The sequence below is a fragment of the Cyprinodon tularosa genome, unplaced genomic scaffold (assembly GCF_016077235.1).
Source record: "Cyprinodon tularosa strain WSP-4 unplaced genomic scaffold, ASM1607723v1 ctg78, whole genome shotgun sequence".
In the NCBI taxonomy this organism is placed as follows: Eukaryota; Metazoa; Chordata; class Actinopteri; order Cyprinodontiformes; family Cyprinodontidae; genus Cyprinodon; species Cyprinodon tularosa.
This window is the reverse complement of record NW_024039540.1, coordinates 2,069,802-2,141,890: the sequence shown is the minus strand read 5'-3', so window position 1 is coordinate 2,141,890 and position 72,089 is coordinate 2,069,802. Positions and strand designations below refer to the sequence as shown.

At 40.4% G+C, this 72,089-nt stretch overlaps 2 protein-coding genes across 2 annotated transcripts in view; one reads left to right on the top strand and one right to left on the bottom strand.

The window, feature by feature from the left end:
* The window catches only part of ano9b (anoctamin 9b), a 54,044-nt gene extending 46,089 nt beyond the window's left edge, over positions 1-7,955 (top strand). The window contains exons 19-23 of the mRNA XM_038270858.1: positions 4,365-4,517; positions 7,222-7,366; positions 7,436-7,549; positions 7,646-7,739; positions 7,824-7,955. Of these exons, the coding sequence (XP_038126786.1) occupies positions 4,365-4,517; positions 7,222-7,366; positions 7,436-7,549; positions 7,646-7,739; positions 7,824-7,940 (623 nt within the window). The 3' untranslated portion in view covers positions 7,941-7,955. The remainder of the gene's footprint in view (positions 1-4,364; positions 4,518-7,221; positions 7,367-7,435; positions 7,550-7,645; positions 7,740-7,823) is intronic.
* An 8,845-nt stretch (positions 7,956-16,800) lies between these two features.
* On the bottom strand, positions 16,801-68,499 carry pkp3b (plakophilin 3b). Its single transcript, XM_038270829.1, has 14 exons — positions 68,458-68,499; positions 64,375-64,747; positions 47,079-47,161; positions 44,039-44,640; positions 40,795-40,918; positions 37,558-37,762; positions 37,324-37,483; positions 35,857-35,965; positions 32,971-33,135; positions 32,724-32,894; positions 31,351-31,504; positions 31,010-31,205; positions 30,710-30,797; positions 16,801-19,240 (listed from the first exon to the last, which is right to left on the bottom strand). The coding sequence occupies exons 1-14, from the start codon at positions 68,497-68,499 to the stop codon at positions 19,199-19,201; spliced, it is 2,514 nt and encodes an 837-aa protein (XP_038126757.1). The 3' UTR covers positions 16,801-19,198.
* Positions 68,500-72,089: the final 3,590 nt, after the last annotated feature.

Below are 72,089 nucleotides of genomic sequence, written 5' to 3'. Positions count from 1 at the left end.
AAACCTACAGAGTAGGGTGACCAGACGTCCCCGATTTCCGGGGACTGTCCCCGTTTTGGACCACCTGTCCCCGGCTAAAGCTGTCCCCGGAAATGTCCCCGATTTTACCGAGGCGAAAAATGTTGCGTGTAGACTGTTATTACGGTAGAGCTGTTGCGCGCAAAAATAGGTATTACGGTAGCTGGTTGCGCTGCTGATAACATAAAGATAAGGAACAGAGCGCACCACTAGAAGGGAGGTAATGATCCGTTTGGATGTCAGCTGCCATTAAAACACAAAGAAGAAGAAGAGCGCATCACTTTTAAAACAGAAGAAGAAGAAGAAGTGGAAGTTCGTTTTTTACAACCTTTGGCAACTGATGGGGAGCTACGCTGAGTGATGGTAAGTGTGTTAATCAATTTATTTTATTCTGATCGGGCTGATCTTGTGATGAATGTTTGGTTTGTGTCCAGGTTAAAACAGTAATAAAAAGTAAGACAAGACCACGAGTTGAGCATGAGTAAAAGACGCTGGGTTAAAATGTAGCAAAATGATTGAAAACTCCTTGTAAAGCGCTAATCTGGTACGCTGGTTCTCCAGGGATCAACAAGGGTTTGTATAAAGATGATTTAGAATGGATAGGTGACCTTTAGTTTATATTTCAGATAGTTATTATAAGTAGAGTTATTTCAATTTGTTTTGATGATTTATGGTTGTGATTTATGAGCATAGACTTCCAGTTTTTGGTGTGCTTTTTTACTGCTCAGTTTGGATATATATGAACGTTCCTTGTGAAAAAATAGGAGTCAGTAACAGGAGAACTGAATAAGACAAGATCTACATGATCTGAGAATGATGGAGGAAGAGATAACCACCTGTTTAATGTTTATTTATTATGTGGTTTTTGCTTGTAGCTCCTAATATTGTGGTAATTAGCATTTTTAGTATTTAGATGAGATATTAATAATAATAAGTTTTCATGTTGCACATCCTAATTTGTTTTGGTGGTGATTTTGATTATATAATGTCTCTGTTTTAGAATAATGTAAGATTGATGCTGGAGGAGTGAGGAAGAAGATAGAAAGACAGAAAGGAGATTGAATGAGAGAGGAGGAAACTAGGAACTCTGATAGAAAAAACGGTTGACAAGAAGGGAGAAAAATTTACTTTGAGGAGTAAAGCAGAGAGCAGGCAGAAGTCAAAAGAGGGCTAGAAACAAAAGCGAAGGTGTAGAGGGAAGAAAACAGACAAGACTGAATGACCAGATGGCTCTTTCAAAGAAGAGGAAGTGTCATTTTACGGAGAAATTACAATCAGAATTTCCATTGGGAAATTATATATGTATATGTTATTGCTGTTTATAAATATGGACTATTCTTGGATTATATACATTGTGTTGATGTTAAGCCTATTCTGCTGTTCAATGGTTAAACTTGTTTAAGATATTTAAAAAGGTTATTTTGCTTTTTACTTGCTATGTCTTCTCTTATACTATTTTACCCAAATTACCAGGGCCACTGCCTCAGACCCTGTTCAGTTAATATTTCTGTTTCAAATATTTAAAATGTATAATATGTATTAATAAAGTTCAAGTGATAAAGCGTTGACATGATTTGAGTGATAAACTAACATATTGAGTGATGTAGTGTGCAAAGTATGCTGTGGAACACAGAGTGGCTGTATACTCAGGTTAGTAGGAAAAATGAACCTGCTACTTTGAGACACACAGGCCCCTGATGTGGCTAGGTGACAGTAAGAAACATATATGAACCTTTACCTGCAGGCTTGACTACTACTTGTTTTTTTTATGTTAATGAAGAAAAAAAATATTTCTTATAGGCATGTACAGTAGATGTAAACAGAATAAGTATTTGTTGCACTTTTTTGAAGAGGTGGGGAAACTGTCTCAACAGACAGCCACAGGCATAGAATAAATGTTTGTATTTACTTTTCTAAATTTCTTTTCCTCATGTCACTCTCCCCTTAGGAGGCGGCAGAGCTCTTTGGGCCCGACAAAATTGGAAAGCCCTGCTAATGACCCTTGACCCCTCCGCTCCCACCCCCACCACTTTGCCCCAGCCCAGAGACACAGTTCTAGTTTTCTACTAATAACACTATTCATGTTATTAATCTTAGGATACACTAAACGTTTGGAAAGGCACATTCCTGGCTTTTACACTTGATTTTTGTTGTTTAAATATTAATAAATATGTAAAAATATATGAAACCATTACTGTCCCCATTTCCTAATTTCATCTCGATAAAATGTATTGATTTTTATCCACGAGCAAGAAATGTCCCCAGATTTGATTTCAGAAATCTGGTCACCTTACTACAGAGTAACACAGGAAGGCTAACATTAGCACAGCTGTTTGTATTGTATTGAGTTTGGTGTATATGTAGAGAATGAGCCATTATACATGAGAATTGTGCTGAAACCAATATATATATGATTGGCTTATGACCTACTATTTACTCTATTAGCCAGAGCTAACACCATTAGCAGAAGCTAACATTAAATCAAAATCCAATCTTAAGATAATTATCTACTGTTTAAAGTCACATTGAAGCATCTTTAAGTTGTAACTCTTCTTTCTAATATATCTTAGACCGTGTTTTTTATTGAAATAAGAATCTCTGCAGATTAGTGGTGACCGTTATAGGTGTATAGTTAGAAAGCAAATTGTTTGCCGTTTCTCAATTCACTAGAACGTGAGTACAGACTCGTGTCCTCGCCAAGTATGTTCTTGAGAAGAACGCAGGAAAGTGTGGACGGGAGCATGCAGCATAAATATGGGTCAATTGGAACAGAAGCGTACTGATGACGCCATCGCACGCTCTGCTCGTCTGGAGCTGCATTTCACCTCCTGTTATTAATAGTCTCTATATACTAATACATTCTGACATTTAGTGGGAGAATAATAATCAACACAGTCGGATAAGCACAAAGCAAACGAACATTTTGCCAAATAAAACTAAAATATCATCATCATGCCATCAGAGCCAGCGGTCCTCGGAGCTCGGCTGGTTGCCGCGGTCCTCTCAACTTCGGAACATTTTCTTTTTTTTTTTGTTTTTTTTCACTTAATTTTTATTTAAATTTTTGCAACTTACACAGACATATACATACAAGCCTACATTCAGGCTGCCGCTCTATATGGTAAAGTTAAAAAAAGAACAAAACTTTGAAAGAATATACAACAAGTTAGGCTTAAAAGTAAAGTAGGTCACATGGTTAAACATAAGTAGCTTACAAACATAAATATAGTTAGTAATTAAATAAGCAGCACCAATGGGATAAAAATTAAATAGAAAATAATAAGTAAATATAAAAAATTACAATAGAAATTGAATAGAATACAATGAAAGATAGAAAAAAAAATAATAATAATATGAACATTTTCTTTTTAAATTACACACTAAATCTGTAAATGGGCCATATAGTGGTGCTTTAAAGTATAATGTCCTCGCCTCAAATGATCGTAAAACATACTTTTATTGAACAAAAGCAACATAAAAGAGAACTTTTAACTTAATACTCTGAGCTCTGTGAGCGCTCCATTGAAAGGAGACTGAGGAGACTCATCCACGACCTCCGACACAAAACTCTCCCCCTCTTGCATGTTTCCTCTGTCCATAGCATTCCTTGACAGTATTGTGTCTAAGTCACCAATTTAGTGCTACTTGGTCCAAATGTAATTTCCCATTGGAGGCCTACTAGCACTAAGTTGCTAACTGGTTAGCAACGATGCTTCCGAGAAAACGGCCACAATCAAACTTGCTTGTGAACCTTCCGCCACAACAATCCCGTCCCCTTGATAGACGACGAATCACAGCCGCTTCCCTGCGACTTTAAAAGTGGTGCGCTCTGCTACTCATCTATACGTTACGAGCTCACAAAGCGTGAAACATGTTCATGCTCTTTCTACCATAATAAGAGTCTACACGCAACATTTACCTATTCATTTATAAAGCAGTTAAATCAGGGACATTTCCAGGGACAGCTTTAGCCATGGACAGGTGTTCCAAAACGGGGATTGTCCCCAGAAACTGGGGACGTCTGGTGTCCATGTTTTATCTGCATTCTCTCTTTAGAAAAAATAAAGACACAAATTCCACTTTTATTAGTGCAGTTCTCATCTCCAGACAGAAACGTAATAAATTACTTCTTCCCAGCTAAAGCTAATAGTTAATTTCTCACTGATCTCAGAGAATTTCAACCATTGATCATTTGCCAATATCTTTATCCTTGGTTGATAATAGTTTTGACCTGCATTTGACCATCCATACAGTTTTTGCATTCTTTATTTTCGATGTGTCCAGTATTTTCGATCTTGCTCTTTTATTGTCTGCTCATGTTGCTCACTCCTCTCTTCGCTCTGCAGTGATCCAGTTCAGTTTCACCACCATCTTTGTGGCAGCATTCCCGCTGGCGCCCCTTCTGGCGCTCATCAACAACATCCTGGAGATCCGGCTGGATGCCATCAAGATGGTCCGCTTGGAGCGCCGTCTCATTCCAAGGAAGACAAACGACATTGGTAAGGATGAGGAAAAAGTTTTCCAAAAAAGTTTTTAAAAAAATCAATCCACTGGACTTTGTTTCCAAGTTTTAAGACGTTTTGCTTCCCATTCAGGAAGCTTTTTCAATTCAAGATGTCAGAAATAGCGTTGAGTTTGAGGCTTTAAAGAGTAGATAAAAACAAAGCCTCGTTTTGGCTTAGAAAACATGCACATGGAAACGGATGAATGGGTCTGCCATTTTGGAATGGGGGCCGTTTGGTTTCTTTGTTATTGTGTAATACCCGATACCTGTCTATGCCAAATAACACTAGAACTCCCAAGGCTGTCATTTTGATGATTCTGAGAATTTAGAGCGGAAGAACTTTATTTACATTAATCATATGTTGGTCATGTTAACTGACTTTTCCTGTTTCTATATTTCCTTCATTTTCACGTAGTAATAAAAACATAAAACGTAAATAGGGTTAATTTTACCTTGATATCCCACAACCGTCATTTTGACAGCTCTATTAGTTTCAATGTAAATTCTTCCCGCGTTGATTGACTTTCGGTACCGTTGCGGCAACTAACATTCTACCCAGAACGCTTTGGCTAATGTGGAAAAATGACTTTCACAAGAAATCTAACTTGAAACAGGCTTTAGAAATGCTAGTGAATTAATGATAGTGATTTGGGCAGAGAGGGAGAGACCGATGAGGAGGACTGGGTAGAAAGCGTCTCTCTCTGACAGCGAGTCCGAGGATGATCGCCTACCCACTGGAATACACAGACGTATTGATGACCCATCAGACAATAGTGAAACTTTTGTTCAAGGTTTGGATAGCACTGCCCACACCTCAACTGGTTCACTCAGCATCCCAAAAGCCAAATCAGAGCCTCCTTTCTGCTATAATCACACACAGGACGGCGTGGATGTGTCGGATCAGATGATTAAAAAAGTATTCTGTAAAAGCTCCAACGTGAAGCTGGCTTGTTGCTGTATTTTACAATGTCCTTGACATAGCAGCTATAAATGCGTTGGTTTTGTCCAGGAGCTGTTTGAACGTCACCGTCTCATGCAGAGATTTTATCCTAAAACTGGTAAAACAGTGGCATGCAAACCGCAGGTTACCAACCCCTCCCCCACAGTAGAGTCAGCTTTGGCGAAGCAAACAAAACAGCGTTAGGTGCTTCAGCACTGCACCACAAAATGATTATGTAAGGTTTGTCATAAATGTGAAAAGGTGGTGTGCAGGAAATGTTCAAGGGTAATCAATCCATTTCTGTAAATAAAATTCTAATTTTAAACTTCAAACCTGTGTAGTAAAACAGTTTACAAGTATTTTACTGATTCATTTTTAAAGTCGTAGGGAAGCGGCTGTTTCAAGCGTTGCGTTTCCGAATTCTCCTGAGTGGTGCCCGACTTTACACGAGTGAATAAAGTGAATGTGATTGGTTGTTTATCAAGGGAAAGGATTGTTGTAGTCGAAGGTTCACAAGCAAGTTTGATTGTGGCCGGTGTCTCAGAAGAATCTTGCTAACCAGTTAGCAGCTTAGTGCTAGTAGGTTCCCAATGGGAAATTCCATTGTGACCAAGTAGCACTAAATTGGTGACTTAGAACGACACTGTCAAGGAACGCTATGGACAGAGGAAACATGCAAGAGGAGGAGAGTTTAGTGTCGGAGGTCGTGGATGAGTCTCCGCCGTCATACATTTTTTATTTAGAGGTGGAAAGTAGGGACGAAGATGTTGTGGAAGAGGACGCCAGGGCAGCAGAAGCTTGGTTTGGTGTAGAAGGCTTACAGCCGTACATGTTTGAACCCTTGCCTCGCAACGCTGCCAGTTCTGTTAGCTCTACGTCTGCAGAAGACACAGACGTCCATCCCCGTGAACACTGGGACTCAATGGGAAAGTAAATGATTCTTATTTCAACCGTGGCGTGTATTAGCTGCGACATATGAATCAAGATGCTATGACCAAAAAAAGAATGATTGACAGATGATCATTGATATATGATTGGCCGAATTTTGGTGTTCAGGCTGACATATAACTAACTGGCCTGCATAAGATAACAACAAAAAACACCACAGATTTTAAGACAGGATTTTTTTTTTAAACAGAAATCTTCTAAATTTTTGGACAATGTCTTCTGATAAAGAGTACATTTATATACATGTTTAAGCCGGAATGATTTGACATTTAAATATGACTTCCCTACGACTTTAAGGTTTACATATCCACATTGCGTTTGTATCGCACACTAGAACCATTACAGTCAATGACATCACTACTCACGTATTCCTTTGGGAAAAATGTCAACTGTGAAATTGACTGCCAGTGGGAGTTCTAGTAGGATCAGAATTCTGGGAGTCCTAGTGTTAAAGAGAATTGTCGAACAGACAAGGTGCTCTGTTCGCATTACAGGGGAACAGAGCACCCCATTTCATTGCATGTTTTCTAAGCCAAAAAAAGGCTTAGGTTTTTTTTTTTTGGTCCACTCTATAAAGCCTCCAACTCAATGCTATTCTGACATCTGCAAACTTGGAAAGAGTCCAGTGGATTTCCTTTTAACTTTTTTGGAATGATTATGATCTGGATAACTAAGAATCTTCACCAGCATGCGGAAAAAGTGTTTTATATCAAGATGGTTGAATTTTTACTGTTTTCCATGAAAATGTATTTCTACGAAAGTGCATATAACAGTGTTTTTGTGTGCGTGGGGTTTATCTTTCTGATTGCAGGTGTGTGGACGAAGATTTTAGAAGCTGTCGGCGTTATGGCCGTGATCGCTAACGGCTTGGTCATTGGAATCTCGTCGGACTTTATTCCTCGTCTGGTTTACCGCTATCATTACGGCCCGTGTGCCAACGGCAGCACCTCCTCACAGTCAGTGGCGTCACCAGCTTGAACACTCCGACATGCTAGAGCTGGTTTCTCATCTTTGTTTCTTTGCAGCTGCATGCAAGGCTACATTAATGACACCCTGTCCATCGCCTACATGAGGCAGGGCAGGCAAGACGAATTTGTACTTCCAAGGGAGAAGAATCTCTTTAACGTCACTCAATGCAGGTGAGGGAACTGACTAGTCTGCTTTGTGGACAAAAACACACACAGACGTACATTCCTTCAGATTGGATATAACAGGACAAACTGTGTCCTCTACAGCTACAGAGACTACAGAGATGCAGAGGACTACTCTCTGACCCCTAAGTTCTGGCTGGTCCTGGCCATGCGTTTTGCCTTTGTCATTCTCTTTGAGGTGTGTTCTTGTTGCGTTGCATTTAAATCGATGAAAAAATACAAGTAAATTGGATGTTTTACCTCATGTGTTTTCCCCTGACAGCATGTGGTGGTGCTCTGTAAGTTTGTAGCAGCTTGGTTCGTCCCACACAGTGCCACCTCAGTTAAGAACAAGCGTATGAAGGATAAACTGGAGCGACTGAAGGATGAATTAAAGTAAGTTTGCTGCCTGTCTCTGCCACAAGCAGAGGAATTCAAGTATCTAGCTGGTTTGTACACATGTGATGGTGGAGCTCAGGCATCCAGATCAGCTTGAACTTTAGCTTTCCTGAATGGATGGCAGCTGATTGAGGCTGTTGAGGAATCAGATGCTCCATTTATAAAACTTGCATACCAAATTCTTCACCAATGTTGTGATCTGTTACAACAAACTTAGGGTGAAAATGTGTGGTCTGAGCCAGCCGTATGAGTTAGTCGCACTCTCAAGGCAGTGGGAAATGGCACCTAAGATAGTCAGATTGGGGGAATTAAAGAATTCTTCAGATATTCAATTTTAGTTCATATGAAACTTTAAATGTACATCAAAGGATGTCAAAGCACAGTGTGATATCTGCTCACACTTATCAGCCACAGCCCAGGACTTTTTACATAAAGAACAAATGCTAATAAGCATCTTAATTTCTACAATATTTAAATGTCTCCACACCCTGATGCATTAAAAGAGGGAGACATACTACTGATCTCTATTTATTCACTGGATTGCTGTAACTCGTTGGTAGTACGGGCTGGAGTGAGCCACCGGCCGCCATATTGGTACCCCCTAGTTACACCGGGTGCAATGTAACCAAGTATGTGTGCTACAGCATCAAACAACAATCATTTTCTCATTTTCAGTGGGGCTTAAAGGTGTTGTGGAGGATTTTCGCGAAAGACCTGCCCTCTCTACTTTAAAAAAAATGTGTGTGAGAGCGCATGCATGAGCCCATTACTCCTTGTGGTATTGTGTGAGGGGAAAAAAAATCTCACTGTGTAACTGTCAGACCGCCATTACATTTTTCATCTTGCACACCCCATTTTTGGAATCCCTTCCCTAGAGCAATGCTCTGGGATCTAGTGCCCTGTTTTTGCTAGCCCTCTGAACCCAATCCGTTCGGACTGAGCTTGGATCAGCTAAGTGTGCCAAGCTTGGTTCTTACGACCATTTACACATCACGCTAACACAAATCCTCGCCTCCTATCAGCGATCCACAATACTAAGTTCTCAAGGCGGTAATTACGCAAACAAAAGTAATGGTGCCCATAACATTCAGGAACTTATTGCCTGGATAGCTTCCTCAGCTCAAATTTCAATGAGAGCCTTGGTCTCGCCATCATCCCAGGTCGCACCACGCTCTTTTGATGACATCCATCCATCCTACCTCCCTCCGCTTATCCAGGGTCGGGTCGTTGGTGTAGCAGCTTCAGTAGGGAGGCCTAGACGTCCCTCTCCCTAGCCACTTGGGCCAGCTCCTCATAGTCCCTCCAGCGTGTCCTGGGTCTCCCCCTGGGCATCCTCCCTGTGGGACATGCCTGGAACACCTCACCAGGGAGGCGTCCAGGAGGCATCCTAATCAATGCCCGAGCCACCTCAAGTTTCTCCTCTTGACGTGGAGGAGCAGAGGCTCTACTCTGAGTCCTCCCAGATGACTGAGCTCCTCCCCCTATCTCTAAGGGAGAACCCAGACACACTACAGAGAAAACTCATTTCAGCCGCTTGTGTTCGGGATATTATTCTTTCGGTTATGACCATAGATGAGAGTAGGAACTGAGATCGTGAATTGCAAACCATTACACGCCGGAAAACCCGCAAAATGAGTCAGCTTACTGTAAATAGGAGAAATAGAAGCTCTTTGTTATCAGAGAACCGAGCCAGAGATCAACTGCGCCGAGCCCTACTGTTGAACTGGTACTAGATTTAGCACGGTTCAGTTGTCTGGTACGGTTCAGTTCAGTAGCCTTCCATTTACACTCAACAGTTATCTCGTTTACCGTGCTCGGACCGTTCTCGGCACTGTTACAAAAGGGAAGAGTAAATGGGGTATATGTGTGCTGACAGTTTCTGAGAGTCTGACCCTGAAGACTGACAAGATCCCTGGATAGATTTCCAGAGCTAGCTGATAGCCCAACAGCTTTGCTTTCACAAGTAGACCATTATAGTTATTGCCATAGGGAAACCCCTTTTAATAGAAGGCGATGTCTTTAGTTTTTACTGTGAGAATTTTCATCTTAATCCATTTGAGAATATTATAGTGTCAGCAGAGAAGCGCCTAAGTTTCAGAGGAGCAAACTGGCCATGTATATTCTATATAATTGTGGTGTCAGCATAGTTTTTGGGTGGATAACTGTCAACATTTATTTTACAGTTCAATTGGATCATCATTTTGCTTACGTATTCTGTTGTTTCTGTCTGATTCAGAGAGAAGACAAAAACCAAATCCACAGATGTGTGACATTCTCTGACCTCAGGTCAGATTCTACTGAAAGGCACCTGAATGGAAAAGATGGAATAAAGCTTTTTTGATGTTTTATTCCTGCTATTTTTAAAACATTGACTCAATTTAATGTGAGATTGTTTAAAAATTGCGTAAAAAGCAATATAAGTGTTTTCTTTTATGTGTGGCTGCATATTCCTCATGCGTTTCAATTTGCTTCTCAGGTTCGTAGGAAAGAGCAGTAAGGACATTGTGATGTTAACATCTCTGTTCAGAGACCAAACTGCAGAGGCCCGTTTAACAAAGCAGATTCAACAAACTCTGATCATCTGAATTGATCTGGCCTAAGGACAAGAATGTGTAGGCTTTTTTGACATTTATTAAAAGCACTTTCCTCTCTATTGTTAAATTTGTAGATCATTAAAATAGGTTTCTTCTTGATCAAAATCACATTCCTAGTCAGAACTGTAATAACAGATTTTCTAAATTACATTTTTGCAGCAGAAACTGAATTTCAGAAGTTAAGAAAACAAATTTGTACTAGTATGAATAAAGTTTTACGCACCTAGAAATGTTTACACATCATCTTGACTCAATATGCATTCATGATATCTGAAATGCATTTCTTAATAGTCAAGATAATACCAATTGTGAACAATAAGAATAGGAATATGGATATCTGAAATTAATTTCTAGACATCCAGAATGTTTATTCTTGAACTGAAGAATGTGTTTTTTTTCTTGAAATATTAATTATGACAAGGAAAGATTTCAGATATTAGAAATGCATATTTAGACAAAAATAAATATCCAAGCGCCCTGCCATAGTCTTTTAATGATAACATTACTGGGAAAACTAGTTTACTGCCTTAATGGTAGGGGATCAATGTATTATATTCAGGTACAATCACCTGTCAGCAGGTTAAGATGAAGTATAAAAATGTTCAAACAGGTAGGACCTGTGCATCATCTCATGGGGTTCCTCCTTATGTTGATTGTGCCTTCCATTACACAGTAAATACTAAGTGGCTGTCTGTCCGTGCAGTCATTTTCTATAAAGCTGTTAGCACACATCAGTGTTCTCTCATCAAGATCTGTTAAATACCTGTAAAGAAGTTTATGTTGCAAATTTGATGGATAAGGTCTAGATGTCTAGTGAGGTGAAACGTTAGCGCTCATAAAGATGGCTTTCTAAATATAAAGGACCTCTATACGCGGTCTGAGATCCAGCTCCCTATAAATATTTATTTATGAATTCATTATCAATTCATTATCTATGAATTGATGCCGTTAATTCTTTATTTGCATCCTTATCTAAAGGACGTTCTATGTGAGTTTTTAACACCTAATGTCTAACAGTGAATGGTTTTCTTTTTATCCACACAAAACCACAACTTTCCCGACTAAATCACAAAATGAAACGACAAGATTGGCTCTAAGGAGAGCAAAGACAGAGGACACTGTGTTAATTGAGGAAAACCTGCTCCCTACCAGGTTGGCTCTGGTTGATTGTTACTATGGTAACAGACACAGAGGTTAAGGAAACTCTTTGCGAAACAGAAAACTCAAGAGTTTCCCTGATTTTAGGATTTATAAAACTTTAAACCTGCTTTGTGAAACGGACCCCTGGTTATTTTCATTTCATTGTTTGTACCAGAGTTAAAATAATAAAAATGAATGTGTTACCTTAAAAAATGCTGAGTCATCTTTTCTTTTTTTTTCAGTACAATAATTTAATGTATCCTTAATAATGGACACACATCCTAATGAACACATCCTCTTGAAGCTCTAGAACGTTATCTAAGGATGAAATATGTTTTATGTTGTGAAACATTAATATATTTATTGCCAACCACTGAAGGGGTGGTATAGATATTCAGATTGTCATATATTGTTTATGAACACACCCTGTTTGTTAATGAAAGTGTGAATTGAGCTCAAATCTTGGTCAAACATAATTCTACCCATAGATGGAATACATGGAATAAATTCACCACAACTGCAGTTCAAAATTAGGTTTATTATCAAAAACCATTCAGCTCCAAATCAAATATTTCAGTTAAAAACTCTTGACTTAAACTAATGAAACTAAACTAGGCTAATGTTTACAAACAGGAAGAGAAAAGATGGTTGAAAATCATAATCAACAAAATAATGCAGTTTAGCATGGATTTTATGTTTGAAACCCAAAGTTTATCTTGAAGAATTTGGGGTGTGATCAAATGAGCTTTTGACTAATTCAGAGCAGTTGGAATTCTTAGCCTTCTTTCAGTGGGGTAGCAGCACACTATTAATTATTACCAAAGGGAAAGGTTGCACTTAGAGCTACTTAGAATAAACTTAGACCAACTTTTAACTGTCATTTTGTATACACAGTCTATACAGAACAAAATTTCAATCCATACAGCTTTTCAGCAGTGGATGAGCAGCTTACAGCAAGATGAACATTTCCACTAATAAAGTGCAGCACTGATCAGGTGAAGAGCAGCAGAGACGGCGTCCTCAGTGGAGCTGTAATGGGTGGAATGTCGGGGGTAGACTGGAGATGATGTGTTCTTTTACAAGCCTTTCCAAGAACTTCATCATGATGGGAGTCAGTTTGACAATCCCACCCCATGCATGAAGCTGGTGCTGAACTGGACAGCTCCTTCAGTGACAGACTGCTGCACCCTAAATGCACCAGGGAGCGTTATCACAGATCCTTCCTCCCAGCAGCTGGAAGACTTTATAACCACCACTGTTCCCAACAACCTCAATAAGTTGTTACATTCATGCTGATTTTGCACAGTTTATATCTTAGTTAAATAACATGCTGCTGTCATTTTGCACATCTCTGGTGTTGCTGCTATTTTCAAATATTCATTATTGTTAAAATGTCCATAGCTGCATATTGGTTATTTATTCTCCAGGTGCACAGTTTTATACTGTTAAAACACTTTACAGTACAGTATTTTATTTATGTTATTCTTATACACTTTTCTAAGGTCCACATGTGTGTGGCCATTTCTTCTATCTTTTTGCTGCTGTAAACACCAGAATTTCCCCATCGTAGGACAATAAAGGGATTTTCTTTTCTATTCTATTCAATTCAGTCGTTGAATGAAAAGGCTCATGCTCTGCAATGACACGTAACTGCCATCCTGTGCTGTTGACACAGGGGAGCTACAGAAAACATCAATGATCAAAAGTAAGACTATATGTAGAAAGATATAGGATGAATGTTGCAATATCTATGACTACAGTCATACAGACAAAGCATTTCAGAATTAGACATCCCCAGTTATTAATTACAGACTCATCAGGTCTAACACCCTGTTAAACAAGTTCACACCCATGAGTAGACGTAATGCATCTTGATGATATTCAAACCCCATCAGATACCGTTGCCCCTGCTTAACAGGGGGGAACGGTATCTCACATGCTGCGGGTGAACCCACTTTTGGTGTTCCCACAGCATGCTGATCAGAGCCGAGGAGATTTGAATGCTGGTCGCTTATCGAGTCATTTGATCCGGGTAGACACACATCTGTGAGCTGTTCCCACTGCCAATCAAAAAACAATTCAAACAGGTTTTCCAGCCTGTAGGATAATCCTTTCTCCACAGCTGCCCTACCTTTACATGATGCAGATCCAAACTGAGGCTGTGTGTGATGTACGGCTCTGTGGGTCTGCTAGCCATGTTACATCACTGTGGAGCTTTTGTAACAGCTTAAAAATAACAGTAAAACCAAAAAAGTCATCCAAACTAAATAAAACTATACAGATAAAGAAGAAGAACAAACACACATCTGTGCAATGTCCAAACATTTATTACATCTTTATTATAATTACTTCAAATAAAGATAAATTTTCAACATTTTTTGTTAGCATTTGTGAACATCCTGACCTTAGTAGCTGCTACATTACCAATCCATTTCAACAAAAGGTGAAAATAAGATAGATAGGACGTGTTAAAGTTCTGTTTCTTTAAAGGCACTTTATTTGAATGTAGTTAGCTTTATGGGCCCTGATCACATGAATGCCTTCCTTAGCTTCCTCTTAGACCATTAGTAGTGATAACACAGGAACTTGCAATGTGACATAGATACACAGAAGTTATGTTTAATATCGTACATTACTACCTAAACAGGAAACTCTTCAAATTGCTTATTTAATGTTTGTTTACTATTGAACACAGGATGCAGAGAAATTATGCATTTCTACATTCACGAAAACGGAAGCTGCAGCTTTTTTACTCTTCTAATCTATTTTAGGAAAGTCTGTCCCTCCTACTGACCCTGAAGAGTACCCTGATGTGATTTATTTTTTTTTTTACTTTGATTTGTCTGAAGTAGCACTACCGAGCACCAAGTGGTTCCCTAAAGCTGATCTTTCATCATAAAATGTTGAAAATGTTCCTGGAGGAACTTCGCTGGACGACAGAGTACCAGAGAAGACGAGCTGCTGGTCAATTATGACTAAATATGACTGGTTAGAGAACCAGCCGGGTTTGATTCCTTCATAGATTCAGCAGCACTAGATCAGCAATGTGCTGCTATAGCAACATGTTGACAATAGGGGGCAGTATACTACAATAAACCATTGTTTTTACTGCAGAGAAATCTAAAGATTCCTCCCAGTTGTTCAGATTTCACAATCCCCAAACCTGAACACTTTTTTTCTTAATTCTGACTTAAAACAGATTTGAAAAGCTACACTGGACACATCAACCTATTGTTCGGTTTAGTTTGTTTGTAACAAAAATATATTTAAAAAAAAGTTCAGATCTACTGGTGGTTGAAAGTATCTATAAAATTATCGTTTTTATAAGCTTTTTATAAAATATTTTAGGCTAAGTGTGGTGTTTAATTAAAGCATTCATGTGTTTCTACCAATAAGTTACTGATCTTTGATGAAACAGCGCCCCCTAGAGTCCAGACTGAGAATAACATATTGCTTTGCTGTCAGCATCCCTCTGTGAGATGTTATCTGTTCTCTCAGTGCTTCAACCTATGGAAGCTGAGACTGTGCGTGTCTGATACTTTTTCACAGTGGTTTTCTCTCCAAGCCTTTTCTTTCGGGAGGAGTGGCCTAGTGGTTAGGGCGTGGAACTTAGAATCATGAGGTTCTGCGTTAGAGCCCCCACTCTGGGTCTCTGAGTAGGACCCTTAACCCCACACTGCCCCCAGGGTGCTGCACAATGGCAGCCCACTGATCCCCAAGGGGATGGGTTAAATGAAGAGATTGAAATTCGTTGCTCTGTACATGTGACAGTGTGAGTACAATAAAAGCTGGGGAAAAAAAATTCTCATTATCTAAAGATAATGAAAGCCATTTTTTCGTGATAATAAGATGATAGTTTTCTCATAAGAAAGCCATTTTCTACTCATAGCGAGATTATTGGTGTGTGTTAAAACTGATTACATCCTTCAATGCCACAACAGCGGGGAATAATTTATAAGTCTAAGTCATGGCAGCATCCTATATTTAACTTAAAGTTAACGAGACGTTGTTGGTTTGATGATTTGCTTCCACTTCTGATTAATAAGCAATTAGACCTGTGTCTCTGGTGACATAGCGCCGGGTGTTTTCTGAACAGCCCCGGTTTTACGCCTATAACAGGTATAAGATGCATTAACCCCCAAAATGAGTCCAAATGAAAGATTTTCATTAAAAACAGTCAGATTAGTCTCTACTGTATTCCATGCAATCCGATCATCCACCGGGACATGACAATGTCGCGGTACGGTGACTGCACAACTACGGGCCCAGCAGGCATGGATGGACTGGGAATCCAGGGCTGTTGGCCAGCCTCATTCATTACTCATTAATCATCTCGTTATCTCAAGAAATCAATACCGTATTTTCACGACCATAAGGTGCACCGTACTAAAAGGCGCAGTCTCAGTTATGTGTGCCATTACTGTATTTAACACACACATAAGGCGCACCGAATTATAGGGCGCGGGTTTTATATACAGGTACATGTCCTCTACTACGTTTAAATACCTCTACTGTGTATTTAAAAATAGAGCGGGAGCAAAACTGAGTATGTTTGTGCTTTATTCATGTATTTATTACAAAGTATTAATCAAACCCATCAAAGTCATCATCCTCTGTTTCTGAATTAAACAGTTGCGATAAATCACACATGCCAATTTCCCCTTCTTCGCTGTCAGAGTCACTTTCCGTGCTGGGCGGCTCCTCGGAAATGATGCCGGATTTTGCGAAAGCTTGAACAACAGTGCCAACAGACACGTTAGTCCAAGCATCAACAATCCATCCGCAAACGGTGGCGTAACTTGCCCGGCGCTGCCTTCCACTTTTCGTGAAACTGTGGTCTTCGTCGGTCATCCATCGCTCCCACGCCGCTCGCATGGCCGCTCATGGCGGTCTCAACAACGTCTGCAGTAACAACACACATAGGGCGCGCCGCACATTTTGAGGGAAAAAAAAGACGTTTTATATGCACCTTATAGTCGCGAAAATACAGTAACTGTTTTCTTGTGATAACGAGATAATTACCTTGTCATCTGGAGAAAACAATAAATTTTTTTAACCCTGATAACGAGATAGTTATGTCATTATCTCGAGAAGGCCAAAGAAAAACAAAGTTGAGTACGACCGCTCTCGGCCTCTGTATCAAGCAAACAGATTTTATAGTTTTTCACAGCTTCACTTTCCCCAGTTTATACATGAGAACATTGAGCTACACATATATAATCCATAAACACTTTCCAGTTCTGAAATAATGATGATTTTATTTGCATTACAGTATATTTACCATCCTTCTGAGGACAGACAGCTCTTATGTGGACCAAAGCCCTGTATGGCCCAAATATGGCGGAGACCTATTTCTAATGTTAGGAGGTTGGTTTAGAGGCATGGTGTGAATTAACTCTAGGTTACGTAATGGTGAAATTAGAATACAATAAATGATGGTCACTGTAGAGTTCTAATATGGTAGAAATTTAAAATGTCAATGTTTTGCTGCTGTTTTTTGCTACAGATTGAGAGTCATCCTGATTTCACCATTAAACTGAGGAATTTGTACCATTTTGCTTTTCCCAGTTTCCTTTTGTCGCAAAGTTAGCGTCAGGATAAAGTTGTTAATTTAGTTTAGGTTTAGTTTAGGAATGGTTGGGTTAAGGCTTATTGTCAGGGTTAGTGCATAGAAAGGGTTGAAAGGACTCAGGGTGGCGTCACACCGAGAGAAAGCCCTTACGTTCAATTGTTTGGTCCTGATGGCATTGATTTATATTTTTTTTACAGACGACTATACCTCCCAGCAAAAACCATGTGTACCAATTGTGTCATTGTGTCAACACGTCATCTCAGGTGACTTTCCAGTGACAATTCAACATCCAGTCAGATTAAAAGTTCAAAGGAAAACCAGCTGAATGCATCCAATCTTCAGCCCCATTTAAACTACCCTTTTGAAACTGTGCTGAGATCGGTCCGAGCACGTTAATCGAGATAACTGCTGAGTGTAAATGGCGGGCGCAACCGAACCGCGCTAACATGATACTAGTTCATCAGTAGGCCTCGGCACGGTTCAGTTCTGGCTCGGTTGTCTGATAACAAAGAGCGCATGAGTAGACTGCTTCATCTCCTTACATTTGGCCTCCGTAATCATGAAATTTCAGACATTCATAAAAATACTAGCTTCCCTATTGTGCCACATGATTTCCAGTGATGATTCTGCTTGGCAGTGGGATGAACCTCAACGTCCGTCGTTTCCTGCGTCTGTAAGCCCTGATTAGACTATCGTTTGTCGTATCAACTTCCCAAAAGCCGACAAGTAAATTCACCAAATGCTGCCTTCTTCACCTGACTCTCCGCAAACAATAAAATATCACAATGATAACAAAACATAACTTCCTGAATGTTACGGCGCCACCATGTTGGTTTGCTTGTTTCCCTCTAGAGAGCAGTAGTACCGTAAATCGCCACTAGGAGACGAGGAACTGTGCTAGTATGGTGTGTAAACGATCGTAAGGAACATAGCTCGGCATGGATCAGTTTTCAGAGGGTAGTGTAAATGGGGTAATTGATTGTAAAGGACAACACCGTGTGCAGCAGCAAAGGAATCTGAACCTAAAAACAGCTGTAGCGCCCCCTGGTCACAGACTATGGAGTAACACCAGAAAAGGAGGAAAACTCCACAGGGAGGACATCTTTTTCTTCCAATGTTATGCTGCTATCAAAATGGTTCAACCACCTGATTGAGTAAAGCAGCTCCTTCAATCCAGATTTAAAGACTTTTTTAATGGGAGATTAAAAGATGAAGATACACCGATGCTGGCAGCAGTGTTGCTAAGCAACAGACAGCAGAACAGGGATGATTTTGGTGCTACGTTCACTACTAAAGTGGCTTCCAGGCCAAAAAGCCTTTTGAGTTCTGCATTTGGATCAGAACTGAGTCAGGTTGAAGTGAACCGTGGTCCATTTGAAGTGGAGCAAAGAGTAGTTAGTGATGAACTTACACAGTAAAAGTGAGCAACGTTCTGGAGAAACTGTAAACTTAAGTCTAAATGTAAACTACTAAACCCCCAATGGGTAACTGCTGTAGATCTGAAGCCATCATCTCGCTTCAAAATGTCCCCTTTGAAGGAAAAAATCTGTAACCGATCAATTTTATTTAATAAAACTTTAAAAATCTCAGACGAATAGAAAGCAGCAGTTTAGATTCACAGAGAAAAGCGAACAGAAGGATGACGTGTGAAACCGTCTGCAGTCTCTATGCCAGAAATGAGTCTGAATGAGGTTTAAAGAGTGAAAATCCAGGTAGAGACACTGACTGCTAAAAAGGCTTGGATAAAAAGACGGCGAACTGATCGCTTGTCTGTATGTTTCAACAATTCATTCTGGATCTGTTAGAAGGAAACTACATAATCAAAAACACGACTCAAACCAGTGAAAGGGTTAAACACACACAGGGCAAACAGCTCCTGTTCGGCTCCGACTGTCAGTCCAGCTGAGAGGACGGCTCGTCGTCCTCCTCGCTGCTGCTGCCGCCGCCTTCAGGCTAGAAGCTGGAGTCGATGAAGTTCTGTCGGGTGAATCCTCTCTGAAAAACACAGAGAAACGTGATAAAAATAAAACATTAAACAGCTCCTGCTGTTCAGCAGAGAGTAACCGTATACTGGCTAAAAGGGACTGTAAGGGTACATCGATCAAGTTACATCAATGCTAACATGAAAGGAAACACCTTTATTTGGAAATTCATTTATTTTTTTACTAAGAAAAAAAAAATGTTGTATTGGGTCTGAATGCCAGATGCCTCTAACAGCTAAGAAATAAAATCTTAAAATCAAATTTGAGTTGTATTTTGTTGGTCAATATGGATGTAAATAACTGTTAGGTGGGGAGATGCCATCGCATCGCCTCTATCGATTAAACAGGGTTTATACAGGAGTGGGTAACTCTAATTTAACGCTTTTTAATGCTCTGTTAATGCTATATATATTCATACGTATATATATATATATATATATATATATATTCATACGTATATATATATATATATATATATATATATATATATATATATATATATATATATATATATATATATATATATATATATATATATATATATATATATTAGGGGTGGAACAATTCACAAAATCCATGGTTTGGTTCGATTCACGGTTTCTGGTCATGGTTTTCGGTTCGATTCGATACATGTTGATTGTTACACCGAAATTCCATAAAAAATTAATGAAAAAATCCCCCCAAAAATAATGGATTGTAATTATTTTAAATGATCCACAGAAACCCTGGATCATTTCCGTATGTTTTGCTGCTTTGAATTTAATCATCTGGTACATGCTCTCTAACCTGACAAGGTTGCATCTGGCTGTTGTCAGGTTACATGCTCTCTAACATCTCCAAGGAACTCAGAGGGGAGCGGACGAAGCCACAGCGGGGGTTGCTGACGGAGTATGAGGGATTTCGGGGTTAGCATGACATGTTGCTGTTAGCATAAACAAAACGTGTTGCACAATGCTTGCACACTGTTGCACTTTTATCCACAACTTTCTTTCCGCCGTCATCGTAGGTCACTCTAAATGCAAAGCGCTCCCATACAGCAGACCTATAAAGTGCTGCTGGCGCGTCTTCCAACTCCTGTTCTTTCCCACTCGCTTGTCCGACACAATTCTCCACAACAACTGATTTTTTCCCCCTGCTTCGCTTCTTCTTCTTCTTGTTTACTACTGGCGGTTGGCTTTGGTCGCAGTACCGCCACCTTCTGCACTGGAGTGTAATCGCTTCCTCTATGAGAAAAAGGAGCAGCGCATGAACCGAACGAAACACACGCGAACCGAACCGAGACAGTCGAACCGAACGATTCTGACGGTTTTCATAAATCGTCCCATCCCTAATATATATATATATATATATATATACGTATATATATATATATATATATATACGTATATATATATACGTATATATATATATATATATACATATATATATATATATATATACGTATATATATATATATATATACGTATATATATATATATATACGTATATATATATATATATATATATATATATATATATATATATATATATATATATATAGGATTAACTTTTTTGCTCCCTCAACATGGGAGCAAATATATTGCAATATATACTATATTGGACGAATGTTTTTATAAACGTCTTTTTTATAAAGCATTTTAAATGCCACAATTATCACATTTACTAAATTTTAATGCCAATTAAGGCCTTAATTTAAAAAAATAATAATTTAATGACTTTCAATAACCAGTGGAAACCCTGTTAAAGAAGGTTGCTACGAGATAAATTGTTTTATCAGCAAACATCGCCTTTGAGTCCAAACAGATAAAGCTTCCAGGAAAACCTCCAGGAATAGTAAAATGAACAATACAATTTTAATCTGCTTATTTAGCTGCTTCAGCTGCTGTCCCATGATGCATTGCTGATCGAAGCGAATTTCCATATTTTAAGAGCGCACCTCACTATAAGCCGCACCCACAAAATCTTTTGAAAAAACTGGAAACTTAAATCCAGACCAAAACTAAAATTGAGACCCCTATTTCATCATTCTGCTTCATTCTCTCTCTATTCTCCCACTCTGCAGAATCTGTTAGTTCAATCTCTAACATTTTTGCTCTCTCTGCTTTTTCTCATAGTAGCTTCATCTGGTCTGTTCCTGTTTGGCTGTGACTCCATCCTGGAGAGAAATATCAGCTGTGCTGCTGCCATCACCACCTTTGTTTACAGATGTTGGAGATCGGCCTGTTTTCCAGTGTGGCCCTGTTTCTCTGAATGTGACTGGCTGGATGTGCTCTCTTCGTCCTCTGGCATGGGAGCTGGCTCGGAGCTCGTCTGCCTGGCTGTGTGTTTCCTGGACGGGGCCGCCTTTTACAGCTGCTTTTTGTAACTCTGCTTCTGTCTCCTTGAACCCTGGCAGATGGGCGCTCACACTGAGCCTGGTTCTGCTGGAGGTTTCTTCCTGTTAAAAGGGAGTTTTTCCTCTCCACTGTCGCTACAAGCATGCTTAGTGTGAGGGATTGAATTCAGGTCAATGAGTCGATGCAATCAAGTGGTTTTCCTTAGAAAACGTTGAGTCAATCTGACTGTATGATCTGGTGAACTGTAAAGTACCTTGATATAACGTGTTGTGAATTGGCGCTATAGAAATAAACTGATTCGAATTGAAAATTGAACTGAAAACTAGTTGGATCCTGAAGAAATAAGGTTAAATTCAGCAGGGCTCCATTCTGAGAGCCTTTAGATCGTACTTTTAATGCCTAAATAGAATCCCAGCAGACAAAACTTGAATATATTCACTTCACTGGGAGATGCTAACTGGCTTAGCCGCAGCAGACTACTTCCTTGTTTACCCCTGCTCTTCCTTAGATATTGTAAATACAGACAAAGGGCTTTATTTACTAATAAACTGAGAAAAATCTAATGTAAAACACACACACAAAAAATTCAGCAGTAGTAATCTACCAATAAAACTTTGCATGAAGTTTAAAACATGTTAAAGAAGGTGACGATGCGCCTTTACTGGGGGTTTTATTAGGAAATGAATCATTTGTTTATCTTTTATTCATGCCTGTAATAACAGACCAGCTGCTGGAGCTCCTCAATCATTAAACAAAAACAACATCCAGGCAAAAATATTCAACTGGATTTTAATATTTTATATTTATTCAAGCTGTTGTTGCCAAATTAAAACTAACGCTGTATTTGTGAAGCTTATTTTCAAGTTTGGTTTAAAAGAAATCAATCTGATAAGGTGACGGATGTTAAAAAAACAATCAGGCCGCACATGAAGACGCCTTCAGCTCGGCCTGAGCAGATTGTGTTTGCTGTGTGAGGTTCACTTTGGAATGAGAGTGAGTTTGTGGTGATAACACGGCAGCAGAGCCATCTGTCTGACTGCCAGCTCTGCCTCAGCAGAAACAAACCGATTCTCTGTACTCCTGCTGAGAGTCCAGCACTAAAACCCAAGTTAAAAAACCCCACAAACGTTCCTGAATGTCTTTCTTTTTTTTAGGTTTGTTTAAAACAGCTGTGATGCCGCAGTCTTGATCACCATGGCGGACAGAGAGCCGGTCAGACGTCGGCCACAACAGAAGTTATCACGTCATAACGAAACACTTCACAGTAATGTTTGCCTGGGCACAGCGTCAGAGATAAGCCTGAGCAGAGGTCAGAGGTCAGCAGGACCAAAGAGGGGAGGAAGAAGGTGGACCAATGGGAAGCTGAGATCAAGCAGAGGAGAAAACCATCTGCTGGAAACAAGCGACTTCCAGCTACAAGCCGACGCCCAAACTTTTCAGCTTCAAGCCTTTTTTCACTCCTCTGCCAATAAAGTGGCGGCGGTGGAAAGCTGTTTCCACCGCAGTGAGGGCGGAGAAGACAAATACAAACACGCTGACTATTTTCAATGTTTGATAACAAACTCATGTAGAAAACAAAAAGCTTTAATCATTACATCCATTAATTCATTTAGAATAATTCAAATCAGATAAATCCAACCAAAACAAACCCATGAGAAAACACGTAGAAATATTCACATAAGTATCATAGATCTAAAAACCAAACAAATACAACAGCCTACGAGTTTAAACCAAATATTTACATTCTTTCATAAGGAGATGTTACGTCAGAATCCCGTTTTAAGATCAGTCTTTTTTACTAAAACCATTTCTAGTTTCTAAACCTGCAACTAATAATCAGCCATAAGTCAGAGATATTTGCTTTTTAATGATAAAAATTGAGAGCAGCAGGAGAAAGATTTACAATAGCAGATGTTTTTTCATCAGGCTTTTATTTTGAAGCTTCCATTAGAAGAGCCTGACGGAAACAGAAAAATTCTGTTATTCACGTCAGGCAGTTTTTGACTTTTTAATAATAGTATAAATGCGTTAAAGAGAAATTGACATTTTTTTTGTATGCCCGCTGACAGGGGGGGTTGGTGGGGGGGGGCAGAGGGGTCCACTGTCCCAGGGCCAGGACGGGGGGGGGCCCAAAATTGACACCCTGACCATAAAAAAATACAGGGAGAAGTAATTTGTGAAAATATTTGTGATAAAAAAAATGTAATATGTAATTACAATTACATAATATGTAACATTATAGTATGTAACGTAATATGTTTTCTTTAAAAAAGGGGCCATTAAAACTCCCCCCAACCCAACATAAAATGGTTTGACCAGGGCAACAGTGGGCCGTACATTTTAAAGTTCGTTTTGCTGTAAACTAAGAATGTCAGGTTTTATTAAGGTTTTAGGTTAGGCGTTAGGGTTAGGGTAGGTTTAGGGTTAGAGTTAGAACTTGAACCAAGCTTCAATATTGAGCATAAATCAAAAATGTCTGCATCAAGCTCACTGCGACACACTGTTGCGGGGAGTATAACCAGCCCTTAAGGCTGCCCTCGGAGGTACATTGGCTGCCGCCGTCCTCTAAAATTCGGAATATTTGTTTTTAAATTACGCATTAAATCATTAAATGGGCCATATAGTGATTCCCAATCTTATAATGTTCTCGCCTCAAATGATCTTAAAACGTACTTTTATTGAACAACAGCAACAGAAAAGCGAACTTTTAACTTAATACTCTGAGCTCTGTGAGCGCCAACTTGGAAGCTGCTGCTGCTGCAGTGCATGCTGGGACAGCTGTCAATCTCAAGAACGGACAAGTCTGCTCTGCTGCATACTGGGTAAAGAGGGAGGGGCGAGAACAACATCCGGGGACTTGGTCCGTTCTAGGTCTGATGTTCTTGTGAATTAGAACAGTACTAGGGCTGAGGATGATGACGTTTCACGAGCACATGAGAACGCACAATTACACATATTGAGAAACGGCCTCTAATTCTAGCCCCGCCCATGCACTAAAGACACACACAGCCCAATCCCAGTGGATCAACAGGCATGATGGGAAATAGCTAATGAAATAAAAAAGAAGGAGAAAGATAAAATGATGACACTACAAACACAGATAAATCCGTTTAACTAAAAAGTCTCTGTTCTGACTTCTAAATCAGAACAGGGACAAAATAATATCAAAAAAGGTCCATGAAATAAAGTAAAAAAAAGCAAGGCTTCAAGTTACAGTGAGTCAGGAAAAGAAGGCTGAGCAGTAACTAAACTGCGTCAAGATTGAACTTTTATTGGCGTTCTCTAGCTCTAATGAGTGCCTTAATGGGTGGCTGGGAATTATGTGGTTGCCACTTCACCCAAACTATCTACAGGAAAGTGACTATTTTGTCCCATTTGTAGCACTATAGTTTTTTATTAGACCTCAGTAGGCTTCTCTGCAGCTTTTCTTTATAAATGGAGAAATCAGAACAACTAAAATCGACCAGTAGTGAGAATCCAGGCTGCGTTCTGCAGAAATGATCTAAATCTAATTCCTCCTGAGAAAAACCTCAGGATGTGACATGTTTGTCATATTTGGCTTTCAGAACCATGGCCAGCAGAGTCCATCACAGCTGCTTTACACTTAGAAGCAGCTGCATTCGCACCAAACAGGTTTTATTATGTAGCAGAATATAAAACTGACCTTTTTTCTCTGCAGGTTTTGACATTTCAAGTTCATGTTGGTATTAAAGATAGATTGTTTATCCCCTGTTCAATAGGAAAATATTTTATAGGAATAATCAGAGCATCCATCCTCCTGGCATTTCATGTGAACCTATTAGAGTTTAACCCGTTTATGTAGATTCTTGTTAAATTTTGATGGTTTTATTCTGGCAGCAGGAGGAGAGATGACTGCTTTGATGCTGTGTTTGGCTGTGTTACGTCAAGCAGCAAAGGTTCAGATGATCCAACTCAAGCCTCTGACGCTTTGGAAGCTCAAGACATGCCTGAAGGTAATGGATTCTAGATTATTAGCTTCTGTACCATCCACATCTTCATTAAATCTATGAGAAATCATCTCTGCCTCTCCGTCTCTGCATCGGAGTCCTCAACAAATATCCACCAAACCTGACATTCTGTCTGTCTTTAATATGGCTGGAACATTAAACTGTTTTAATATGGGCGTGCTTTGGTGGCGCAGTGGTTAGCGCACACGACGAATCCGGCTTGTGGTCCTTTCCAACATGTCTCTCACCCTCTCTCATACCCCCTTCCCTGTCAGCCTACTGTCCGTTAAAAACAAGTCACTAGTGCTGTAAAAACTAATAAATAAATAAATAAAAATTGTTTAAATTAGGGCTGGTCAACGATTAAAAGTTTTAATCACGATTAATCTCATGATTTCCCTGATTAATTGTAATTAATCACATTTTTATACGCAAAAAAACAATAATGAATTAAAAAGTAGTGTATAGCACAATTTTATTTCAAATGTTCTGCCATGTTAAAGGAAGTGCCATAACATTTGTTCTGCAAACACTTAACATCAGCATTTTGTTTATACAGTAGCAGTTAAATAAAAACTGCTCACAAAATCCTGAGTCACAATCATAACATTAAAACAGGCAATTTCTGAGGTAACAGCAGAAACATTTTTTTTTTTAATCAGGGAGCTGCATAACCAGTCTTGTAACAAATGTCCCTGTTAGAGTGAGGTGAAGCACAAAAAAAAAGTTCACTGCTGGGATTTACTGTGCAGGGAAATAGACTGTAAATATACTAATCGGCCTGCAGTCTGTAGCTATCCCACTTCGCTATGGCATTTGTGTATCTATGCTTCTCCCACACGCTGCATCTAACGTAGTCTGCTGAAGCCTCGCGCCACTGTCTGTTTCGTTAAAGGATTTGCTGGCATCAACTGTGTGTTTTGCATTTAGGTGATATTTTAGACTCAAAGTACTCCGGTGATAACACAATTCAACTTTGCAGTGATTACAAATAACGTTGCTCCTGTCGACTGCGCCGTCTGAAAGAACTTTAAAATGAAAATGGCCATGTAAAAGTGCCGTGCCCTTCTCCATGTTTGTTGGTTTGTTTATCCGCCAATTTCTTTTCTTTTTTGGTTCCTGTACTTCCGGTTCCGGTACTTTTAGTTTTACCAAATTAAAGCCTGGGAGCAACAGACTTTTACAGTAATAAAAGAAATAATAAAAACTGCGTTAATACGAGATAAAATAATTGTCGGTGTTAATTGATTGATGAGTTAACGTATATACAGTAGCAAGTTAGTAACGAGTTAACTTGCCCAGCCTTAGTTTAAATATTATGATGTCAGGGATTAAGTATTCCAGCCAAAGCCATATTTCCGGGTGGCAGCGATTGGCCATGGGGAAATAAAAAATAAAAAAATCACTCTAATATAAATTGACTTTATATAAATGTTAAAAAAGACAATCAAAATCCCTCTTGCATTTATCAGCCAATGGTAGCAAAGGAGCGGTCTAAAAATATCAGTATTAGCCAATCAGAAGAAGAAGGGGGTGGGTCTTAAGAAAATTGTGTTCCTCTTCCTTTCGTTTCTTGCTCAAGTCGTGAGATAGATTGTGGTTCACTGCGGAAGTTCTACACAGAGAGTCATCTTGCGCTGCTTATGGCTCCATTCAACGGAGAAATGTGTTAAAAGTCAAAAAATAAATAACTTTGTGCTTGGAGAGAAGGATGTGTGTGTATATATATACACACACAGCTTAAAAAAATTAGCTCTTCATGTTCTGGAAGGAAAACTCAAGAAAACTAGTTTTTGATAAAATGGCTGCTTATGAAAGAATCTTTATTCGACTGATAAGATCAGTTAATTTTCGATTCATTCATTAATTGATAACTTGCATCATTAGCACTGATAGTATATTAATGTGAATAGTCCCACGCATTCTCATCTTCATACTTTGGATCTTGTGCTGACATACGGCATAGAATGTGAAGAAATAACAGTATTTCCTCACAACCCTGTCCTCTCTGACCACTTTCTAATAACCTTCAGGATTACTTTAACAGAGTTCTCCTCCCCCAAAAGAAGGTTCAATTTTAGTAGATCTTTATCAGATAGTGCAGTTATAAATTTTAAAGAATCTGCTTCACTTTCTCTCTCCTCTGTGTCACTGAGCAGTGCTGCAGAGTGCAAAAGTTTAGCTTATTCCCCTTCACAGGTTGATGATTTTGTTGATGGGGTTGCTAGTTCTCTGCGTATTGCCTTAGACAACGCAGCTCCTTTGAAAATGAAAACCGTTAAAAATAGAAAGCTTGCTCCTTGGTTTAATGCAGAGCTGCGTACTTTGAAGCAAAATGCTAGGAAACTGGAGAGAAAATATCGCTCCACAGGCCTGCGAGAGTCCTTCCTAGTCTGGAAAAATGGTTTACTGCTGTATAAGAGGACCCTTTGTAAAGCAAGAGCAGCATACTTCTCCTCATTAATAGAGGAGAATAAGAATAATCCTAGATTTCTTTTTAATACAGTTGCCAAACTCACCCAGAGCCATAGCTCTGTTGAACCGTCCATTCCACCTGCTCTTAGCAGCAATGACTTTATGGGATTCTTTATAAATAAGATTGATCTTATTAAAAATAAGATCATAAGCACTCCTCTATCCGCGATTGTACCTGAGGTAGTCATGGAATCTGAACTGGGTTTAGACTGCTTTGATCCAGTTGAACTCTCTGAATTAGCAAAATTATTGTCTTCATCTAAGCCTTCAACTTGTATGTTAGATCCAGTTCCAACCAGGTTATTTAAGGAGGTATTCCCTTTGATCTCCTCCTCCATTTTAGATGTGATTAATCTATCTCTGTTACAGGGATATGTACCTAAAGCTTTTAAGGTTGCTGTAATTAAACCTCTGCTTAAGAAACCGTCTCTTGACCCAGATGACTTGGTCAATTATAGACCTATATCCAATCTTCCTTTCTTATCCAAAATTCTTGAGAAAGTAGTTGCCAAACAAGTTTGCGATCACTTCCACCATAATGAACTTTTTGAAGAGTTTCAGTCTGGCTTTAGAGCTCATCATAGCACTGAAACAGCTCTGGTGAAAGTCACTAATGATATTCTCATGGCCTCAGATAATGGACTTGTATCTGTGCTCGTCCTGTTGGATCTTAGTGCTGCATTTGATACAGTTGACCATAATATTCTTTTAGAAAGACTTGAATATTTTGTTGGAATTAAAGGAACAGCACTAGACTGGTTTAAATCTTATCTATCTGATCGAATTCAGTTTGTTCATGTTAATGATAGATCTTCAACACGCTCAAAGGTTACCTGTGGAGTACCACAGGGATCAGTGCTAGGACCAATTCTCTTTACTTTATACATGCTCCCAATTGGTAGAATTATTAGACAGCATGGGATTAATTTCCACTGTTATGCTGATGATACCCAGCTATATCTGTCTATAAATCCAGATGAAGCTAACCCATTACATAGATTACAGGCATGTCTTGAAGACATAAAAACCTGGATGACTCTTAACTTTCTGCTTCTGAATGCAGACAAAACAGAAGTTATAGTCTTTGGACCAGAGTCTCTGAAAAAGAAACTGATTAGCCAGTCACTTCATTTGGATGGGATTAAACTGATTTCAGATAATAAAGTAAAAAATCTTGGTGTTGTTTTTGATCAGGACCTGTCATTTAAATCCCATATCAAAGAGGTTTCTAGAATTTCCTTCTTTCATCTGAGGAACATTGCAAAAATTAGAAATATCCTGTCCAGGGGTGATGCTGAGAAACTAGTCCATGCATTTGTTACTTCAAGGCTGGACTATTGTAATTCTTTACTATCAGGAAGTCCACAAACTGTAGTTAAAAGCCTTCAGCTGATCCAAAATGCTGCAGCCAGAGTTCTAATGAAAATTAAAAAGAGAGATCATATCTCGCCTATCCTGGCTTCTCTTCATTGGCTTCCTGTTAAATCAAGAATAGAATTTAAAATCCTCCTTCTCACATATAAAGCCTTAAATGGCCAAGCTCCATCTTATATCAGAGATCTGATTGTTCCTTATGTTCCTAACAGAGCACTTCGCTCTCAATCTGCAGGTTTACTAGTGGTTCCTAGAATTTCTAAAAGTAGAATGGGAGGCAGATCTTTTAGTTATCAGGCTCCTCTCCTGTGGAACCAACTACCAGTTTTAGTCCGTGAGGCAGACACCCTGTCTACTTTTAAGGCTAGGCTTAAAACTTTCCTTTTTGATAAAGCTTATAGTTAGAGTGGCTCAGGTTATCCTGAGCTATCTCTATAGTTATGCTGCTATAGGCTTAGACTTTTGGAGGACATAGGGACCCCCATTTCATCATTCTGCTTCATTCTCTCTCTGTTCTCCTATTCTGCAGAATCTGTTAGTTCAATCTCTAACCTTCTGCTCTCTCTGCTTTTCCTCAGAGTAGCTTTGCCTCGTCTGTTCCTGTTTGGCTGTGACGTCATCCTGGAAAGAAACATCAGCTGTGCTGCTTCTATCAACACCCTTGTTTATAGATGTTGGAGATCGGCCTGTTTTCCAGTGTGGTCCTGTTTCTCTGACCGTGACTGAGTGGATGTGCTTTCTTCGTCCTCTGGCATGGGAGCTGCCTTGGAGCTCGTCTGCCTGGCTGTGTGTTTCCTGGACGGGGCCGCCTTTTACAGCTGCTTTTTGTATCTCTGCTTCTGTCTCCTTGAACCCCAGTCGGCCTCGGCAGATGGCCGCTCACACTGAGCCTGGTTCTGCTGGAGGTTTCTTCCTGTTAAAAGGGAGTTTTTCCTCTCCACTGTCGCTACAAGCATGCTTAGTGTGGGGGATTGTATTTGAGTCAATGAGTCAGTGCAATCAACTGGTTTTCCTTGGATAGAAAACTTTGTATCAATTTGATCTGGTTGAACTGTAAAGTGCCTTGAGATGACATGTGTTGTGAATTTGGCGCTATATAAATAAACTGAATTGAATTGAATTGAATTAATAAATCATCTTTATTTAAATGTTATACCTTTCAATGACTTTTGTCTAGGAGCAGTAGGCTGCCACTGGGCAGCGGTTCTTACTAATGGACCCAGACTAGTCCCCCTCTCCTCGGACAGCCATGAACCCAGTAACTCCTAACTAGATCAGAGCAAAGCGTGTTCTTTCATGGGTGTTGATGTAAAGCGCAGTTGGACTCACCAGTTTGTAATCTCTGTGCAGCTTGTTGTACTGGAACATGTTGCAGAGGACGGTGGAGGCCGCTCTGGCTGCCCTGAGACTCCCAGAGCTAAACAGAGACACAGCAGGCCGTTCAAAACAAGGAGGAGGAAAAATAGAAGGAAATACCAGAGCTAACACAGCAGTCAGACGCTCACTGTTAAACGGTTATTAATGATCGGCAGAGTTCTAATAAAAACATCTCTCTGTTTGCTCAGTGACCCGGAGGTGAGAAACAGTAGCAGCCAATGAGGAGGAGCTCTGACAGGACGGAGGACCCACCTGTTATCGTGGGACGTCTTTATGCCGTGTAGCTTCTGAATGCCGTTGAAGTAGGCGATATCCCGGGCTGCCAGGGAGCTACAGGTAACCAGGTGGTTCAGGACCCCGCAGATGTTCACCACCACCTCACTGGAAGGGGTCTTCTGAAGACCGTCACTCGGCAGCTTGCACACCAGAACGTTCACCGATATTTTAGCTGCAGGGATGAAGAAAAGAAGCATTGAGCTCCTGCAGAGTTTGATGTTTCCTCTGGGATCTGATTCACAGCATGAATTAGTTTAAAGGGTGGAAGTTTATGTTTGTTTGTCCCGTAGCTACTGTATCAGTCTTTATCATCTCACCCATGAGGTCTTTGTCCGCAGCGTGTCTGGCCAGATTCCTCAGCAGGCCGGTCAGAGGTCTGAGGAGCATTTCGCTGCTGCTGTCCAGCAGATCCAGCAGCATGGGGAGCATCCTCTCCTGCTCCGTCACCACGCCGCTCAACACGGCCGGCCACTGACACAAACACAAACATATCACAAGATGACTCTTCCTCCCTAATCCAAAGACAGTTCTTTGAAAAAAAAAAATTCAAACCATTTCAAACAACTTTGATCCACGTTTCATTTATTTCTCAATTTGAAACCAACAATAAATATATGAGAAACAACTGTGTTTTTGTTTTTTTTCTTGAAATGTGTTTAATAAAGTTAGATAGTAAAACAGAGATCAGGTCCTTTTTTAATGTCCATGCATTTATTACTTAATGGCTGGACTATTGTAATTCTTTACCATCAGGAAGTCCACAAACTGTAGTTAAACGCCTTAAACTGATCCAAAATGCTGCAGCCAGAGTTCTGATGAAAATTAAAAATAGAGATCATATCTCTCCTATCCTGGCTTCTCTTCATTGGCTTCCTGTTAAATCCAGAATAGATTTAAATTTAGATTATAAGCTCCATCCTATATCAGATATCAGATCATTCCTTATGTTCCTAACAGAGCACTTTGCTCTCTATCTGTAGGTTTACTAGTGGTTCCTAGAATTTCTAAAAGTAAAATGGGAGGCAGATCTTTTAGTTATCAGGCTCCTCTCCTGTGGAACCATCTACCAGTTTTAGTCCGTGAGGCAGACACCCTGTCTACTTTTAAGGCTAGGCTTAAAACTTTCCTTTTTGATAAAGCTTATAGTTAGAGTGGCTCAGGTTATCCTGAGCTATCTCTATAGTTATGCTGCTATAGGCTTAGACTGCTGGAGGACATAGGGACCCCTATTTCATCATTCTGTTTCATTCTATCTCTATTCTCCCACTGCAGAATTTTCGTAAAGACAAAATAATTAATATGTGGAATTAACTTTTTTGTACTGGGATTATTATTGAAAAATAGAATTTGGGATTAAAAATCAGATCCTGCGTCAGAAAAGCTGATTTGTTGATGCTGACGTGTTCAGCTTTCAGCAGACTCAGGTATTTGTGATGCAGCTTATAAAGATAAGAGAATGAAATTAACTATATTCTCTTCATCTGTCTTTTATATACAGTATTTAATTTAGTATGGAAACTAATTCTTTTTTTTAATCTGCTCTCCATTTTTCTATAAGATATAATGATATACATTTTGACAAACAGCTGTTTCCCATCTATTTCCAAGATGAAAAAGCAGTGAGGTTATCAGACACTGACTGACGCCATTGTGGGAAAGAAACGGAAACCGTTGGTCCGTCTGAGCCTACCCGCGCCTCTCCTGATGTGACGTTCTGCAGGGCTCCCACCGCAGCCTCTTGGGCGGCCGCGCTGCCTTCGCTGTTCTGCAGGGCGTGCTTGTAGAGCGCTACCACTTTGGGGTGCCACAGCCACTCAGAGCCCTTTGGGTGCGACAGCATGGGCAGATTCCTGTGCTGAAGCTGTGAGAGAGAGGACCAACATGGGGTCAAGAACATGGGGACACCTATAGGAGTGTCTGTGAACGGAGACGCTCACCTGATTTTTCTTTTTGCTCTGAACAGTGAAGCAGCCAATAATCTCAGAGGTTCTGGAAGCGGAGGCTCTCGATGGACCTTCCAGCTGGAGGCGCACTGAGGGAGGAAGCTCGGCGTACAGCTGGTACGACAGATTCCTCATCACACACAGGGAGTTTTCCAAACCCTAAACAGGAAAACAGACACAAGATATCTCTAAATCAAGCCACAGACTCTGCATCACACTGATAACACCAAACCAAAATACTGCATATTTGCACCATAAATATTTGTCTTGAAATGCTCTGAACTTTGTTAAAATAGAGAGTTATCTTCCCCTGAAGGTGATTACACCTTAGAAACTCCCTTCCTCTTCTTTTCCTGGGAGCAACCTACTTGGTTTAATTACTCTTAGTCAAAATTTGGTTAAACTATTTATAAATGACTAAAAACAAGAGTAAAAATTAACAGAGTTTATTCCAGTTCAGATTGTTACAGGACAGAGAAATTCGGCACAGCTGACATCCGGAAAATGATTCCCGAACAAGGTCATCTCCTGCTTCTTATGCCTCATGAGTCTATGTCAGAGGTCACAGATTAGTAGACCGCAGTCTGTACCCGGACCCAACTGCTGGCTAATCCGGACCCAACCTGATGTAAAACATCTATGAATTACTACATGTTGACCATTGGCAGTGTCTAATTCACTTGCTCCGCTTCTCCTGTTAATACGGTAAATCCCTCCAGAGCGTCGGGACCAGGCTAAACGTGATCCAAATGATCCAATGAGCTGTTGTCAGTCTGGGTTGCTGCTGCTGCTACTTTTAGACACAGCAGGCAAACCTGTGGCAAGCCGGGCGATGGGAAAGAAGGAGAAGATGATGAGAAAAAGAGAGCAGAGAAAGTGTGGACTGCTGGAAGAACTGTGGTGAACTGGTGAAAGAAAAGTGAAATGGTGCTCAAAGATGACCCTGCACATTTAGAGGATGTTTGGCTCAACCTGCTGCTGTGAAGCAGGATTCTCCACCATGAACAGAATCAAAAATAAATATGGATCCAGGCTCAAAATGAGCTCCTTGATATGTGCTTTAGAATGGCTTAGTCTCCATTTTATAAAATATTTGAATCAGGAAATTGTCTATATACCAAACTTAACAATTATTGTTCTCCACTTCAAAACACATTTTAGATTTTAAAATGTATTTAAAATTTCAATATATAACATGGCTGCATAAGCACCTCATTTAATTTTAGTGTTAACTTCTGTTTAAATTAACAGATTATAATTAAAAATGTCTCCTGACATTTTCTGGTTGTTGATTTTCTTTATTCGGACCCTGCTGATTTTTAATTGGTTACCCCTGGCACAGACTTTATGCATGCGGTGGTTTATTTGGAAACTAAGAATGCTTTGCACGTTGATTTTCCTGCTGAAACAGAGTAGATTGACTCTGAACTGGTTTTGGTCGCCCCTCAGCCCACATTTGTTCCTCCCTAAACCCATCTATGAAGATCATGTAGCTCTGCTACTGCAGGACAAGGAGAGGCGGCCTCACAGTGAAGGCAAGTATCACTATTCTGGGTCCCCAACTAATAAATACCCAGTAGTGCCAAAAGCCATGTTTCATCATGTCTACAGTTGACCTTGGAAGACTCAAAAAACAGGATGTGGGACCTTTAACATGGTGTGACCAGTAGCTCCACCTCCTGAGTTCTTCTCCCACTATGCCGGGAAATGAAGAGGTCTGCTACTGTTGGCTGTAGATTACTGAAAACCAGTAACATCCCACTCAACTCCAGTTACAGAGACGCTGCCTCATTTTCATCACCATCACCTTTGTGTTAATATTCCCAGAAAAGCTCAAGCCGCCTGTTTTCTTCCACCCTTTTATGATCTGAGCTGCATGGATATAGGTCTCTCCTGTTACTGACTGTTCCTAGCAGCTCCTAGAATTTCTAAAAGTAGAATGGTACTTATAAGGGTAGGCTTAAAACTTTCCTTTTTCATAAAGCTTCTAGTTAGAGTGGCTCAGGTTATCCTGAGCTATCTCTATAGTTATGCTGCTATAAGCTTAGACTGCTGGAGCACATAGGGACTCTTTTTTCCTCATTCTATCTCTATTCTTCCACTCTGCAGAATCTGTTAGTTCAATCTCTAACGTTCTGCTCTCTCTGCTTTTTCTCATAGTAGCTTCATCTGGTCTGTTCCTGTTTGGCTGTGACTCCATCCTGGAGAGAAATATCAGCTGTGCTGCTTCTGGAGATCGGCCTGTTTTCCAGTGTAGTCCTGTTTCTCTGACTGTGACTGGCCGGATGTGCTCTCTTCATCCTCTGACATGGGCGCTGGCTCAGCGCTCATCTGCCTGGCTGTGTGGACGGGGCCCTCTGTCCTGGACGGGGCCGCCTTTTACAGTTGGCTTTCTCTATCGCTGCTTCTGTCTCCTTGAACCCCAGTCGGCCTCGGCAGATGGCCGCTCACACTGAGTCTGGTTCTGCTGGAAGTTCCTTCCTGTTAAAAGGGAGTTTTTCCTCCCCACTGTCGCTACCAACATGCTTAGTGTGAGGGATTGCCTTCGAGTCAATGAGTCGATGCAATCAACTGGTTTTCCTTTGATAGAACACTGAATCAATTTGACTGGATGATCTGGTGAACTGTAAAGTTCCTTGAGATGACGTGTGTTGTGAACTGGTGCTATAGAAATAAATTTAATTGAATTGAAACCGGCTGCCAGTAATGAGATTGTTCTTCTTTTCTAATCAAATCGATCACATGTCGTCATTCTGCTGGGTCTAAACTGTGAGGTGTCTGGTTGGATGTTTTAAGGAGTCTGTGACCAGCGGGTTCTGAAACCAGACCGGCGTTGCTATGCTGCATTATTTACACCCAGTTAGGGCAGATCAGCATTACCTTGTCGTCTCCTATTTCCTCCTGCTGGATGTAGCAGACCAGGGAGTCCAGCAGACCCTGCGTTTGTCTCATCTTCCGCCTCGTTCTCTCGTTTACTGAGCTCAGGTTCCTGAATACACAGACACAAGGTAAACACGCAATGAGACACATTTATACCCAGGAGAGATGAACATTTCAATTAAAGTTGGTTTTACTAGGTTTTCTAGTTTAGCTTATAAGTGGATTTGTTTATTATTCCAAAAAAGTAAAAAAAAAAAAAAATCCACTGTACTTTGTTGCCATTTTTAAAGACAGAGGGAAGCATTTTCAATTAAAAATAACAGAAATAGCGTTGAGTTTGAGGCTTTATAGAGTGGACCAAAAACAAAGTCTTGTTTTGGCTTAATAAAAACATGCAAATTGAACAGGAAGTTTGATGTTGTCTAAGCCAAAACAAGGCTTTGTTTTGGGAACACTATAAAGCCTTGAACTCAATGCTATTTCTGACAATTTGGATTGAAAAACGTCCTGGAAGGGAAGTAAACGTCTTAGAAAATTGAAACGAAGTCCAGTGGGTTGTTTTTTTTTTACTTTTTTGGAATTACTATAACCTGGATGACTGAGAATCTTCACCAGTATTTGTTTATAATTATTATGGGGGTGCCAGCCAGGTATCCCTCCTGACATGTAGGATTTTAGTTTTCTTTTTAGGGTTGAGTTTTTATTTTTTTAGTCACACACTTCAGACCTTTGTTTACACATAAGACCAACAGTAGAAAATGAGGTTTCACAGTTCTTGTATTTGATAAATGGCCATCCGAAAATAAACACAAATCCCTTCCCACAAAATAAATTTTCGTAAGAGCATGTGGTGAAGGGCGGGCTTCACATATGGCCGGGTTTCTGACCAAAGGCCACACAGCTCATAAATACTCAGTTTTGCTTTTACCTCTTAAAATCCACCCTGGTCACTGATGCCTGTTATTAAAGCGTTTTACAACTAACAACTCAGAAATGCTGGTGACACCAAAGGTTCAAAGCCTCACAGCTTTGGAACTGTTTTCTATCTAAGGAAAACCAGTTGATTGCATCGACTCATCGACTCGCACGCAATCCCTCACACTATGCAGGCTTGTAGCGACAGTGGAGAGGAAAAACTCCCTGTTAACAGGAAGAAACCTCCAGCAGAACCAGGCTCAATGTGAGTGGCCATCTGCTGAAGCCGACTGGGGTTCAAGGAGACAGAAGCAGAGATACAAAAGGCAACTCTATTCTTCTTCGTCTCTACTTCAGAGGCTATGTGTAGAGCGCCCCCTACATGTTTGGTGGGAGACAGTTCAGTAGATATCAGCGGCTTATAGCCTGGAGCAGATTAAAATATGTACGTTTCCAGTTTTTTTTTTTCAAAAACTTTAATAGGCATGGCTTATAGTGCATTCTTTGTTCCAGAAAATATGGTAAGTGCAGGGGTTTCCGTCTCGCTCTCACCTCAGGCAGCCCGTGGTGTTGTTGAAGATCTCCCTCACGGACGGGTTCAGCGGGATACTCTTGCACAGTGGAACCAGAACCTTCTCAGTTAAAAGTGGGAGTACTTCCACGGCCAGCTTTTCCTTCAGGTTGTCTCTGGAGGACAGATTCCAAAGGACGCCTAACGACCAACACAGCCTTGATCAGGTCACCGTTTCCTATCAATACTCCAGTGCAGATACACTCCTTCCCTACCTGTAATGGTCTTCCAAAGCTCCTCATCATGTTGGTTCAGGATGTTCACCAGAGACGCCAGTCCGCCGGCTTCTATGAGAGCCACCTTGTTCTCAGCATTCTCATAAATGAGATTCCTCGTCGCTGCTGTAGCGTAACGCTGCACCTCTATGCTGTTGCTGGAGAAGAGGCGCACCAGCGATGGAACGCCACCGAGAACACGAACCTGGAAGACAGACAGTTAGCGCTTAAAGAATCTTCGCTTTCATCGCTCTTTTTTTAATTTGCTGACATCAGTGTTCCTGTAACCAAAGCTACAGCCAATAGAAACAGTCCTGGTGCTCTCTAAACCTACAGTAGAAGCCCTTGAATTTGATGGGCCCTTAAACGGTCCTTATGGGCCTTGGCTGGTCCCCTACAATTCCTTTTTTAAACATCAATCTTTGTACTAAAATATTCTTTGTGTCATTATTTGTGGACGTTAAGGTCTAAAGAGAAGCAGCATTTTCTGGTCAGACCCTGTAATTCAGTGAAATGATGCAGTTATGGGTGGGAAGGGCCGTTTTGAATGGCTGCTAAAGTAATGCTGGTTGAAAAAACCAGACTTTTGAGGATGTCATTAAAGAAAATCCCATCCTGGATTACACTAAATTAGGGCTAAAACATTTAATCGGATTAATCGATTATCTAAATAATTGTCAACTAATTTAGTAATGGATTTATCGTTAAATGGCGTATAGAGGCTGTAAATCGTGCCTTTAGCTGACAGAGCAACCTACTTAGAGCAGTTACTAAACAACTTGTAAAAAAATATATAAACATTTTGTAATAAGATTAAAAAACATTTTTTTTTCATCTGTCAATCTGCTCTACCCAGAACTCCTCAAGTGGAAAAGTTTTAGTTTGACCTGTTTAATTTCATAAAAAGTCTTAATTAAGGAATCGTCGTCTATCCGATTATTAATCACAGAAATAGTTAACAGATACACTAAATATAGAAACTACTTTGCAGTTAAAACTGGCAAATAGTCTGACATTTTTTAGGGTGACACACACTGTCTATTAATGATAGCTCTACATATCTGATCATTGAGGTAATAGGTTTCTGTTTTGTTAACTTATACATACGTCTGAGCGTAGTTATATGTAACAAAATATTTGGTTTATTTAGTCAGTTTTAATAACAAACAACAATAAAGTTATTATTTTTGTGAAATATCTGCTAAAGGAAAATCTGTTGCTATTTTAACCAAACAATATTTTATTAAATAAACTTTCATGAAAAGAAAGAATGAGTTTTCCTCTTTATGTTAATATTTGTAGAAGATAAAGTAAAAAGTCTCAAGAAAAATCGATCTAGAAACATATGTCTCTTTATGAAATTCCTTATATTGCATCCTTTTATTCTGAGCATGGCCATGCATACATACCACAGGAGTTTGGTTCCAGGTGCTCGAGGAACTAAATACTAAATATTAAGCTGCAGCTACATTTATGTAATTCAGATCAGATCATACAGTTAAATTTTGTTCAAAGTTTTCTTTCTAAGGAAAACCAGTTGATTAAATCGACTCATCGACTCTTCAACATTCCCTCACACCAAGCATGCTTGTAGCGACAGTGGAGAGGAAAACAGCACCGAACCAGCTCCCATGTCAGAGAATGAAAGAGAGCCTACCACTCTGAACACCATTGTGTAATCACCATCGTTTTTTTCCTTCCACACGCGGATATCTAAGGGATACCCGCTGCTCTTAAAGTCATTTTGATGTTTATTTTCATTGACTTTTGTTTTCTTTTTGCATTTTCTTTTGTTTTGTTACTTTCCTTTGTTTGGAAGCAGACTTCTAGGAGTTACTGTTTATCTTCTGTGTTCATCCATTTCTCTCTCTCTCTCTCCGTCAGATATAATGCAGTGATAAAGACAGAAATCAGACCAACTCTTCCTGATTATATAAATCCACCGTGGAGTTTTTTAAGGTGATCAGTCACCTTAGCCTGGGTGATGAACAAGTCAAGCATCCCTTCTCTGCCTCAACCAGGGTAGGGTTGGTAGTCATGTCCAGGAGATCCTCAAATATTTATCACGCCGTCTGATAATGTCCCCACTAAAGACATTGCTAATCAGGTGGTGGTGATTATGTAATCACCTGAGTGTCAAAGACATGTGGCCATATAAACACCCTGTTCATCCTGATGCGTGAACAGGGTGTTCATTATGGATTAAGAGCTGGGGGTCCGTTTCTCCCAAATCAACCCTCCAGGTGTTACTGTCATTTCCCGCATAGTCGCTAAGGTCACCAATGGAATAAAGGCTGGTTTATGCTGAGAAACCAGTTTGTCTGCGTGTGTCATAGTTCCCGCAGATACAGCCCCCACCCGCAGACACCATGGTGCACCTGTCCAAAACTGTAGGTGACCGCAGACCGTGCCACAGACAGGCGGCCTCTGATTGGTCAATTCTACATCTGTTCTACACCACCCGAAGCCAAAACACGCAGCGCCATGGCTTGTCACGTTCTTTGTTCTGTTAAGTTTTCTTTTGAGTATTCAGTTTTACTTTGATCCATGTTTTCTAGTTTCATTGGTTTAATTCTTATTTTGTTGTGTTTTCTGGATGTACTTAAGTCCTTAGGTTTTTCTTTGTTGCTTTCTTGTGTTGGTCTTCTTTTTTCCCTAGCTCCCTTCTAGACTCCCCTGTTCACACCTGCTCCCAATTAGCTCATTAGTCCTGTCTTTGTTCGGTCTCCCAGATATACTCTCCCTGTGCAGTTCCTCAGTGCTGGTTCCCTGTCTTTCCCTGGCTCCTTGTGCATGTTTTCCCTGATGTCTCCAAGGTTCTGGTTTGTTTTACATTTTTATTTTTGGATTCCTGCCTCTGTTGCCTTTAAGAACTCAATTAAAACTACAAGAGCTCATCTCTGCCTCCTCGCCTCTGCATTTGGGTCCTCAAAAACCGCAGCCAAACCTTGACACGGCCAATCTTTCAGGAACACTCACGGGTGAACTGTGTGTCATCCGGCATTGAATGAGGGGTGGTAAACAGCGAACAAGCTCGTCAAACTTACACACGGACACCCACAATCCTAGCTAGTTTATAATTGTCCCTCTTGCGTTGTGGCGGGAAATAACAGGTGCGGGAGTATAAATAGCCTTTAATGCGACACAGAGAGAGTTCAAAAGTAGAGAAAGCTGTGAGTATCTGTATCCAGTAGAACAACCAGACATAACCCAGGGCCGTCAGACTCAACCACATACCTGGTTCTTGGCATCGTTGCTGTGGTAACACTGGTGCTGTATATAAGCAGATCCCAAAACTTGCAGAGAGGTATTTGACTCAGAGAGATATCTGACAGCGGTGGGCATGTCGATACTCTGCATCCTAAAGGAAACAATAAAACAGAGTAAAGAACAGAAGAATGCAGATTTATTAAATATGAATTTATAAGGCAGCAACCCTTTGAACTGGAGGCCTTTAACAGGGGGTCCACGACCCCTAGGGGTCCAGGGAGGTACTGCATGGGGGTCCCGAAAGTTTTGGTTGATTAGACTTTTTTTTTGTATATTCCCCCCTGCATTTTTTTCCACTAATTGAAATGTCTTTAAATAAACATTAACATGAATTCAACACACTGTAGTAATCAGATAAATGGAGGCAGAAGATGTATTTCATTCATCAATGCACACATTCAGCGACACACAGGAGCTCTTTCAAGCTGGGCACCATTTCATTCTCAACACCTGTCCCATCAACCAGGAATCAGAATCAGAAATACTTTAATAATCCCAGGGAGAAATTACTTTCATTACATTACTCCATCTGTAATAGAGTGACTGTAGGACCAGTTTGATATAACACAATTTCATACAATAAATACAATTAGGGGGTCCCCGCTCCATCTCGCCATCAGTTTGGGGGTCCTTGGTCTGGAAAACATCGAAGACCCCTGATTTAGCCATAGTTGATCTGTTTGCAGACAGAATGCACTTTAATCTGGCTAGAAAAGTTGGGACAACGAGGACTTAGCTTTTGAGTAATAACTGACTTGACGCTGTCCGTCAATCACCTGTCAAACAAACTTTTTGTGTTATTCATAATTACATTACAGTAGTAGCCATTTAAAGTTTCCCCACTTTCCTTGGCTGGTTCCCTACTGTACAATTCTTTTTTAAGGTGTTGTTGAAAGCCAACAGCTCAGTCAATAGAGCTTAAAGCATTGCTAACACCAGTAGCACTATTAGCTAGGACATGTCCTTGTGTGTCTATAAACTTCAAAGCGTCATCAGGACGCTTCCTGAGCTTCATCTTTCGCTTGAGTGAACTCCAGCAGGCAGACAGTTTTCCCAGAGCCACTCCAGTTTTATCCTGCCTGGAATCAAACATCTTCTTGCTCCTTCCAAGTTTCTTCCAGTTTTTAATTTTTTATTTTTTTTGCAACAACGCTGGAGGTTTCACACTAAAACTCACTCAGAAGTGTTTTGGATTGTATGCATGCAGTGGTGACATATAGAATTTTAACATATAAATTAAAATAAAAGTGAAATAATCTGTTTTGGTACCTTTAAGGCAAAATCTGCTTAGATTACCTGTAAAAACTGTACCTTTTCACTTTGATTGAAGTAAAGAGGTTCATTCAGTACTTAACAAGTTTTATTTTCTTCTTTTCTTTAACTTAAATAAAGAATGTGAGCACTTTTCAAGCTCTGTTTATAGCTAACTTTTCATGTGAATCTTTCTACTAAGTGTCTGAGGGACGAACAGAGGATGCTCTCTTTCATCCTCTTACACTGGAGCTGGCTCGGAGCTCATCTGTCTGGCTGTTTTCCTCTCCACTGTCACTGTAAGCATGCTTAGTGTGAGGGATTGCTTTCGAGTCAATGAGTTGATGCAATCAACTGGATTTCTTTAGATAGAAAACTACAATCTGAATGTATGATCTGGTTTAACTGTCTGTAAAGTGCTTTGAGATGATGGGTGTTGTGAATTGGCGCTATATAAATACCCCTGTATTTAACCTAGCAAAACCTACCGAGTCACCGTCGACACGTTTACAGCTAATAACTCAGAAGGCATGAAAATTACACCAGCAAAATGTTTACCAATAGACAAGTTAGACATCGTTGAAAAGCTTAGATTCTCCACAATTCAACCACCTAGTTCATTTTATGGACACAGTGAACACCAGAGCACAATTAACAAAGATATAGCAGCATTTCAAAATGTACCATGGCAAAGCAGCCACAACAAGCAAGCATGTCTTTATTACTGCTGTTCAAAAAACGACCGATTATTTTCAGAATAAAAAAACCCAAATTTGAGTTATGTTTGAACTGATGCAGCTTGGGCTGTGTTTTACTCACCCAATTTTCATGTATATATTCAGAAACTAGAAGGTTTTAGCTTTCAAATAATGTATTGCACCTGTAATTTGGGCTTATAGTTCCTAAGGTATTTGCTTTTCCATTTGGGTATGTAAGATAGGCGACAATTTCCCAAAATGAGGTGGATATTTACATCTATCTTTGTACTATCTTTGTTCTTTGTGTCATGATTTGTGGACATTAAGATCTAAAGAGAAGCTTCATCTCCTGGTCAGACCCTGTGATTCAGTGAAAGGGTGGAGTCAGAGTAAAAAAAATATGCACGCCCAGGAGAAGGTCAGTGGCTGGAAGTTGGAGGTAAGTAAGCTGTCATTCGACTGGCATCTGACTGGGAAGGGCCATTTTGAATGGCTGCTACTGTATCTGCTCATGTCCAGCTTTAAAAAAAAACCCTGCTTTGCTTAATTGGTTAAAACAAATGACTGTCTTTGCCTGATCAGGATAAATGTGTCTCTAAAGGCCTCAGCAAACATTGAGCTTCACCGTGTCGCTTCTAAAACTATCCGGAGTTTGTTGCTTTGTTGTAACTGGCAGTCTTGTTACAGTAGCAGCAATTCAATATGGCCCTTCCCTGTCAAATGCCAGCCGAATGGCAGCAAACCTCCAGCCACTGGAGGGACTCCATCCTTCTCCTGGATGTGCTTTTTTTTTACTCTGACTCCATCCTTTCACTGAATTACAGGGTCTGACCAGGAGATGATGCTTCTCTTCACAAATCATGACTGAACAAATATTTTAGCACAAAGATTGATGTTTAAAAAGGAATTGTTGGGGATCAGCCAATGGCTACGGAAGAGCATTAGGGTCACTGAAAAATAAAAAAAAGTTAACTGATTTTTTATTTTATTTCAGTATAATATGAGAAAAAAGTCAGAATTCAGAGATTAAAGTCAAAATTCTAACTTTTTTTTTTTTCAGTGGCCCTAATATTCCGTACAGGGCCCATTAAGGAAAGTGGGGACATTTTGAATGGCTACTACTGTACAGTACATGCTTTTTTTTTAAGTAATGATAGCTAATTGTTTTTTACAGAGTAACGACTGTCATATAAACATAAAGTTTTGAGGAAGTTAGTTTTCAAACAGCTTGGAGCAGAAGAAGAATGAATAGTTTGTCTCACTCTGCCAGCGGGTCGTTGCTGTGAATGGAGGCGGCGTCCGCGATGTCTGCCCCCTTCCCGACGCTCCTCAGGGAGCGCAGCGATGCGGCCCGATGGAGCGTGGCGTACTGAGCGGACGCATGGCTGGTCCTGCTCGCCTGGTGTTGCCACTGTGCCCCCCCGCTGTCGGCGTTGCCGTAGAGACCTCTGCCGTTGGCCACCATGGCGTCCTGCCCGAACCCAGAGCTTTGCTGCTGGTAGTACTGCTGTCGGTTGGTGATCCGGTTGATCATGCGATGAGACGGGCCTTTATAGGTGTACTGGAGGGGCAGCTCCTCGTCCTGCCATTGGCCTCTCTCCTGGGCCAGGACCCCGCTAAGGCTGCGCCTGAGGGTTCCAGGTGGCGGCACAGATAGCGGTACAGAGAAGGTCTCCTGGTGGACCGAACCTGGAAGGGGTAAGGCTCTTTGGTCCTCCTGGCACAGGGACTTAGAGCGGTGACTTCTGCTCTGCATCTGCGTGCTGTGGAAGCTGCTCTGCGTGCTGCTGGTTTCTTTATGCCTCACCTTTGAGCTGCTGTCCACAGCAGAGTGGGAGGAGATCCCAGAGGCATGAGAAGGTACCTGCAGGGTTAGTGAACGGAGAGGAAAGGTGATTTCTCTGCACAACAGAAATCCCATCATGGCTCAGTAAGGAAGCTGAAGCATAGCAGCATGTTTAGCTCTGGTTACTGATCAGCAGGAAACACACCGAGGTTTCTGCATTGTTAGACGGGCCAGAGTCCAACATCCTGTTTATAGGTCGCCTCTGCCTTTAGATTGTTCAAAGCAGCGTGTTCTACTGCTTCTGCTGAACCTCTGAGTAACGGCAGGAAACTCCAACACAATAACCGCTCATTGTTTCACAGGAGTATGTATGAGGAAAAAACGTTTGCAAGGAGTTTCACAGAGACTCTGCTGAGTCCACCTATTATCCTAAACACCACTGGACTGAGCGACGCGGGTGGAGAGGACAGCTGTGAGTCTGACTCACCATGACGGCTGCCCACATCACTCAGCCTGAACCACAGCGACAGGTTTGGGGGGAAAAAAGCATATCTTGTGCATTCAGAGAAGGGGGTCTGGATTTCATTTGAAGAGTTGAAGGACAGGTTAAATATCTACAGGTGAGAAATGTTATTAGATCCTCTCATTAATGTGAATTCATCCCCCCGCTCTCCACTTTGAAACTGAAATGAAGAAAGATTGCTTTGGAAAAGGAATCATCTCCAAACTTTACAACATATTGGGGAAGGGGTCCCTATGAGTCTTCTTTGCAGAAGCTCAATGCCTGGAGGGAGGATTTACAGGAAAATGTATCTTCAGAGGACTGGGAGAAGGCGTAAGCTGAAGCACAAACTACTAAAACACGCCTCAAAGTACTGCAATATAATTGGCTAATGAGAGCTTATGTGACACCAGAAAAGCTTAACAAGTACAATGGAGCCATTCCAGACCTGTGTAATAGATGCAGGAAAGAGAAAGGTAAATTTCTTCATTGTATCTGGAAATGCAAGAAAGTAGTACAATTCTGGAAGGAGATTAAACAAGACACTACATTAGGGATAAAATTAATATTTAATCCTAAATTGTTTTTTCCTAGGATTATACCCAAAGAGAAATCATGTCCAGAAAAATTATTGCTGCCATAGATTTATGTCTATTACTTGCAAAAAGAGTCAAAAGAGTACCATTAAAACCAAAATTCATTCATTGGGTTATAGAAATTTCCACAACCTTGTCAATGCTAAAGATTACTTTCATTATAATAGGGAAATTATCGCCATTCCCAAATATTTTGGTTCCTTTTATGGAATATATAGAAAACATGGATATGAGGGGTGCTGGGGGTGAACTATAGTTGCCATTGGTCTCTTGGGGTGGCCTTAAATAACTTTTGTTATTTGTATTTCACTTTGAACTATACATTTAAGTCTTTATTTTTTAAACTAAGTAGACTATACTGTATATCTCTGCTTCTGTCTCCTTGAACCCCAGTCGGCCTCAGCAGATGGCCGCTCACACCGAGTCTGGTTCTGCTGGAGGTTTCTTCCTATTAAAAGGGAGTTTTTCCTCTCCACTGTCGCTACAAGCATGCATAGTGTGAGGGATTGCCTTTGAGTCAATGAGTCGACGCAATCAACTGGTTTTCCTTAGATAGAAAACTTTGAATCAGTTTGACTGGATGACCTAGTGAACTGTAAAGTGCCTTGAGATGACATGTGCTGTGAATTGGTGCTATAGAAATAAACTGAATCTCATTTCTGCATGAAGTGTAGAAGTAGAAAACAGCCTTTCAGGACCTTCATCTTACATCAGCTCCACTGATGTAAGATGATACCACGTCATCTAAGACCCGCCCCCACATGGAGCAGCCAGGAGTTTGAAATTTAATTAAATATATTTCTATAATAACGTGTCGATTCACAATAAAGTCATCTCAAGGCGCTTCAAAGAGACAATAAAGTCATATTGGTTCAGTTTTCCAAGGAAAACCAGTTGATTTCATCCAGTCATTGACCTGTTGCTCCTGGATAACGATCTTTGCTTGCATTTAGTTGTTGACTGTTCAGCAATCCCTCACGCTAAGCATGCTTGTAGCGACAGTGGAGAGGAAAAACTCCCTTTTAACAGGAAGAAACCTCCAGCAGAACCAGGCTCAGTGTGAGCGGCCATCTGCTGAGGCTGACTGGGGTTCAAGGAGACAGAAGCAGAAACGTCAACCAGCTCCACAGGCAGCCCCTTCCAGGAAACATACAGCCGGGCAAACGAAACAACTTAAATCGGACAAGAAGTTTATTTCAAATCAGATTTTTTTTTTTTCAGATTTAAAATTTCTTTTCAGTTTCATTCATTTCATTTTTAAATCATTTTCCAGCTTAAAAATGTTTTTTCTGGTTCAATTGTTTGTTTTTTTTCAAAAATACTTTTCAGTTCATTTTTTTTTCACTTTCCTTTAATTAATTTATTTTTTGCAGACTTATGGTGTCTGACATTTTATTTATTGAACACTTTGTACTCACAGCCATGGGGCGACTTGGTGTGTTGATCATGGACCTGGAGCTGAAGGCCTGAGAGTAACTTCTCATGTCAGGAGGACTGTATTCTACAGAGAGGAGAGAAAAAAAAACATTTGAGGTTTTTAAATATGCCACCAGCTATCACATGGAAAATACTGTCAAACATTTTTTCAGGAAAACCTGGATTTTATTAAACAACTAAGATTTCTTTCTTTCTTTTTGTTGCTGGAAAAGAACCTTCTTGAATTGAACTCCCCCAACGTGAAAACATGACTGAGTTCAAACATTTTCGTTCAAATTTATTCATAGAGCAATTTAGTGCAAAATATAATTAATATTTAGTATATAATTGTATCTATTTAGAGCATATAATGGTTCAATCTTAAAAACTCACTCAGAGAGAAAAGAAAATTAGAAGAAATGTATTGATACATTTACTTAGTCTTTGGCGCTCAGACCTCGGCAGGAAACATAGCGCTTCATTTTGCTAGATATGCATGAACAGGAATAAAGAATAGGGCCTGAAACTGGTGGTAGAGTGGAGATAGATGAAGATGGTCAGTCTGTAGACTGCTGGTTGCCGAGGTGGTCTGCTGAGCTTTATGGGGGGATCCAGTGGAGTGTATGAGCTGATACTAGAGCTTCACTCAGGGACCTGGAAGATGGAAGTCCAGTACCAACAAATAGGCACTGATACCATTTGAGAGCCAAAAGTTTATTCAACTATTGTCACCCATTCCAGGTAGGCAATAAAAAGTTGTACTGGATTCACTTTGTATTAGTCTTTTTCCTGCTTCACAAAGGTAGGCAGCAGCTTGACAAACCCATGATGGCAATTATTTTACATCCAAGTAGTATCCAGTTCTTCATATATACACACACACACATCAATTTCAAACACATGGTATCGGTATCGGCCAATACTGCACAGCCAGGTATATGGTATCGGTGTCGGGGTCAAAAATTGGCATCGGCACAACACTAGCCCAAGAGGATGGGTTTAATGCAGAGTTAATTTCGTTGCTCTGTACTTGTGACAATGTAAAGGGCGGATTAGATTTCTGCAACCGCACACATCAAATGTCGCTTGGGTCTGGTCAAAAACAACTTTTGCTGGTATGCTTCCTCACCGTCGCTCTGGAATTTCTAGGGACGCACAGCAGTTTCCAGCCAAAGGGGAAGCCTATTCGAGAACTTATGAGAAATTTAGCGGATCGTCATGAGAACTTTGGCGGTGCCCGGCGGGAATGTTTATCTTCCAAAACAACAATGGCGCGTCTGCAAGATGTCACGGTCACAGAGATGGATCTAGAGTTGCTAGACATCGAAGAGGAACAGGTTCTGTTAACGGAGTTCCCAAAAAGGCAGATTAACATTTTGCTGTAGTTCTTCCTCTGTTTTCAAAAATGGCGCTCCCCGGCACCAAATCAAGAAGGACAACCACACAGACAGCCGGAAAGACATACCAAGGACCAATCACAGCTACTTTTTGTCTGCGCACTTCCGCTTGAGGTTTGCGCTGGTTTGCGACCTTCTGATGCGAAGTAAGGATTTTTTTGAAGTGCGTGAAGACGGTTGCAGAACCTCTAGGCAGGGGGTGTGGTCGCGCACAAAGACAGATTTGACGGTTGCAGAGGCTATGCATCAGAAGCATAAATTGGCCTTAATGTGTAAACACTATAAGACACTAGAAAACAAAACAAAAACGGAAAGTGAGGAGCAAATCATCCCACTCTGTAGCTGGTTAGTTGTCAAAGGCTCGTTTTAAAAGAAGCCTGAACAACAGAGTAGAAAACTTGAGAAACCCTCAGTCCTCTGCTCATGGAGCTGGAAGAATAGCTACTGAAAGCTCAGCTTAAAACAGGAACCAGTGAGCAGCACCTGCAGGGGAACAGGAATGTCCCCAGGGGCACGAAGGGGGGACATCTTCTTCAACACAAAGGAATCCAATTTCTGTCAGAGGGAGCAGATGAGATTGATCAGAGTTATCTACGCCGCCTCACTGCTTGCATGTTCATCATCATCACCCACTCCGTGTTCTGATCTATATACAGTAAGAGATGACATCATGTCAGGCTGGATGCAGACCGCAAGACACTTTTTCATGCAGCTCATAGGAACCGCATGAAGAAACAACACAGAGGATAGTTTGGACTGTGGCAAAGACCATGAGAAAACATAAACCTACACACAGCCTGCTGCCTGGAAGGAAGGAAGGAAGGAAGGAAGGAAGGAAGGAAGGAAGGAAGGAAGGAAGGAAGGAAGGAAGGAAGGAAGGAAGGAAGGAAGGAAGGAAGGAAGGAAGGAAGGAAGGAAGGAAGGAAGGAAGGAAGGAAGGAAGGAAGGAAGGAAGGAAGGAAGGAAGGAAGGAAGGAAGGAAGGAAGGAAGGAAGGAAGGAAGGAAGGAAGGAAGGAAGGAGGAAATGCTGCTGGGAGGAGCCCTGGGCTGCATGCCTGAACATTAGCATCACCTCATGCAAGATTAGTGGAGGAACCGTCACCAAACCACAGAGATAACAGAACATACAGCTATGGAAGACCGATAGAAATGAACTGGAATAGAAAAATAAACACGATCTGAGAGATTCTATAGGAAGGAAAGACAAACAACATGGCCGAATACAAACTTCTGAAAGTACTTTTAATATGAAATTATTACATACTGTTCAATAAATAAGTGTTTCTGATTAAGAGTAATTTTCATTTTAATGTGCTTTACTGGAGGCATTTATGTATTTTAAAGAACACTACTGCCACCTACTGGTTTGTGACGTCACGGTGCGGTATCGGCTGTTGATCAAGTCCCAGTGCTGTATCTGGTGTTTGTCACAACACGCTATTATCCAAGTCATCCTGAAAACATTCTTCTTCCAAATGTTGGCTACATATTACGGGTTTTTTCTCTGGCCAGAAGTTCGATGGCAAATCCTCCCTCTTCAAGTTGGCAATCCAACGACCAACCCGTCCAGGAAGGATCAGGAATCAGAAAGGTGAAATAACTCTTTTTTTTCACTTTTACCCAATGTATTCCAACATCCAGCTGCCATGCACGTGGGCATTGTCAGTTTCACTATAGCTCTGGTGAATTTCAATGGTGAAGTCCTCTGGAAATCTTCAATAATTGTTGTTGATTGCAGATGTGTCTAGTAGTTCCCATTGATTTTGCTTGTAAAGCGGGAGAATGGCGCTAGGCTTACCGCACCGTCACGTCACTGCTGGCAGATGTCAGGAGTGGGCCGTTACTATATTTGGCCAAAAATGGCCGCTCCCACACTCGGTGATCGCAACGAAAATGATTGTCTTAATTTTTTTACTGATTAACACTCAATTAATTCTATCACCGCAAACGTATTAGTTTTAGGTATAAATAGTGATCCATTGATTATTCCTTGCTGACCGAACTTTTCCTTTAAGGATGAACTTTGAACTTTGTGACAAACATATTGTGGCCAATCACATTTCAAGAAAGAAAAAAGAACAACATTGGATTACAAAGATAAGCCTTTCAGGTTGGGTGGAGGTTTGAAGAGGACCCAAATGCAGAGACTGAAGCTAAAGTGGTTTCTTGTAGATTTATTTAAAGGATAACAGAAGCAGAATCCAAACTAACAAAATCCAGTCCAAAAATACTTAAATCCGGAAAAAAAAAACCCACACGAAGGGCAAAGTAATGATGACAAACCAGCAACACTGACTGGGCAGGCGGAGAATAAATGGGAGAAACAAAAAACAGTCTAATCAGCAGATTGGGAGCAGGTGTGAGCAGAGGAGTCTAGAAGGGAGCTGGGGAAAAGGAGACTGACACAAGAGGGCAACAAAGAAATACCTAAGAACTCAAATACAATCGAAAATAACTAAAATAACGCAAAATGGAAATAAGACCAATGAAAACTCAGAGATAAAACTTAAGCAGCACCAAAACCATGACACACCCGAGCCAAAAGGGTCAAGTGAGTGGAGTAGAAAGTACCGTATTTGACTTTTAAAATGTAGTAGAGTAAAAGTAAGGAGTACTGCAGTGAATCAGTCCACCCCCCCACACACGTAAAGGGCAGAAAAACCTGACTAAACTACAGTTACTTTACTCACATTTAATCTAGCTCTGTGGAAAACTTGAGATCAATTAGTGTTCTTGAACTTCTGTTCCTCCAAATCCTTTCGTCCAGTTTAGCCGCGGTGATTAAGGCATGATGAATGCAGGCTACTGCTGGGACAACAGGCAGCTCTGAAGTGGATAGACAGCATGTTGCCAAGAAGAGATTGGAAAGGAATGTTCAGCAAACAAAGCACTGCAGAGACAGGGCAAGAAAGGCTGTTTTCACCTTAAGGCTACTGTCAGGTGGTTTACTGTCAGATAGGAGGCCTTCCTGACGGCACCTTGCTGAGGTGTTAATAACCTCGGGAAACTTTACTTCTACAAGTTGCTGCATTCTGACCACAAATTTATGGAAGTAATTTTGTTCCATTATTGTTGCAAAGAACAAGTTTTCTAAGTTGAAATAAAAAATGCAATCCAGACATGAGACTTTGAAAAAATTCTTAACAAAAAAAAAGAACTATGTTTTATATCAGATATTTTTTTTTTTTCCAAATGTATAGTTTTTCAATATTAACATATAAGATATAATAACAATTTGATTGGTCAAGAGCGAGTATTTGGATTGGACTAGAAGTAAAGAGAATTTTAAAACAATGCAGTTCATAAAACTCAATCTAAGATAAATATTTAATAGTAGAAAATCTGTAGTGAAACTGTTTCAAGCAATAAAGTTGAAAAAAAAACATAACATTTTCTGATCAAGAAGATCTGAACATGTATTCCCCCAAACATTTCTATTTAAAAAAATATGGTCTTTAAAAAATCTATTTCCCCCTCTCTGGACCTGCAAGGAATAATCAATGGATCATTATCTATACCTAAATCTAATACGTTGGTGGTGATTTAATGAATTTAGCGTTAATCAGTAAAAAATGAAAACAATATTTTTCGTTGCGATCACTGAGTCTGGGAGTGTCAATTTTTTCCCAAATATAGTAACACCTCCCTCCTGCCATCTTCCAGCAGTGACGTCACGGTGCAGTAAGCCTAGCGCCATTCTCCCCGCTTTACAAGCAAAATCAATGGGAACTACTAGACACATCTGCAATCAACAACAATTATTGAAGATTTCCAGAGGACTTCACCATTGAAATTCACCAGAGCTATAGTGAAACTGACAATGCCAAGGTGCATGGCAGCTGGATGATGGAGTACATCGGGTAAAAGTGAAAAAAATAATGTTATTTCACCTTTCTGTGACGCCAGATACAGCACTGGGACTTGATCAACAGCTGATACCGCACCGTGACGTCACAAACCATTGGTGGCAGTAGTGTTCTTTGACAAACATGGATGCCTCCAGTAAAGCACAATCAAATGTAATAACTTTTAATTAAAACACTTATCATTAATTGAACAGTACGTAATAATTTCATATTTAAAGTACTTTCAGAAGCTTGAATTCTGAATATGGCCTGACTTTTCCTTTAAAGGGTCCAGTCAGAAAAAGCCTAATTTTTTGATCCAACGCAGCTGTCCCAGATGAAGAAAACTGCTTATTGTTATTAACAGTGCTAAAGGTCCTGGTCTTCCCACACATCTCCTCACAGAGGCTGATTTCAACACCATCAGTTGAGTCTTTTAAATCAGAGGCTGAAGCTTCAAAAACATTCCAGGTCAGGCTTCCAAGGCCCTTTAGACTCATTATTTTTTAACAGCTAGGACCACAGGCTCAGAGGTTTTTACTTTCAGCCAATAAGATGGTCTGAGATAAAGCAGGCAGTGGTCAGAAAGGCCTAAACCCCAACGCCAAACTGTGCTGTACGAGTCATTTAAGGCTGTGTAATGGTGGTTCAGTGCGCGCTTATCTCCGGCTGGGCAATTAACATGCCGTCTGTATCTGGGCTGCTCGTTTGAGAGATTTGAACTGCTGAAAACTCCCAGACCAACAAGGAGAGTCTGGTTGTTTTTCTCTTAGCAGACAAAGGCAGCTTTTTTTTGAGCCACAGATGTGCCATGATATTCAATTCAATTCAGTTTATTTCTATAGCGCTAATTAACAACACACATCATCTCAAGTACTTTACATTTCATCAGATCATCCAGTCAGATTAATTCAAAGTTTTCTATCTAAGGAAAACCAGTTGATTGCATCGACTCATTGAGTCACATGCAATCCCTCACACTACACTGCATGAAAAGTGGGATTTTCGTCAATATGCGGCACTGTAGATTGTCGTGGAACTTCAGGTTAGCGGCAGTTTACGGCAATTTGCAGGCTTCGCCGAAAACTCCCGTAAATTGTCAGAAATTGACGTGGACTTTCTTAGGCAGTGTTCCCCCAATGCCTCCCCCCCATGGAATTCTAGGGGAGGCTTTAACATGTAAATGAACATGCTGTGAGCTATACAAATGCAAATCAGGGTTGCAGGGGGGGTTTTACTCCAAGTGACATTTTTCTAAAAGGTAAAAAAATCTCTGATACAAAGAGATCAGGCTCAGTATAGCCTCTTACATTTTAGCTTGAATTGATTTATTTAATTAAAGTATAGAGACCAAAACAGATCTTTAGCTGACAGAGCAACACATTTAGAGCAGTAATTATAAAAAAAAAAATTGCATTTAAGATAAAAAATAAAATGTCTGTCAATATGCTCAATTCACAATTACTTAAGTGGAAAAGTTTCAAGAAATGAGTCTGAGATGATTCACTTTATAACATGGCGCATTATCCTGTTGGAAGTAGCCATCAGAAGATTGGTACACTGTGGTCATAAGGTCCGGCCAGGTCAAGATCCGCAATTGCAATCGCACCAAACAGGAAAAAGAACATCGACAAATTCCGGTTCGTCAAATTAAAATATAGCAGCAACAGATCGGTGACTAGAAATTATAGCACAATTCTTATATATATAAAAAAAAAAAAACTAACACCGTTTATTTAAATGATTGGATCCAAACTATTGGTTATTCACCAACGAGGAAGCAGATTTCTCATCTCCATCAAAATATTTATTTTATACCGAGGGACTTAAACTTTAATCAAATCCATTCAAAAGAAACTTCTTATTACAGGAATGAAAAGAGATGCTGAGTTTGGGAGTAGAGAACAAGTTCATTCAAAAAAAGCAGTTTTGAATTATCCCTATCCCCGTTACAAAAATCTACAAAAATATCTATATATATTTGGGCAGAAACTGAACATATGCTGGATGATGGTGGGATTTTTTTAATATGTCATATTAAATTAAGCGCTCACAGGGTTCATACAGGAATGAGTGACTCTAATTTAATGCTATTTTAATGCTATTAGAAATTATTTTAATGCCATCAACAAGAACCATGTACACAAGTTATTAGTGTACATGAAATATGAAGGAGCTGTAAGCACAGTTCCATGACTCCTGTATGTATGTAAACACACACACACACACACATATATACGTATATATATATCCTCTAGCTTTTTCTCCGCCTGGAGTGATATAATATATCTGACGAAATTGTTTTTATAAGCATTTTTTATTAAAGAATTATAAATACTTTGATAAACATATTTAAATAATTTTAGTGCCAATTAAGGCCTTGATTTAAAAAAAAATGAATGCATTTTTAATTATTTTTATTGATCCGCGGAAACCCTGGTTCATCTCACGCATGCTCTCTACAGCGGAGGATGTATGCAATATGCTTTTCAAATAAAAAACAAAATCCTACTTTAAATATCAAAATATACGGTTACCTGCTGGAACAAGTGAAAGTAGTGAGATATTTAGGTGTGTGGATGGACTATAAATTAAGTTTTGGAGTTCATATTCAGAAATTAATAGAAAAATGCAAAAAAGGAATAAATGTGTTACGATGCTTTTCAGGAGCTGATTGGGGAGCAAGCTGTCAGTCTTTGAAGAGAATTTATTATGCAGTGATTAGGTCACACATAGATTATGGTAGTATAGTTTATAGCTCTGCAAATAAAACCTTACTTAATAAGATAGAAGTTATACAAAATCAGGCTTTACGTATTTGTTGTGGAGCATTTAGATCATCTCCAGTAGTATCATTACTAGTTGATTGGGAGAAATGGCACTTGAACAACGAAGGACTCAACTGAGAATGAGATATTGGGCTAGTGTAAAAGGACATGAAGAAAATCATCCAGGCAGACTTCTTCTGAAAGATTGTTGGGAATATGAATATAACGAAATAAAAAGCTTTGGATGGGTAGTAAAGAAAGAGGCAAGCAGTTTGAATTTGAAAGATTATGTAATAACCCCAACTGTTCCAATACCGCCAATTCCCCCTTGGATGTTTTGTACACCAGTGATCGATTTACAAATACAAAAAATAATGAATAAATGGGGGAAAAATACACCAACTGATATCATAGTACAACAACATTTAAGTAAAGAATATTATTCAGTTCTACAGGTATATACAGATGGGTCTAAGGAGCCTGAGTCTGGAAGAACAGCAGCAGCAGTATACATTCCGACATTCAAAATAAAAATTGCAAAAAGAATATCTAATCATGTGTCAGTATTTACAACTGAAGTATTAGCTATCATATTAGCACTACAGTGGATCGAAGAAGTTCAACCACTAAGAACTGTAATATGTACCGACTCAATGGCTACGCTAAATAGTCTTCTAAGTGGAAAATCTGAAACTAGGCAAGATTTAATATTTGAAGTATTGCAAAGTCTATTTAGAATAAGGCAGTTAAAAATACTAGTATACTTTCTCTGGGTGCCAGCACATGTGGGTGTAGATGGAAATGAGAAAGCGGACAAGCTAGCAAAGAAAGCATTAAATCATCAGCAAATAGAAATGAATGTATTTTTAAGTAAATCAGAAATGAAAACATTGATTACAATTGAAACTCGAAAGAAATGGCAAACGATATGGATAAATTAGTCAAAAGGAAGACATTTGTATCAGATTCAAAAGTTTATTGGAAAGGAGAGGAAAAGATATGGAAATAGGAAAAAAGATATAATTATTTCAAGGCTAAGAATAGGTCACACAGCATTAAACTACAGTCTTTTTAAAATAGGGAAACATGAAACAGGAAATTGTGACAAATGCGGAGATCTAGAAACAGTACAACATATTATTTTTGAGTGTACTGCGTATGTAAGGGAGAGAATGAAGTTCATACAAGAGTTGAGAAAAATAGGGATTAATGGGAATTCAATAAAAGCACTGTTAGGAAACGAGATAAGACAAACAAGAGTTAATGAAATATTATTCAAATATCTAAAAGATACAGGAACAATTAATAGGATAGCGCAGTCTTCCAAAATTGTGCACTCCACACTCCAGATCAGTAGGTGGCGGAAATGCACCTTTTACGTTGGCCTGCCAATCCGCCATAAAACAACAGAAGAAGAAGAAGAAGAAGAAGAAGAAGAAGAAGAAGAAGAAGAAGAAGAAGAAGAAGAAGAAGAAGAAGAAGAAGAAGAAGAAGAAGAAGAAGAAGAAGAAGAAGAAGAAGAAGAAGAAGAAGAAGAAGAAGAAGAAGAAGAAGAAGAAGAAGAAGAAGAAGAAGAAGAAGAAGAAGAAGAAGAAGAAGAAGAAGAAGAAGAAGAAGAAGAAGAAGAAGAAGAAATGCTTTGCGCAGGGTTAAACTCCTCTTGGACGCTATGGCGACTCTGCATCGAACAAGACGAACTCAAAGAAGAGAAGCTAGCGGTAAATATATGTTCGATTACTGCCTGCTAAGCTAAAAGCAGCCTAGCCTAAAGCTACGGCTAATAGCAGCCTAGCCTAAAGCTACGGCTAATAACAGCCTAGCCTAAAGCTACGGCTAATAGTAGCCTTGCAAGAACAAGCTTTATTAAAGTGTATTTTTTGTGATTCACAGGAAGCAGTACGCCGTCTTCACAACTCGGAGACTAATCGCAGACGCTATGAACAGGAGCAAGGGTAAGATTTAAAGAATATGCTTTCATTCTGCGGTAAAAGGAAATGGATACGGATGGGTACCGATCATAGCTGTACATTTTGTTTTCACAGACTACTGTCGCCTCACAATGAGGCGGTGACCTCCTATTTGCTCGGAGCCATATCAGCAAGTCCAGATTTGCACGATGTTGATAAAGACGACATTGTGTGTAAGTGACTTGTTTTAATGTTTTCTCCTTCCTTGTGACTGTGACTTGCGTTTGATTTTTTATTCATACCACTCTCATTTAATTGTTTTCCAGCTGCCTGTAAGACGTATTTTGAGACGGTACGCAGGAGCTTCAGATATACGCAGCCAGCCAACACGTTGCGTGCGGAGGCTGCCAAGCAATCTGCCCGTAGTCGGGCCAGAAGAAAGAGGGTAAGACTTTATTTGGTGACTATTTTTCAGGTGCATTGATAGATGTGTTGTGTCCATACGCAGTGCGCTGATTCATTGTTTTTTTTCAGCTGCTGAAAGCGAGGCAGAGTGTGCTAGCAGATGAGGAAGTGGAACTCTGGAAGTCCGCCACTGTCGGCCTCATGTCCGACAAAGAAGATGGCGTTGTTGGCGGTGTCTCTGGATGGATTGTACGGTCGGCGCCATTTCGTAGGCCGGATCTCACTGAACTCTGTGTTAAGCTGCAGTCCCAGTTAGAAGCGATGCTGAAGTACAGGGCCACGCACAGTAGGCGTCTGCACATCGGACCTGCCTCGGAGGGAATGCTGCCAGTTACCTCCAACCCCGAGGAAGCAAACGGACCGTTCACGGACTTGTAATTTTTAGATACGCATGTGTTTGGATACGCGTTGTATATAGTTGTGTGTGTTTTAATAAAGCTCTTTCTTTGCATAAACAGCTTCCTGGCAAATGTTCATTTCCTGTATAAATTCATTCATGTCCTTGATGGTAGCCTAATAATTGTGTGGTAGTGTAGGATAACATAAATACACACCATATGAATGAATAAATATATGAATAAATAAATATATATTCATAAATATATATATATGTAAATATATATATATGCCAACCAATCACGAGCGACTTTACTTGTTTAAAAAGAAGTGGTTCCGTCCAATACTCAGTAAAAAAATTAAAGCCTGGCGTGGCCACGTGTGGTTTTGCTGCCAATCACGAGCGATTTCACTTGTTTGAGAATAGTGGTTTCAGCCAATACTGAGTAGGTTATTCAAGCCAGACCTGGCCAGCCGCGCGGGTTTGCTGCATTCATATGCTAATTAGGGCAATTAGTACAGCTGATGGCTCTCCACATACGTCAGAGTCCGTTTCCGACAATTTGTGGCACGACAAACGCGGACAAGCGCGGGTTGCAAATTGTCGGAAACTGACGAAAATCAGGGAGATCTGCGGGAGTTTACGGGGGTTTACGGGGACGAAAATCTCACTTTTCATGCAGTGCTAATCATGCTTTTAGCGACAGCGGAGAGGAAAAACTCCCTTTTAACAGGAAGAAACCTCCAGCAGAACCAGGCTCAGTGTGAGCGGCCATCTGCTGAGGCCGACTGGGGTTCAAGGAGAAAGAAGCAGAGATACAAAAAGTAGCTGTAAAAGGCGGCCCCGTCCAGGAAACACGACAAGACGAGCAGACGAGCTCCGAGCCAGCTCCCATGTCAGAGGATGAAGAGAGCACATCCAGCCAGTCACAGTAAGAGAAACAGGACTACACTGAAAAACAGGCAGATCTCCAACATCTATAAACAAATGTGATGATGGTAGCAGCATAGATAGATAAAGGAAACTTTCTCAGTTAATAAATCTAAATCTCTAAATCTCAGCAGCTCTGGTTCACAAATCTCTGTCTATGTGTGGGAGGGGTCTACAGTCGGCCCCCTTCTCTTAATCAGTGACTTTTTTTAGTTTTAATAATCTCTAGTTGGTCTCAGAGGGGGTTTCTATTGAAAAAAAGAACAACAGTCACAAACAATAAAAACATGTTTTAGCTGAACAGAGAATAGAAATGAAAAGCTAAGAGCAGCAACCGTGGCTGATTTTCAGGTGGAAAAGATTGGTTAAATATTGGCCCAACTGATCGATCGGCCAACCAATCAATTGGTGCATCTCTGTTTTTATTACAGCTTTTTTTAACATCGTTCCATTAAAGGACCATCTTGAATTTTTGGGGGGGAATTAAAAAATAAAGCTGCATTTTCTTCAAAATAAAAGCAACATTTCTTGCATAGCTGTTCATCAACAACGATGTTTTCTAACCAGAAACTTATAAAACTAATATTTGTGGCTAAAGTTCATAAAAAATGACTCGAGGTCGGGACTATAAGTTTTCTACAGCAGTGTTAGATGTGTGCATCAGTGTTCATTTATTTTATAGTCCAAAACTCCTCTGTTTTATTCATGATCTGTCCAAAGCAGCTATCTTTGTTCACTCAGCCAGGTTTTAGTGAAACATGCTGCAGCAGATCAGCAGTAGTCTGAGTTCTTCGTGCCGAAAAGACGTCCTTTTGCCAGTTTTATTCTCCAAGATCCAAAAAAAAAAACTCTCTGGGTCTTCGCAGATCAGAGAAAGACTTCCCAGAGAGGAATAGCTGTTGCACAGTGGCGGCTCTCTGTTGAAGGTGTCTACACTATTAGAGCTCTAACACAGGAATTTCATGAGATTAGTCTCACAAGGTTCAGCACAGACCAACGTCTTTCCTATCATGTGGGTCAAAGGGAGGCCGGGTTTAATCACACACAGGAAACTGCAGCCGTATGGAGGAGACGTTTGTCCTTCCTGATTTCTGTTTCTTTCAAAACAGAGGATGTTTTGCACTTTAGTGACATTGGTGTGGTTTAACACCACCATTGTGCAAAAATGTGTCACTTTGCTTGTTCCAAAAAAAGTAAAAAAACAATCCACTGGACTTTTTTTCAAGTTTGAAGACGTTTCACTTCCATCCAGGAAGCTTTTTTAATTCAAAATGTCAGAAATAGAGTTGAGTTCAAGGCTTTATACCAGAGGCCACGGATTAGCCGACTGCAGTCCGGATCCAGACCCAACCTGATTTAAACATTTATAAATTATCGCATGTTGTCCGACAACAGTCTCTAAATTCACTTGCGCCTCTTCTCCTGTTAATACGGTAATGCTCTATGGAGCATTTGGCACCAGGCTACATGTGATCCAAAGTAGCCAATGCTGCTGTCAGTCTGTGTAGCTGCTGCTACTTTTAGACACAGCAGGCAAACCTGTGGCAAGCCGGGCGATGGGAAAGAAGGAGAAGACGATGAGAAAAAGAGAGCAGAGAAAGTGTGGACTGCTGGAAGAACTGCGGTGAACTGGTGAAAGAAAAGTGAAATGGCGTGCTCAAAGATGACCCTGAACATTTAGAGGATGTTTGGCTCAACCTGCTGCTATGAAGCAGGATTCTCCTCCATGAACAGAATCAAAAATAAATATGGATCCAGGTTCAGAATGAGCACCTTGATATGTGCTTTAGAATGGCTTAGTCTCCATTCAAACCCAGGTTTAAAGCCTAAAACCCACTGCTCTCATTAAGACAGAAAATTGTCAGTTCAGGTGTTTATAAAATTTGTTTTATAAAATATGTGAATCAGGAAAATGTCTATATACCAAACTGAACAATTGTTGTTCGATACTTAAAAAAAACACTTTAAATTTTAAATTGGAACAATGTTAAATTTAAAAAAAAAAATTATTTGAAAATTCAATGTATAACATGGATGCATAAACACCTCATTTCGTTTCAGTGATAAATTCTGTTTAAAGTAACAGATTATAATTGAAAATGTCTCTGGACCTTTACTGGTTGATGATTTTCTTTATTCCGTTTTTAATTGGTTACCACTGGTTTAAACAGTAGCCCAACAAAGCCTTGTTTTTGTTTAGAAACCACGCAAATTGAAACAGACGAAGGGGTCCACCTCTTTGGAATGGGGGTCGTTTGGCCTCTTTGTTAGCCTGCAATGCCCCATACCTGTCTATGTCTCTGAAAGGGAGTGGTTAAAGGGAATTGTTGCCCTGTCTGAATAGGCGAGGTCTTCTGTTTAGGGTTGCGATGACCTGGAAGACTGAGAATCTTATGTCATTTTGCTTAACATGGAAGAAATAAAGGAAATCCATGCGTTAGATTTTCCACATCGAGGGAAAAAAACACAGGAAACAGTCAGGAAATAACACCTTCATATGTTCCAAAGGTCCAGAGACACCATGTAGTTTGATGTGATTTTATGTACAAAAGCTGAATACAGAGCTGGAGTACCAGAGGTCAGCTCCATCAGGTCAGTAAGAACTCAGCCTGGAGCTCCTCACACAGCGTGGACACCACATCATGGCCTCACCTCCTCCAGGCCTGAGAAGTCCCTTTGTGGAGATGTTACCAGGACTCTGCTTGACTTTACAAAGGGCTGCATTGTAACTGGAATACAGATTGTCCAATAAAAGCCAAGCTTTCAAGCCACTTTCCTGTAAACCTGGTGACAAGTTCAGCTTTTGAGTGTTTTGATACTTTCTGTGTTTCTGCTGAAGTTTCTGCTCAACTGAAATTAGTTCACACCCAGTTATGAATCCTTTTTTTTTTTTACCTTCTGCAGACTGTGAGATGTTTTCTCCATCTAATATTCACCTACATGTCTCCTATCGGCAGGGGCGGATTTAGGAAATTTGGGGCCCTAGGCAAAGACGTGCAGGGGGCCCTCTGAATTAAGAAGACAACAGATAAAACAGACCCATTATGCAGATACAGAAATTTTTATGGAATAGACATACATTATTTGTTTGACGTTTTGTACCTCTCTTCTTGTCCCTTTTCTTGTTGTTTTCCTCTCTAGGTTTTGTACTCAGCTGACTTTTCATGCAACGGCAAAAGTAAATAACCCAGTCCTTCTTTTCACTGTAGACAAGCCATGATCTGCTTATCTCTTCTCCATTTTTCATTTGGATGAAATAATAGCTGCATGAATCATGACAGCAGGCAAGATAGAGGAGAGGAGAAATTGCTAAAAGGGTCTGAAAAGTCACTAAATATAGCGATAAAAGTGCTAAGTTGGCAACACTGCTCTTTGCATCGTTTGCTTTTAAATGGTTTGCTGCTGGGGCTGAGACACACTTAATATTATAAGGCTTTTTATCAAAAACATAATTAATGTGCACAAATAATGAATAGTTGCACTAACTATACATGTAAACAGAGTTTAGGGGCCCCCAGAAACTTAGGGGGCAACTGCCTAGTATTGCCTAATGGTAAATTCCCTCCCTGCCTATAGCCTAAAAAACTGAATTTGTATATTTTCTTCTCCACTTCATTTTCTCTGCTGTCCTGTCCTTCAAATCTGGTCCTGTTGTGTTTCTGAATGTTTCAGTGGTTTAAGCGGTGTGGGTGAACAGTCATCCAGCAGACACAGTGGGTGTGTGTGTGGTGGGAGGGGGGGGCAAGGCGACAATGCAAAACCCTCAACGCTGTGAAGGTTTCAGTCAGGACTTTCCCCAACAATGTTTTTTTTTATAGCAGCTGTTTTCAGTTTGGAGCAAATAAATAAAATCCCCTGGCTACTGTTGGCCTGTGTGCTGAATGCAGATTAGGAAGAGTTTTAGACACAGTGTCAGGAGATAAAATATGGCCCACCATGGGCAGGGGGCCAACAAGACCACCACTTTGGATCAGTCCCTGAGAAAAGATAGATAGATAGATAGATAGATAGATAGATAGATAGATAGATAGATAGATAGATAGATAGATAGATAGATAGATAGATAGATAGATAGATAGATAGATAGATAGATAGATAGATAGATAGATAGATAGATAGTCAGACAGACAGACAGACATATAGATATTATGTACAAATAAAATCTATGTAACTAGGTTTAAAACCTCATCGCTATTCCTGACATTTGAATTGAGAAAGCTTCCTGAATGGGAAGCAAAACGTCTTCAAACTTGGAAACAAAGTCCAGTGGATTAATAAATAAACAGCAGTTCAGATTCTGGTCGTTCAATTCAACTCAGTTCAGTTTATTTATATAGCACTGATTAACAACACAAATCATCTAAAGGCACTTTACACTTCACCAGATCATCCAGTCATAAGGAAAACCAGCTGCTTGCATCGACTCATTGACTCCAATGCAATCCCTCACACTAAGCATGCTTGTAGCGACAGTGGAGAGGAAATACTCCGTTTAACAGGAAGAAACCTCCAGCAGAACCAGGCTCAGTGTGAGCGGCCATCTGCTGAGGCCGACTAGGGTTCAAGGAGACAGAAACAATTTGTTCAAACTTGGCCTTCTCCGTCAAGCATGCTAATAGGTAGCACGTCTTCTATCATGTAATAAAATATTTAGGAAAAAAATACTTTTTTACTTAAAAAAAATAAAGCAGCATTTTCATAACAATCAAAGCAACATTTCTTGCATAGCTGTTCATCAACAATGTTTTATTTTACCCAGAAACTCATAAAACTCATATTTGTGGCTCTAAGTTAGTTTTATTTTGCAGAAATAGGCAGAAATGTTTCTTTAGGCTAAATAACAGCCTACCAGAAATCATCTCCATTAATAATTTAATTGTTTTTTTCAGTGGTGGTTCTAGAAAAAATATAATGGGGGGTAATTATAGAACTAAAGAATTAACCAAACACACACCAAAAACCTAGGAAGAGAGTGTTTAGTTTAATAAATGAGGTTGCACACTTATTCTAAGTTCAAAATGCTTGTTAAAGTAAATATTCCAGGGAAATTTAAAATTTATTTAAAATTAATATTTACATGTAGGCCTACTAATATCTACATTTAATGGATGACTTATAATTAAAGTAGTTATTTATGATTCCACTGAAGATTAATTGTGACGTGCAGAAACATAATTTTCTTTTCCCCATAAGACAAAAGAGCATGAATTCTCTATTTATAATCTTTAATGTTAATATATTGGTGTGCATAATTACCACAGTGTTTTTTGACATATGAAAAATTAAAATGTTAAATATGTTATAATATTCCACATGAGAGTATTACTGCTGCCACCATCGTATTAGAGGGATAAATAGTACGGCTGGCCACAGGGGTGGCCAATGACTGGCTAAGGGTGGCCATGGCCCTGTCTAGAACCGCCTCTGGGTTTTTCTGTTCTTAAAAAAACTAATCAGGAATATTTTTGTTTTTAGTTTGCTTCTAAACCAATAAAAAAAAAACTATTTCTGTTTCATTTTCCCAATCAAAAATTTTTTCATGTTATTCTTTATTTTAACTATATCATAAACAGTTTTTAAAGTCTGTTCTATAGAGAGTTGAGGTTCCCAGGGGCCCCTCCTCTGCACCGTTATTCCGCCTCCCTCACCTGCTGCCGGCCCCTGCTGCGGGCTGCTCAGCCTGGACAGGGAAGCGCTCTTCTTCTCGGCCAGCCGCATCCGGACCTGCTCCTGGACCCTCCGGACTTTGGCCGAGGGGTCCGCAGACCGGCCGTCCGAGGGCACCGCGTAGGCGGTGCAGGAGGAGTTGGGCTGCAGCGCCGTCAGGAAGCAGCCGTCCGCCATGGCAGCGGGGACTGAAAGAGCTTCAGCGGGCGGAGAGGAGAGAAAAACAGTCCAGCCTGAGATCCAGCGTCCGCTCAGAGGCTCCGCTTCTGTCGGTCCGCCCGCTGCGAAATGGAGAGCCGTTAGAAACAAGTGGGGGCGGGACCTGATGAGGGAGGAGGTCCCAACCAAATCCACCTGCGGCCAACCCAACACCTTTCACCTTGGCTGGAAGGATTATGCTTCTATTAATAGAAAAAATGCACAACTCATGGCACAGATATCAGTGTTTGTAAACACAGAGTATGGGGGAAAGTTAAAGGAATAGTACACCCAAAACATGATTAGCCTTCATTTTCTACTCACCCCCATGCTGAACAACACTCTGGAGTACTTTTTTGATATCTCAAATGCATCTGGAGATCTGGGAGGCTTCTTGCTGTCTGCTGACATTCAAATAATGGAGGTCTAGGGCGCACGAGGCAGAAAGGTCCATAAAAGTCCACAAAAAACGTGTCAATATTCCTCCATACTGCTCGTCCAATGTATTCCAAGTGTCCTGAGTGGGTAGCGTCCATAATTTACTTGAAACGAAGTCATTTAGAATGTTTTTAGAGCATAAACAGTAGTGTATAGGATTTCCTAAAAGCGCGTTCACGAGCCTACGGAAACCGCGGCAGACCAAACCAGATGAAAGTGCGCATTCAGCGTCTGCTCTGCCGATAATGCAAGCGTAGAAGAAGAAATGTGCTGTTTACCTGTGCAAAGAAAGAAACAATGAAAGAAAAATGTCTGAGGACTTCAGTGTTGAGGAAGAGCATGAGTTCTTTGCCGAGCTGAATGCGCACTTTCATCTGGTTTGGTCTGCCGCGGTTTCCCTAGACTCGTGAACGCGCTTTTAGGAAATCCTATACACTACTGTTTAGGCTCTAAAAACATTCTAAATGACTTTGTTTCGAGTAAATTCTGGATGCTACCCACTCAGGACACTTGGAATACATTGGACGAGCAGTATGGAGGAATATTGACACGTTTTTTGTGGACTTTTATGGACCTTTCTGCCTCGGGCGCCATAGACCTCCATTATTTGAATGTCAGCAGACAGCAAGAAGCCTCCCAGATCTCCAGATGCATTTGAGATATCAAAAAAGTACTCCAGAGTGTTTTTCAGCATGGGGGTGAGTAGAAAAGGAAGGCTAATCATGTTTTGGGTGTACTATTCCTTTAAGCGAAAAGTCTGCTGGAAAATAGTTGAAACAGAATTATGTCTGAAATATGAAAGCCGAGAGATTTGGAAGAGCATTAGGGCCACTGAAAAAAAAGTTAACTGATTTTTACATATTATTTCAGTTTAATATGAGATAAAAAAATCTGATTTCTGAAATTTTAATCCCAGAATTGTGGATTTTAATGTAGATGGGCACTATGAAGGAAGAGATGTGGGAGCAATCAGCTTCACTGACAAAGATGTGAGTTGTTTGGGAGGACCAGTAACACATTGCTGAAAAATCAGTTAACTTTTTTTATTTCTTCAGTGGCCCTAATCCTCTTCCGTACAGAGCGGTCGTGTCCTTCTGATACTTTTTCACTGTGGTTTTCTCGAGAAAACAAGTACATTTTCTCATTATCTAACCCTAAAATCCCACAGTCTCCGTCACCGCCCTGCTCCACTCCAGATCGCCTGCACTAAGAAAAGCATACAGCCTTCTGCTGTTCCTCCTGTCTTGCTCCACTCAAAGAGAGCATGCGCGATATTATTGTTAATTTTATTGGAGCAAAACATGTGGGAATTAACGCTTAATTTAATATGACACATTTAAAAAAAATCCCCATCATCCCCATGATTTGTGCACACGCTGTACCATGACTGCACAACTACGGGCCCCGCAGGCATGGACGGACTGGGAACCCAGGGCTGCTGTCCAGCCTCATTCATTACTTATACAGGTTAATCAACTCGTTATCTTGAGAAATCAATGACTGTTTTCTCGTGATAATGAGCTGATTATCTCGTTATCTGGAGAAAACAATTAACGGTTTTACCGTGATAATGAGATAGTTATGTCATTATCTTAAGGCCAAAGAAAAAAAAACAAAGTCGAGTCCAACTGCTCTTGGTTTCGGTACTGAAAGCCCTCTAAAGACTCGGGCCGACGTGCACAAGGGCTTCATTCAGTCTGAGATAAGACTTATGTCAGCAAGTTTTAGACAACTTTTGTCTTTTTGTATACACAGAGTTTATACAAAACGAAATTTGGTTTAGTACAGATTTTCAGACAGCACATGAACATTTCCGTTCCATAAAGTGCAGCAGGGATCAAATGTAAACAGTGTGGGGAAAAAAACCATGATGCAAAAAAGTGCATTGATATGGAAGTTCACAGCATTAATATACACTCACCGGCCACTTTATTAGGTACCCCATGCTAGTAACGGGTTGGACCCCCTTTTGCCTTCAGAACTGCCTCAATTCTTTGTAGCATAGATTCAACAAGGTGCTGGAAGCATTCCTCAGGGAGTTTGGTCCATATTGACATGATGGCATCACACAGTTGCCGCAGATTTGTCGGCTGCACATCCATGATGCGAATCTCCCGTTCCACCACATCCCAAAGATGCTCTATTGGATTGAGATCTGGTGACTGTGGAGGCCATTTGAGTACAGTGAAGTCATTGTCATGTTCTAGAAACCAGTCTGAGATGATTCCAGCTTTATGACATGGCGCATTATCCTGCTGAAAGTAGCCATCAGAACTTGGGTACATTGTGGTCATAAAGGGATAGACATGGTCAGCAACAATACTCAGGTAGGCTGTGGCGTTGCAACGATGCTCAATTGGTACCAAGGGGCCCAAAGAATGCCAAGAAAATATTCCCCACACCATGACACCACCACCACCAGCCTGAACCGTTGATACAAGGCAGGATGGATCCATGCTTTCATGTTGTAGACGCAAAATTCTGACCCTACCATCCGAATGTCGCAGCAGAAATCGAGACTCATCAGACCAGGCAACGTTTTTCCAATCTTCTATTGTCCAATTTCGATGAGCTTGTGCAAATTGTAGCCTCAGTTTCCTGTTCTTAGCTGAAAGAAGTGGCACCCGGTGTGGTCTTCTGCTGCTGTAGCCCATCTGCCTCAAAGTTCGACGTACTGTGCGTTCAGAGATGCTCTTCTGCCCACCTTGGTTGTAACTGGTGGTTATTTGAGTCACTGTTGCCCTTCTATCAGCTCGAACCAGTCTGGCCATTCTCCTCTGACCTCTGGCATCAACAAGGCATTTCCGCCCACAGAACTGCCGCTCACTGGATGTTTTTTCTTTTTCGGACCATTCTCTGTAAACCCTAGAGATGGTTGTGCGTGCAAATCCCAGTAGATCAGCAGTTTCTGAAATACTCAGACCAGCCCTTCTGGCACCAACAATCATGCCACGTTCAAAGTCACTCAAATCACCTTTCTTCCCCATACTGATGCTCGGTTTGAACTGCAGGAGATTGTCTTGCCCATGTCTACATGCCTAAATGCACTGAGTTGCCGCCATGTGATTGGCTACTTAGAAATTAAGTGTTAACGAGCAGTTGGACAGGTGTACCTAATAAAGTGGCCTGTGAGTGTATGTGGTGCAAATATGTAGTGTTTTGGTTTGGTGTTATCAGTGTGATGCAGAGTCTGTGACATGATTTAGAGTTTACTCAACAGTTCAACAGTCTGAGGCAGTGGGGAAGAAGATGTTGGGTCTGAATTGAAAGCTGTGAAGCCTCTTCCCAAAAGGCAGCAGGGAGAACAGCCAATGGTGAGGGTGTGAGAGGTCATTGATGACGTTACGAGCTCGGGATACGTAGCACTGGAATTAAAGGCCTTTTATGGACAGAAGAGCTGCCCAGATGATCCTCTCTGCTGTTCTTACCACTTTTCCAGGCTCAGACTGGTAATCTGTGATAGCAGGCATTTGCCCGGTGAGCCGGTCCTAATGTCAGTGTGCGAGGGCCGGGCCTGCTTAAATCATACCGGCCCCAACACTGACTCTCCGGCCGAGCCTCCTACCTGTGACAGTAATAACTTAAGGAGCTCAAGAAGTAATACAATGTTAACTACCTAAATGATGCATGCTTTATATATAGCCCTTTCTTGTCATGCACATCCTTGTGACGGTTGGCATAGGGTGTTATTTTCCATTTCTTCAAACTGTAAATTCCTTGCAACAAACTAAATTATAATAAAACTAAAATGCTTTCGTTAAATCAAACTATGATGTTTCTATTATATTTTGTCAAATTTATGAATATTTTGCAAAGATATGGTGTGCATGACAGGGTTTTGCATCTGTTTACATTATTCCATTTCATCGCCCACATGCCACCTAGACTCGCAGTGAATGCTGACACACCGCTGAGCTTTTATTGATTCATTCTTGAACAACTGCCTGTCCGCATTATTGTTTTATGTTGGTGTTCTTTACAACACTTTAGCTTACATTGTTGACCTGTTATGTGTGAGAGTGTCATGATAGGTTTAACAAATCTGACCCACATGCAGAGAACCCACTCTGCATGGAAAAAGTTTAACAGGTTTATTGAGGTAGTAAAACAGGAGTTGGATCTGGAACTCAGTGAGCTGGTAACCCGGAACTGGAAGTGAGAAGGGAAGTTGAGTGGTCAGTTCAGCTACCGTGGGAATCTTAGATTTTGCAAGAACGGGGCTCACGCTAGAGGGGGGCCTTGTTAGTCCTTGAATCCAGTCTGTGTGGTAAATCCAGAGAATAGTGCACACATTGGAGGGTGGACAGGTTGACCCGGCGGAGTAATGGGGCGGACTGTCGCTCGGATTTCCGATGGGAACTTGAACGGAACATAAGGCGGTTTTCCCCTTCTCAGTGTAACTCGGTTTTTCCTTCCAGGGGAGAGAAGGTCCAGGAAACCATTAACACAGGAAAGCTTCCTGCCGAGGAGCAGAGACCAAAAAAAAACTTGTTAGACTGAGAGAAACAAAGCTAGGTTAGACTCAGCTAAACTCAGCTTGGCTAGAGTACCCAAAACTGGCAAACACTCTGGCGTCAAGTCAGTGACAGCCCACTGCTCAAATACTCCTCCAGATAATGATCCAATAAGCCGCAGGTGTGCAGGGAGGGACAGCAAAGACGGGCACCACCTGGTGGTGGAAAAAAGGACAGACGCAGGCCACACAAACTTGATTCCTAACAGAGTGGCTGTCTGGCTAGCTTCATGCATGTGTGGATGCTACATAGCAGCAGGTGTAGACGGAAAAAAATGCCAGGGGTGAAAATCGTTCCCAGTCTGGGCCTGCTCTCTTCCCGTCTTCTTCGTTTTCACTCTTTCCTTCTTCCATCCCACAAGAATCGCTTCCTGTTTCCCCGCTACCTACAACCCAGACATTTCTCCACAAGGAATTTAGAAACACACGCCATGCACATCGAAATCCCGTAGACCATCAGCAACAGTGACTGAGCAGGAGGTGCATATATGGGAAAGAGAAACAAATACCAGGCTAATCAGCAGATTGGGAGCAGGTGTGTACAGAGGAGGCTAGAAGGGAGCTAAGGAAAAGGAGACTGGCACAAGAGGGAAACAGAGAGCAAACAAGAAATACCTAAGAACTCATAATAACTAGAATAACACAAAATGAAAATAAAACCAATGAAAATTCAACGATAAAACTTAAAAGGAACCAAAACCATGACAAGTTCTAGGGATACATTTCCAGCCAATACCACATGATTTTCTAAGATAGGAGGGACCTTTATCATCCCTCTTAGTGGTGATTTTTCTGAGAATAGAAGATTCCAGATTTCTTCTGTTTTTCTATTTTTTCATCACAAAGGCATTCAGTCAGTAAATGCTACATGTGGTTATTTAATGAGAAACTCATGCATTTGCTTAGCAGAATTTACTACCACTAAAGTTGCATAAATCCCTGCAGCTTGTTTCTGTTTTGAGGTTACTTCCATTGAGGCATCTATAACCTCCAGAGGATGGCATCCAGAAGCCATCTGGGATGCCGGTCTGGATTCCCTCCAATGCATAGGGGCAGCACCTCTCCAACCACACTCAGGATGCTCATATCTCCCACTCTTTTTATCACTATCTCACCAGACCGTTGAATGCCCGTGAACATTGAATAAGTAAAAAAGCTGATTGGATATTATTGACAGAAGGACGTCTGGTAAAACTGCTCACCAAGATTTGAGGTTAGCTGTACATATGCTGAAGGTAATTCAATCCAATTCATTTCAGTTTATTTCTATAGATCCATGTCATCTCAGGTCACTTTACAGAGACAATTCAACCAGACCATCCACTCAGATTAAAGGTTCAATGGTTTCTATAGGTAAACCAGCTGATTGCATCCGGTCATTGACTTTACAGGATTCACAGAGACAAGAAATACTTTTTTTGCTTTTGTTGTTGCCTGTTCAGCAATCCCTCGCACCAAACATGCAGCGACAGTGGAAATGAAAAAACACCCTCTGTTGAGGCCGACTGGGGTTCAAGGAGACAGAAGCAGATATGGAAAAGAAACATGGAAGCTCTGATCTGTAAATACTTTCTGTTAGTAAAGCTAATGGTGAACTAGCTCCACAGGTGGCTCTGTCTGGGAAAGAAACAGCTAAACAGACGATCTTTGAGCCAGTTTTCATGTGGAAGGGATGAAAAACAGAACATCCAGTTAGTCATAGAGCACTATCATCTATAATCTAAGTTAATGATGGCAGCAGTACAGGTCTTATTTCTCTCCAGGATGGAGTCACAACCACACAAGAAAATGATCAGATGAATAATAATGTTAGAGAGTGAAAGAACAAATCCTGCAGAATGAGAGAATTGAGATGGAATGAAGAAGAATGATAAAAAGGGGTCCCTATGTCCTCCAGCAATCTAAGCCTATAGCAGCATAACTTTAGAGATAGCTCAGGATAACCTGAGCCACTTTAAAATAAGCTTTATCAAAAAGGAAAGTTTTAAGCCTTGCCTTAAGAGTATACAGGCTGTCTGCCTCATTGATTAAAACTGGTAGTTGGTTCTACAGGAGAGGAGCCTGATAACTAAAAGATCTGCCTTCCATTCTACTTTTAGAAATTCTAGGAACCACTAGTAAACCTGCAGATTGAGAGCGAAGTGCTCTGTTAGGAACATAAGGAACAATCAGATCTCTGATATCAGATGAAGCTTGGCCATTTAAGGCTTTATATGTGAGAAATAGGACATACAGGTGCTGGTCATAAAATTAGAATATCATGAAAAAGTAGATTGATTTCAGTAATTCCATTTAAAAAGTGAAACTTGTATATTATATTCATACATTACATACAAACTCATATATTTCAGATGTTTATTTTGTTTAATTTTGATGATTACAAATGACAACAAATGAAAATCTCAAATTCATCATATCAGAAAATTAGAATATTACTGAAGACCAATAAAAACAAAGGATTTATAGAAATGTTGGCCAACTGAAAAGTATGAACATGAAAAGTATGAGCATGTACAGCACTCAGTATTTAGTTGGGCCTCCTTTGGC

Bases quoted from the DNA above. Each gene is read 5' to 3' on its own strand.
- pkp3b (XM_038270829.1), bottom strand. From the start codon at position 68,499: ATGCCTGCTATCACAGATTACCAGTCTGAGCCTGGAAAAGTG. The intron at 40,919-44,038 runs GTGAGACAAACT...TGTTTCCTTTAG, and splicing joins AGCAACGACCCGCTGGCAGA to GATGCAGAGTATCGACATGC. The intron at 35,966-37,323 runs GTGAGAGCGAGA...CTGTGTATTCAG, and splicing joins AACACCACGGGCTGCCTGAG to GAACCTGAGCTCAGTAAACG.